Below are 51,220 nucleotides of genomic sequence, written 5' to 3' on the forward strand. Positions count from 1 at the left end.
TTGTCGCTTTTCGTTTATCAGACTATCATTTAGTCACATTAAAAAACAAGATCCATGTCAATCTCACCAGTGCTGTATTTAAAAGTGTGACCCAAACAAACTTTAATTCCTAGGAATTTAAATCAGACAGGAAAGGTGTGGGGAAATATCAAATATTTGCAGGGTTACCTGGGCAACCTTGCCCGTGCAGGATCGATAGGTAATGACTAAGCAGCAGGGGCAGCTGAGGGTTTTTGACACATGGGGCCAGTCTTCGTTTTTCTGCATGTGATTTGCCCAGCTGTGTGTGTGGAAGGGGAAAAGACATGTATCTATTTAGCAGAATGATGTACCGAAACAAAAGGAGGAATCATTTTACTCATGCTTAGGTAAGATGTTTTCATCCTTCTTAAATTTCACAGTGTGCGTTTTGGGGGTCAAAGCAACTGACAAGCAATTTGAGGGCAGAAAGTGCAGGTGCTGAGCACAAACAGAAGAGACCCCAGGTGGTGGGGACATGTGCTGAGGAAGGAGAGTTCATGCTGGCAAGTGTCGAACATCGATGGGCATCAATTAGGAAGAGTCCTGGGCAAAATATATGAAGATCTTCTGGCAGTTGTTGACCGTTACCAATTTTTATTTTCTGACATTCACAAAAATGGGAAGAATACAGGTCTCTGCTCCCTGGGGCTTTGCACTTGACCAAATACCTTCTGAGGGCATCGGCGGCTTTATAGTGCCATCATGTGGTCGTTTCTCAGCCTGCTCAAAAAGTCCACTAGAGCCACGCTTGGCAGGGAACCAGAATGATTCAGATCTGATTGTGTTGGGCGGCCGGTGAGAGTGGTGCTGGCTAGCTCTGCATCTGATAGAGGCAGCCATGGTGTGTGTGCTGGGAGAGAGGGGAAGAAAGGGCTGAGATCCCTGGAGGAGAGCAGGGGTGGGACGAGGAGGAGGCAGGCAGCTGGCAGAGCGGAAATGTATCCACTGGGGATTTGGGCCACACTAGTGGGACTGGGTTCATTGGCAAGAGTAAGGATAGGCCCCAACCCTCATGGGGTGGATGGGACCAGAAAATAAAGTAGGATTCGGAGTTAAACTTCCGTTATCGCCTTGCCTGATCCCTGGCTCAAAAGAATCCAGGTGCCCCGTGCGTCTCACTCAGGAGAGTGCTGTTAAGTCCTACCCAGCCCTGCCTGGGCCTTCCCCAGGGCAGGGCTGGGCTACAACCCCACTGGCCACACACTCCTCCCCAGCAGAGGGAGGGAACCGAGCCCACAGAGGAGAATCTGGGGCCTGAGTCTCATCCTCTTCGGTCTGGACACTAGGAGGGTAAGAGGCTTACAGGCCCTGTAGAGATGAAGACCAACTGAATGAGGAAAGCAGAGGCTATTTCTTCTCAGGTTGTTAAAGCAAGGGAGTCAGTCAGCCACCGTCATTTTCCTTCCGTCTGGGATCCTGGGCAGGCAGAGGAGTGGGACAACTTTACAGAGCGAAACAGAGGAGACCTCAGGTGTGTGGCGATGGGACACCCTTGGCCCAGGGAAGCTGTCGGCAGGGTTGACCACAAGTGGGGAGTCCTGAGTAGTTGGTTAGGGGACATTTGAAAAGGGACCCCAAAAACTGGAATTATCTTCTGGAGGAAGGGCTCCTTGTAATACAAGCATCCCCCACTAGGTGAGTGTTCCAGAAACCCACCCGTATCAGCGCACCAGCTAGCACTATCATGAGAGGCTGTATTTGGCTTTGATGAGTTTTTTTTCAAGAATCTTTCAACGCATTTACCCATTTTACAATGGGTGATTTATGAGCACACTTGCCCACACCTTGCTGAGTGTTGAGCAGTTTTTGACTAAAAATGGCATGACCCCCATACCCCACCCTCCCCATTCACCTGATCTCGCCCTGAGTGACATTTTTTTGTGTCACCAAGTAAGAGAAGTCTTCAAAAGGAAACATTTTACCCATGTGGAAGAGGTAAAACAAAAAAATCACAGAAGAACTAAAATGCATCAAAATCAATGAGTTCAAAAAACCATTTTGAACTATTGAAAAAAATCTCAATAGGTGGATTACATCAAATGGAGAGTACTTTGAAGGTGACTGAAGCTTAAACATGTAAGAATAAATACACAATTTTTTATAAATAAATTCTTTTTCTTTTGGTGGGGTCCCCTTCTCATATGTAGCTTTCTCTGGCTGGTCATAAGTTGGAAGCAGAGACATAAATTAGGGAAGTTGTCGGTTATTAATCAAGTCCTGGCCATTTGGGGTCAATTGTTGCAGGAGTTATTGTTGAGCTTCCTGGATTGTCAATAGAGATAGCAATTGGGCTTCCTGTAAATCTGACTCACTTACGGCAGACTGGCTTTCTGGGTTGTTTATTGTGGATAAGAGGATTCGTTTTCTGGGAAGGTTGCTGCAAATTGGGGCCTTGGAGCCAGCAGGGAGGGAGAGGCTTCCATGGGTGGATTCTCCTCTGCCTGATGTCTCCCCTGCCAGTGCCTCCCAGGGGATGAACCCACCTGGAAGCCAGAGGACAGAACATGTCATCCTTAGATGGGCCAGGAATGGATGTAGAGGGGTCAGGTGGGGAATAACCAACACATCCACATAGCATTTCGTTGTTCATGTATCTGTGATGCCCCCTTGCACCCCTTAAACTCTGCGGGATGAGTTGTAAACGTTACGTGAATAGACTGTAAATGTGTGGATCAGTGACCCAAAGAGAAGTTGGGAGCTGGGGGCAAACAAAATAGAGGCATGTACCATCCCTCTAAACCCCTGGGACAGGACCCTCTGCAGGCCAGGAGTCACAGCCCTCAGGTCCCACCCAGGACACAGTACTGAAGCCATATTTCTTAGCCAGAGCTCTGCCACTAAGGAGCATGCTTTGGAAGTGAAGGGAATAGTCCGTAGGAGGGACTCTCGTGACTCAGCATCACCACCAGCTAACAAACTCTGGAAACATTACAGTCAAAGTTGCTCTCTTAACAAAGAGGGAGTGTTCTCTTCGTTAACACTCTCTGTTAACAAAGAGAGTGCTTCCCTGAGTCTTTTGAGAGCATAGCACTCTAATTCTCAGGGGCAGGTGCTGAAGACCTGAGCCAAGTTGCCTGGAAGTGACGAGAGCCAAGCAGTTGGGAGTGACAGTAGCAAAGCATTACTTTGCAAGAAGGGCAAAACTGGTACCTGTCAGTGTGGGCTTCCAGGCTTCACCAGAGGAGAGCAGGTGACAAGGTGCAAGTCCCAGGCTGGCAGAAACAGTGTTTTCTTGCAGGAGGAAGCCAGCCTGACAATCTGATGCATCATGGTGAAGCCAAGCTTCCCATCTGCCATCAGAACAAACTCCACCCATATCACTACTTCATTTTAAATTGTGGTAAATACGCATGCAATTGACCATTTAACCATTTTTAAGTGTACGGGTCAGTAGTAAGTACATTTATGTTGTTGTAAAACTAAGAGCTCTTCACGTCATGTAAAACTGAACCCTACACCCGCTGAACAACAACCCACCATTGTCCTCTCCTCCCAGGCCCGGGCTACCACCATTCTACTTTCAGTCTCTATGGATTCAACTACTCCACGTACCTCTTGTAAGCGGGAGCACACAGTATCTGTCTCTTTGTGACCGGCTTATTTCAGTCACTACAGTGTCCTCCAGGTTCATCCACATTGTAGCTTGTGTCAGAATGTCTTCCTTTCCTTCCTCGTTTTGTTTGCCCATCCATCCATCGATGAGCATTTGGGTTGCTCCCACCTTTTGGGTACTCGGAATAGGGCTGCTGTAAATGTGGGTGTGCAAACATCTCTTTGAGACCCTGCTTTCGATTCTTTGAAGTATAGACCCCAAAACGAAACTGCGGCACATCTCTTTTGTATTCATCTCTGCCCACTGTTTTCAGCGACCATGGCAGGAAAAGGCTAGGATTTGAAGTCACTGCCTTGGCTTTTAAGTCTCCATGTCAACCTTCTACTGGCTACGTAACCTTGGGCATGTTTCCTAACATCTCTAAAACCTGTGCTTTTCCCCTCTAAAATGAAATATAATACCCACAGTATTAGTTTCCTAAGGATACAATAACAAAGTCCTGCAAATTATGTGGCTTCAAACAATGGAAATGTGTTTTCTCATAATCTTGAGCTAAAAGTCCGAAATCGAGATGTCACCAGGACTGGTCTCTTCTCGATGGCTCAGAATCTGTTCCTGCCTCTCTCCTGGCTTCAGGTAATTGGTGCCATGCTTGCCCTCCCTGTCCTGCAGCTGCATAACTCTAAGGTCTGCCTTCAAAGACACCTCTAGTGGCTGTCTTCCCTTGTGCACCTGCATCTTCGTGTAGCATTCTCCTCTCTCTACAAGTCTAAATTTTCTTCATTTTATAAGGACACTCACATAGGATTAAGGCCCATCCTAATGCAGTGTGAACTCATCCTAACTTGATTATATCTGCAAAGATCTTGTTTCTAAATAAGGACATCCACATAGGGTTAAGGCCCATCCTAATGCAGTGTGAACTCATCCTAACTTGATTATATCTGCAAAGATCTTATTTCTAAATAAGGACACCCACATAGGGTTAAGGCCCATCCTAATGCAGTGTGAACTCATCCTAACTTGATTATATCTGCAAAGATCTTATTTCTAAATAAGGTCACATGACAGATGCTGGAATTAGGACTTAAACATTACTGTCAGAGAGACCTAATTCAACCCATACCTGCCCTCCAGGGTCTCTGTGAGCATTGCATGCATTTTGTACATGCTGAGGCATCAACTGAATGGGAGTCATGATCACTGCTAAGCTGACATTTAGCTTGTGTGTCTTCTGACAGCAAGAGCTTCTTTCTCCCTGAGCTGCTTGGTTTATTTTAGAGTGTTAAGCCCACTCTTGTTTACTGTATCCCTCTGGTTTCAACTGGGACTACATTCGCTGTGTGTTATTAAATGTTCAATGTCGTTTTTATCCCTGGGAGAAGAAAGAACATTAAGTGTAGACTTTAGCAGATAAATTCGGCCCCTTATTCTATTTTTTTTGTTGCTTTTGGTCTCTAAAGAACACATTCTCGGCTGCTTTGCACTACCCCCTTTTCCCAGAGGACAGGCAGAAGCAAACCTGGCATGTCTAGGATGGTCTCAGGAAGCGAATTGGGACTGTGAGGTCACTGCATTCTTCCCCGCTATTCAGTAGTTGCCACCTCCATAAATGCCACACCCCAGAGAGGTAAGATATAAGAAGGCAAAGCCATTATCTGAGGAATGGTGCAATCTGCCCTGTGAGTTTCTTCCCAAGAGACAGGGACAGGAGTTGACAATGTAAAGTGAGCTGAAAAAGGGGCAGGAGAGGGACCTTTCTGGGCACGTGTCTTTATTGTTTACCACATGCTATACTAATGGGTCAGACCTGCTTCTTCGGTGACAAAGATTCTCCTTGGGAGAAGCAGCCAAACTAACTTTAGGTGGGGATGGGCCTCATCTTTGGAGAAAAAATGCGTTAGAGGTATCCAATACACAATATCCACTTTCCTGGACTCAACAGGGCCTTTCTTTCTGCCTATCTTAGCTATTTCCCGAACTCTGCTCTCTGCTTTCTTTTCGTCTTTGTCATCAGCATCATCTCATCCACACCTTTCAGGTGCTGGCACCACAAACCCTGCAACCTGGTTTGCCTGCCTTAGTTCTCAGCTGCTGTCGTCTCAAGTGTTAAGGGCACCAGCAGAACAGAGGCTGCTTCCACCAGAAACTGTGTCTCCTTTACCCACACTGCAAGCAGGAAAATGGGTGAAAGGAAGGTGATGGGGGTGGGGGGTCCTCTCTTTCCCGTTCAGAATCTTGGCATCAAATCCCTGCTAGGATTCACATGCTCTGCTTCACTGTGCATTGTGGTCTACAGCCGATGTCTTTCTATTAAAGCTAGAATTGATTCACGAGGTAATAAATGGAAGAATCTTCCCCAGGCTTTCCAGCAAAATTACTTCTGCTATTAGTAGCAGTTAGCAGGCTTTTACAACTGCAGATAAGCTGCTTTGGTGTTCTGTGTGTCTGGATGTGTGAAATTCAGGGCGAGGTCCTACGGCTGCAGATAGGAGGCACGGCCAGAGGAAAACGTGGCCGTTAGTGTCCAGGGTTCCTGTATTTGTTCCTATGAGGAATCGCCCTTTAATTCTTTCACTAGAAAGCCACAGCTCATTAAAACCATCCAGACGCAGAGAGCATGAAATAACAACACTTAAACTCTGACTTTGCCTTCGGGTTTAGTGACCTGCCTGGTCAGGTTGCCCTAGTGTTGATTTTAAAGCAAAGCTGCCTCTGTAAATAAATCACCAGGTGGCCCCGTCCAAGCCTCTGAAGTTCTGGTCGCCTGGTCTGTCACTTCTCCCTCTGGCTGTGTGCGGTTTCAACAGTCGGATGCAGGGTTGGCAGCAACCCGAGTGGCCTGTTGGCAGGGCTGCTGAGCCCCTGAATGGGGAGAGCAGCTGAACGCCTTCAACATCACGTCAGGGCCTAAGGGCCGCCTATCCCAGAGACAGGCTGTGAAATAGATAATGAGTAACACCTTTTTTCAAGAGATGAACCAGGAAAAATTTTAATTGAAATCTTGTTATTATTGTTATTATAGTCTTCTCTTTTAATGAATCGTTTAACAAATGCTTTTTAAACACAAATACTCCTCCCTTAATTTTTCTTTCTTCTGGAAATGGTAATTTCATATGTTGGAAAATGGTTATTCCGCTAGAGAACAGGGCACGTGAGTAAGCCATTTAGCAGCGATATAGTTAAGGCGTTGAGAGTTAATCATCTCCATTCCTGAAGCCAGTAAATCTGTTCTGTGTACCCCAGTTTGGAGAACACTCTGGGACACACGGAGGAGCGTCAGAAAATGATAATATCAGCAAGGCGGTACCCAGGCTTCTGCTGAGGCCCATTTCCTCCCACATATTTAAACCACTGTGCCCCCCGGCCGTTCCTGGAGCCCTCTCGCTCATGGGGGCGTGGCAGTCGCTGCAAGGGGCGGCTCCTGAGGGCGGAGGAGCAGCTGGACGTTGCAGCGACGCAGTTTCACCAGCATCTCACACAACTGTGCATCTAAAGGGAGTCCGGTGTCCCCTGCTCTCACTGAGTTGGCAGTTCCTCGTGTGGAATCAGGAAAGCCGTTTGCTTGGAGGAAGAGAGAGGACTTGAACGCAGTCGTTTGTCTCCCTCTCAGAGTCACTCCTCTAGAGCAGCCACGGGAGAGATTTATTAGACTGCAGCCTGGTCCCTGAAAATGAAATGCCACTTAATTTAGTTTTAAATAGGTCACTACAAATCCCCAGTCGCAGCTTTTCTCATACTTTAATAGCAGCATTATTAGAAAGTTTAATACTTTAAGGACTTGCTTGGAATGTTTTTCTCCAAAAAAGGGTACAAGTTCAGTATCTTCTCCTATTCACCTGAATATTTTCCTGCCTCTGTGCTGTAAAATGTGTCAGGAAATATTCTTCACATGTCTTTTTTCCCCACTAGTAACCCTGTAGGTAGGATATCTTGCTCAACAGAGCGCTCGCAGTTAAAGATTTCCAGATGCTGAATAGAATATTCTGAGAACAGTGAGTCAGCGTGACATCCAGGAACAAGCTCCAAGCCTGTCTGCCCAGCAGCACTGGGAGAGGCCTGTGCGTCTGACACTTGGCCCCACTCATCAAGAAGAAGCTCTCTGGGATTCTCTTAAAACCTCTCAGACACGGGAAAAAGAGCCTGATTCGACTTTGATTGTCCCTGTGTTTCAGTCTCTTTACTGCTCAGTAACGCACTGGGAACAAAACCAGTTCCCAGTGGGGAGAGAAAACCTGATTCCATTTCCTGACTGGACCTAGGAAAGCTGCACTTGGCACTGTGGTGGGCAGAATAATGCCCCAGTCTCAAAGGTGCTGGTGTCCTAACCCCACACCTGTGAACGTGTTACACAGCAAAAGGGACTTTGCTGATGTGATTAAGTGAAGGATCTTCAGACGGAGCATCCTAGATTATCCAGATGGGGCCAATGTAATGATAAGAATCCTTACAAGTGAAAGAGAAAGGAAGGAAAGGGGTAAGATTCAGAGTGAGATGATATGAGAAAGACTCTCCTGGCCATCGCTGGCCTTCAAGATGCAAGAGCCCTGAGCCCAGAATGCCAGGGGCCTCTGGAAGCTGGAAAAAAAAAAAAAAAACAAAGGAGGTTTTCCCCCACGAACCTCTAGATGGAAAGCGGCTCTGCCGACACCCTGACTTTAGCCCCGTGAGACCCATTTTGGATTTCTGACCTACAAAACCAAAGTTAATACATTTGAGCCTTTTAAATCACTATGTGGTGATGTGCTACAGCAATCACTGAAAATTAATACAGGAATGAAGTTGAACCATCTGTAGCCATTGTAATCCTGGTTAGAAATGACTAATGTATTTGTTTCTCTCTTCTCTTCCCATCCTGTTTCAAACCACTGTCCTCTTGGGCCACTTCATTGCACTTGCCCTGGCCACCTCACTTTTCTCCTGGACACCTCCACACTCTAGTCAGAGTGACCTTTGAAAACGTATTGAAGCTTGTCTCTCTGCTTCTCCCACCACAAATCCTGGAACAAGGAGCAAAATCTTTAACAGGGCTTTGCATGCTCCTGCTCCTGCCTTCCTGCCCAGCCTCAGCTCTTCTGATTGGAGCTCTCTGATCCAATCAGAAGCTCAGAGTGCCAAATCCCTCCTGCCTCAGGGCCTGTGCACATGCTCTTCCCTGTGTCTTGAATGTGTTTCCTTCCCCTTTACTCCTAGGTAACTCCTGCCCATTTCTCTTACCAAAGGTCATTTCCTCTGTAAAGACCTACCGCACCAGGTCAGTTGAAGTCCCCCCACCCTCCCCACTTAGCATCCTATGTTTTTTCTTCATTGCATGTACCACTGACTTCTCAACACGCAGCCCCTAACTTGTAAGTAAGAAAGTAGTATACATTTGTGGTATAAATGAACTTACTGAAGCTCAGTGATTTCCCTAAAGTCACACAGCTTGTAGTGCTAAAGTGAGGACAGACCACGGGTGTTCTGACTTCCACAACTCTCCACAATTCCACAATTCCACATACCCTCCCTAAGTAATTCCTGTTGAGGTGTCTGAAAAGCAAAATAGGAAACACTACCAAGACTGAAGCAGTGATGACTGTCGAGCAGAACTGCAGCAAAGTAATAGACTCGGACAAGCCAGCCTGGCACACGGACGTTGGAGACGGGCCTCTGGCTTTAAGCACAGTGTTTCTCAGTCCTGGAGGAGGAGACGTGGGCTCCCCACCGGGCCTGACAAGGCCCTGAAAGATTACTTAGGAAATGGCACACAGTCCCCAGAATTTGCAGTCAGATTTGTGCATGAGATCAATAAGACTATCCAAAGTGAGTTAACGAATTGAAATTCCCATAGTGAGTACCCACCCACCATGGATTAAACTGTGTCCCAACAAAATTTTTGTTAAATCTTTCACCCCCGAGGTTATTGTATTTGGAATTTTAACACACAATTAAAGTTAAGTGAGATAATAAGGGTGGGGTCCTAATCTCAAAGAACTGCCAGCCTTACAAGAAGAGGAAGAGAGAGCGAGAGGAAAGGCCATGTGAAGACACAGGGAGAAGGTGGCCGTCTGAAAGCAGGAACCCATCCGTGCTGGCACCCTTCTCTTAGACTGCTAAGCTTCAGAACTGTGAGAAAATAAATGTCTGTTTTTTAAGTCACCCACTCTGTGGCTCCCATAGATACTTTTTTATGGCAGCCCAAGCAGACTAAGACAGTGCCCAGATGTTTGTGGAATTAATTTCAATTATGCAATAGTTCTGGATAAGAAAAGTACAACAAAATTTACTTCTGCTACAAAGGGTTATAGTGCATATTGGCTGTTTTGCTAGCCCAGCATCAATTCCCCCATTTTAGTAACAGCACCTGATTTTCCTTTGGAACATACCGGATCTCCTACCATCACCACCCCAAACCTACATTACTACAGCAATCTAGGTGGAATTGTCGATTACATCGTCCCCTTGCCAAGAAGTAGTCACACGACCCAGTCTTTAGCAGACATTTCAAAGTTGAGCACAATGATACCACTGAAAAATATTGACACTAATATATTTTGATGATAGTACCTAGGAAAAATATTGCCCAATAAATCCTACTATCTAGATTCTTAGAGCTACTCTAATTCCTGCCCATTCCAAAGTCTGGTCGGTCAGTTGCTTTTTCACTCACTCTATTTCATTCCCATAAATTATTTTATAGTTTTAATCAGTCAGATCTGGTTTTCATTGCTTACAAAGAACACTGACTGACATGCGGGTCTGTCAAATCTATGCCACTGGCCTTATTAATGCCAGGGAATGACTTTCATATAATTATATAACTAAAATGAATATACATTATTGAAAGATATATATGATTTGGAAAAAATTTCATTTAAAAATTTTAGTGATAGTACATACATTAGAAAATGTACACTGTTTCTGGAAATATTATTTCAGTTAATAGAACAGGGCATCTGGCTAACTCATCTAGAGTCGATGAGATTCCTAAAATTTTTGCGCAACAATGAGAAGAACGAAGACGGTACTATACATTTTAATATTAAAATGGCATGGATGGCCTGGCTGGGTGGCTCAGTTGGTTGGAGCATACTCCTATACACCAAAAAGGTTGCAGGTTCAACCTCTGGTCAAAGCACCTACAGGAGGAAACCAGTCGATGTCTCTCTCTATCTCTCTTTCCTCCTCTCCCTCTCTAAAATCAATTAGCATATCCTTGGGTGAAGATTTTTTTTTAAATAGCATTGATGCCACAGACCTGAAAAATGGTAGAATTCACCTAGCAAATCAATTTCAGTTAAATTCCACTCTTTCTTTTGCATGAAGTTTGTATTTAGGCTTATTATTCTTAGTCTATTTTAGCAGTCCTCCTGAAAATCTGCATCAAAGATCTGGAACCAGACAATGAATCAAAGGGAGCTCTGAGTGTAAATTACCATGACTTTTGTGGTAACATTTATAAATTGAGGAAACTCAGCTCTCTTTTCCAGTCTTGGCACATTTATGCTTTTCGATCTTGGTGAAGAGGAATAGAGGATGGGATGACACTTGGGGCATAATGATGAACATTTAGAAACAATCCATTTGCTCACTAAAATAGCCCTGACGTTTAAAAATGGTCTTTAAAAAACACTTTAATTTGCAATTTTTGTTGTAAAGTTTATTCTGTTTACAAAAGGGCTGTATATAATGTGTCTGTAGAGTTGGAAGGATCAGCATAAACTGCCAGGCCCTTGAGAAGTAGAGCGTGACCTCTGCCCTGGAGCCCCTCAGGTGCCCCTCCCCACCTCCTCCCTGGTCCCTTGCCCACAAAGGTAGCTAACACCCTGTGTTTCGTACTCACCATTCTCTTACTTTTCTTTATAGTTTTACCTTCTGTGTATGGACTCTGAATCATATCGTGCGCATATTCCTTTGTGACTTACATCTTTTGTTCAACATTGATTTTTAGGTTACTTAAGATTTTGCACTGCTGTGTAGTATTTATGTCACTTGATAAATATTAGTTAATCCACTTATGAATTATTTATGAATTTTTTCTTAAAAGTAAGGCTTCTGTGAACTTGTTTTCTATGGCACATGTGCAAAACTATCTTTAAAGTACATACAAGGAGTGGAATTGTTACAAACAATCACAGACTGTGCAGAAATTCAACTCTCCTAGGAAATGCAAATATTTGTTGACATGATTGAGCCAGCTTATATTCTCATATGCAGGCAACAGTTTCCATTACTCTGTATTCTTGGGTTGAGGGGAGACAACATGGCTTAATGGTCCTGGCGCTTCTCTCTCTCTCCAGAAAAATATCAAGAAGATAGGGGACCCATACCTCTTGGGTCCCCCAGAGGGAGTTTTCCCCCTTGTCATCCTAGTGAGTGCAATTGTGTCCCTTTCATGACGGGGTGGTGAACCTTTAAATTGCTGTCAGTCTGTTAGATGTGCGATGGTATCTGTGGTAGCTCTCATCCAAGATTGTTCTCGATGAGCCTTGCCTCTTGGTACTCACCTCCTTATGACTACACTTCCCACAATAAGGGCAGCTGATCTGCATAAACAGTAAGACATTGCAGAAATGACAGGTTATGGTTTCTGAGGTGAAACCATAAAGGCCACCATAGCTTTGCCTGGTTTTCTTTTGGATCACTTGCTCTGGGAGAAGCCAGCTGCCATGTGGGAAGAGCACTCAAGTAGTTTCTCCACATGGCAACAGCCAACAGCAACTTACTAGCCATGTGAGTGAGACATCTTGGAAGCAGGTCTTCCAGGCCCAGGGAAGCCTTTGGCAGACTAGGGCTCTCCTAACTGCTGGGAGCTGGCAAGCAGCAACTGAGTGTAAACAAGCACAGTCAGACAGGATTTTTCAGGACCCAGTCTTCAACTTTGTGAGAGGTCTCACACCAGTAGTATTTATGAGCAAAGCCTGTCTTTATTGCCAGGCTTAGCTCTTTATCACCTGATAGTTTCAACTCTAATGATTGATTAAAAGGAAAGGAGTATTTGTAATTGTGTCCCTTCTTAGGAAGCAGGTTGTTTGCAGCCCCAGCCATTCCTGCTCTCTTCACACTGTCTTCCAGCTCAGGCCTGATCTGAAGCAAACGCTTTCCTCAGTGGAGGTAAGTTATGTTGGTGCTTAACTTTTCTTTTGTCGGCTTTGTATTACATTGTCCTACAACTTCAGTTGTTCTACCACCCAGCCCACCAATCTGAGCCACTTAAACCACCTTTAGTGGTTCAACTACCCAACTTCACTTTTTTTACTTTGGTCTGGCCCTGTTGATTAATTCTGAATAATCTCTAAATATTAGTTGTATTAACTGAGATAGAACAGGGAGGATTCCATTGCCAACACCCTCAGTTCCTCTACTACTTCATCAGTGTCGCATGCCCCTGGCTCCCTTGTGGACTCTGGTGGAGATTCTATTCTCTGCTACAAGGACACCAGCACCCTCAGCAGATGTCACCATAATTTCCTTGGAAAGTGACCACAGAGCCCCAAGGAAGAAGCATTTTTCTGTTTTTACCTGATATCAATTATCTTATGTGAGTATATGCATCATAGTTCTACCCATCCTCTAAGCTTCTGACTACCAAGGAAAAAGTTCACCGTAATCTAATGCTTCTGAAAGGTATAACTTGAAAGCCAAGGTAGAAAATAGATTTCACCTCAAGTACCAACTTCCAATGATCCAACTCATTGGAAGTTGATCCAAATCCTTTGATAGGAATAATTTGGATCACTCTGCTATAGAGGATTAGCGGGCCACATCCCCATGTCAAGAAATAGAGAGATGTGAACCATCGGGGACATCTCTCGCTGCCTGGGATAGACAGGGCGCAACGGGAAGTGGTTAATGTGCAAGAAAATCAGAGATTGAGTAAATAAGAGAAGAAATCTGCAAATGAATGAGAAGTGGCACTTACAACTGGAAAACCTTTCTCTTCTAAATATAGGTTTGGAGTGTAGGAGTTTTTGAAACTGGAATTCAGGCAGCTTTTGCAGCTCCAGCTGACAATTTGAATGATACTGTGGGGTTGGAGCTATATCAGAACCTCAACAAGAGCTGTTGTCTTCTAGCCAAGCCAGCCTAGTAGGAGTTACCAGGGTTTGCAGCCAAGTGACTTACTAATTGTATTTCATTTGCAACCATAGGCTGAAAGGAAAAAAATATTTTTCAGATAGGGACAGGCAAAGGACTAAAATTGATTATGCTGGCTAACAATGTAAATTTATTCTTTATTATGAGAGAAATATATTCTTTTGTACTTTTTAATTGCAGTTTACATTCAATATTATTTTGTATTAGTTTCAGGGGTACAGCATAGCAGCTAAACAATTATATACTTTACAAAGTGGTCCCCCTGATATTTAAGTACCCACCTGACACCATACATAGTTATTATAAAGCTATCGACTGCGTTCCCTGCACTGTACTTTACATCCCATGACTATTTTGTGATTACCCATTTGCACTTCTTAATCCCTTCACCTTTTTCACCCAGTTGCTCAATGCTCCTTCCATCTGCATCCATCAGTCTGAGAGAGAATTTTCAGATATTCAGTATCATTAAAATCTATAGGAAATTTGACACCTGCTGTTTCAAAACAGAAAATAATATTAATAGATTAGTTATATTGGAAAAAACTTTTTTACCATCTTATTCTCAAAATGGGACATGACTATGTAGGAAAATATGTATCGTCATGTGCCTCATAATGACGTTTCTCTCACTGAAGGACCACATGTCGAATGGGTGTCCCACAGATTATAATGCCTAGTGATATCATAGCCATTGTAGCATCACAGGACAGTGCATTACTGGTATCTTTGTGGTGTTGCTGGTGCAGAGAAACTGACTGTGCTGCTAGCTATAGAAAAGTATGGCACACATAATTATGTGCCGTGCACAATACTTGACAATGATAATAAACAACTATGTTACTGGCTTATGCTTTTACTCTACTTTTTAGTGTTATTTTCAAATGAACTCCTTCTACTTATTAAAAAAAATATTTGCTGAAAAACAGTATGCCACGTTACTGCGGCAGCAGCGGTCTCATACACCCCTGTTTGCCTCATCTCTTGATTACACCATCTCTCTTGAGTGTGATTCAGTTTGTTTTGAGTTGTTTTGTTTATCACGCTCCTAAACACACAAAATCTAGTGCTAATGTTACTAGTAAGAGGTCACAGCTAGTGATTGATCTGGAAATGAAATTAAAGTGATGAAAGGCTACAGAAATGAAAAATCAGAAGGGTTGTTGTTGGCCAGTCAATTGGCACATCCCATTCCACCATATCTATAATCTTGAGGAACAAGAACAAAGTGACAGAACCTGTGAAAGGATCTGCTTCATTCGAAGGCAAGGAGATTAACAAAATTTTGAGAAGAGCCTATATCAACATGGAGAGACTTCTGAGGACCTGGCCTGAAGACCAGATGCAGACGGGTGTCCTTCTCAGTACATTACAATCACTGCCGAGGCAGAAGTTTGTCCGCAATGCTGAAAGAAAAGCCTGGACCCGAATACGATGCTGAATTTACTGCTAGCCCTGGAATTGTTATTCATTACACAATGAGAAAGTGAGTGGTGAGTCTGCAAGCACTGATGTGAAAGCAGCCAAAGAATTTTTGGAAACTCTAGGTAAGCTGATTGAGGAAGAAAGTTACTTGCCAGAGCAGATATTCAATATGGGTGAAACCTCCCTATTCTGGAAAGTGATGCCTAAAAGGACATTATCCAAAAGAAGACCTAGTCCATGCCAGGTCTCAAGGCTTTTAAGGACAGAATAACAGCATGCTTGGGAGCAATATGGCGGGCTGCTCATTGAAGCTCTCTGTGATCTGGTGCAGTGAGAATCCCAGGATCTTCGAGCATGTCAACCAGCACACACTGCCAGTATACCACAGGACCAATGAGAAGTCATGGATGACCCAGTGCCTCTTCCCAGATGCCCTCCTGAATTGCTATACCAGAAAATTGGAGAATAACATAGCTTTCGAGATTTTACTTATTGTCCATAATGCTCCCAGACATCCTTCTCTTATTGATGATCTTCATCTGACTATCAAAGTGGTGTTTCACCCTCCAAACACCACCTCTTTGATCCAACCAATGGATCAAGGAGCTCTACAGTTTTTAAGTCCTTCTCCCCAAGGCGGACCTCTGCTCAGGCTACTGCTGTAGCTGAGGAAGACACTGTCGCAATTCTGCAAGAATTACCACACTTACAACAGCATCAAGAACCTCAGTTGGGCTTGAGGTGATGTCACCAAGGAGTATATAATGGCATCTGGAAGAAGATACTCAAGCACTTCATCCATGACTTCAGAGAATCTGCCAAGGATAAGGAGGCTACAAAAACCAACAAGGCTATTGTTGAGATGGCAAACAACTTGAACCTGGTGGTGGACAAAGATGACCTTCAGGAGCTCCAAGAGGTGGTTTCTGAGGAACTAACTAATTTGAAGTTGTTGGAACTGGAACAAAAACATACAGCTGAAGAAGAGGCAAGAGAAAAAGAAACTGCAGGAGGAGAAAAAACTCCTAAGAAAATTCCCAGTGAAACATTTAGCAGAGGCTACTGCAGACCTCAACAAGCTCCTTAAAATATTTTAAAACTTGACCACAACACCAAAAGGTTTTCATTAATACAGAGGGAATGTTCATAATAAGTTATCTGCTTCCGAGTAAATCTATGATTTTAATTACAAAAGCAAACTATGGTAGACATATTTCTGAAAAGAGTGACACCTCCTCAAGGCAGGTTTTTGCCGAGGTGATTCCAGAAGGAGGCGTTGCTACCACAGGAGAGGACAGCCCTGGGTGCGCAGGGCCCCTGCAGGCCAGCCAGAGGGGCCAGAGGCAGAGGGGCAAAGACAGCGGCAGTGATGATCCGGACCCTGCGAGGGCCTAGGCTAATGTGCGTGTTCGTGTCTTGGTTTTGAACAAAAAAGTTTATAAAGTGAAAAAAAATAAAACGAGAAAAACAATAGAAAACCAGAAAAATTATGTTTGTACAGCTTTGCAATACATTTGTGTTTTAAGCATTTTAAAAAAAAGTAAAGCTTTTTTTTAATTTAAAGTTTATAAAGTAAACTTACGGTGTGAGGGTAATTTATGACAGAAGAATATACGTGCACAATGTTTACGAGGCCAATAGTAGTGCCGTGCCCCAGGTCTCCGCACTCGCTCGCTCACGAGCAGCTTCCAGGCCTGCGAGCCCCAGTCATGGAAGCGCCCCAGTGGGCGTACCATTTCTGTAAACCGTGTATTTACTGTGCCTTTGCTACGTTCGGATATATCTAGACACAAAATTCCTACCATTGTGTTATAATTGCCTACTGCATTCAATACAGTAGCATGCAATACAGGCTGACATCACAAGAGCAATAGACTGTACCCTGTGGCCTGGGTGTGCAGCAAGCTGCCCCTTGCAGGTCTGTGTAAGTTCACTCTGTGATGTTTGCATGATGACAAAGATCACCTAATGACACACTTCTCAGAACCTGTCTCTATCATTAAGCAATGCGTGACTGTATAACCAAGTTAGCCGGAAATGGAATTTTATTCATTTGCATACTTTAAGAGTCAATATAAATTACTATATTGCTCTCCCTCACATGACCTCCCTTCCAAATGCTACTTTGAGAATAATTTAAGAAGAATAGATTTACATTTATAACTTCTTCCACCTCATCTCCCAATACTCTACTGTTTTTCTGAGTTAAAACATATCTATACCATAAAACATAATGCAAGCCTATGTTTTATGATTGAGCATATTAGACTATGAAATTGTAGGAGGACCTCCATACACAGTAAAGAAATCCTTGAAGAAGGAACACACCAAGGAATTCTATGATTGCTGCCACCCTGCCCACATTTGTCAGGGTTCGTTGGCCTATTTGGGCCTTGTAACTTTTAAAAATTATTGTTTTAGCCCTAGCTGAGAGCTTAGTTGATTGGAGCATCATCTCTTACACCAAGAAGATTGCAGGTTTGATTCTCACTCAGGGCATCTACTTAGGTTGCGGTTCAAGTCCCGGTCAGAGCACATATGGGGAGTAACTGATCAATGTTTCTCTCTCACATTCTCTCTCTCTCTCTCTCTGCCCCTCCCTGCACTCTTTCTCAAATCAATTTTAAAAAATCCTATGTGAGGATTAAAAAAATAATAATAATGAAATTCTTTTCTTAAGATTATTGATCCAAAACAGTCTTTTAGGAGACTGTTTTAAGTTTGATTGTGTCAGAATATTTATGTCTTGAGATGGAGCATTCTTTTTATCATTGGCTTAGAAAATATTCTGACATCAGAAAACACAATTCTGACCACGAGACTGTAGCACATGCCAGGCTAAGGTGGACCTTGGCGGAATGTTGTGATGAGTTCTTATGTGAAATTCAAGCTGGGTTTGAGAGACCTGGTGTGAAGACCAGGTCTGATCACCAGAATTCTGATTATTTGATGTTGATTTAAACAAATGAATTTCCACACGGCCATCAGTGACCATAAGGAGCAGGCAGACTAGATTACTAATTTTTTTCACATCATTTGGGTTTTCTAACACACTTCCCTGTAAATCAATAAAATTACTTCCATTTTATTTTAAACTGCTTTTTACAAGGAAAAAATTATTAAATTCCTTCGTATGATGCTCCGCGCCCTCTTTTCTTCCTGTAATTTTTTAAGCAGCCTGCATCTCTGGGCGTCTTTGGCAGGATGCGCGCGCTGCTGTGGAAACATCTGTGCCTCGTGGCGGTGCGTCAGGACATTTATTTCTAGTCCCCGGGTAAGATTCATCGGAATCTGGCCGTCTTTCTGAAGTGCTTGTTTTAGGGACAATATACCATTTCCTGATTTGGGAGTTTCCTGATATCTCGTTTCTAAAGCTGGAAGTCTTACTCTAATAGCAGTTTTTCAGATTTTCCTCTGGCTGTACATGTATGATATGGATTCTACTTAGCAACTGAAATAGTTTCATTGGAAAAGTGTATGACTCATAGCCAAATATTAACAACCTCCAAGTGTTTAACCTCTATTTAAGGATGTCCGACCCACAGCCCATGGGCCACGTGTGACCCGGGATGGCCACGAATGCCACCCAACACAGAACCATGCATTCACTTAAAACCTTTTCTTTGCTCATGAGTTTTTGTTAGTGTTTGTGTATTTAGTATGTGGCCCAAGACAAGTCTTCTTTTTCCAGTGTGGCTCGGAAATGCCAAAATGTTGGACACCCCTGGTTGTGAGCCTCTGGTAGTTTTACATTTTTATATTATTTATTATTATTACCATATCATATTGTTAATAATATATATTTTATATTTATGTTATATTTTTACGTTGTAGGAATTACATGTGGCTTTGTTTAGGTACTTTTTTAAAAACTGCTTTATTAAGGCATGATTGACATAAAATAAACTACATATACTTAATGTGTACAAACTGCTATGTTCATGAGATCTATGGGTCATAAATGTAACAGCATCATCAAGATAATAAACACACCCATCGTGAGCCTCTGCTTTACACCTTGCTATGTACGCTTTGTACATAATGTCTAATGCTTTCCAGCCCCTGTTCTGGGCTTTAGGTTTGTATAATTCAGTAGACTTTTTACAAAAGCAGGGATTCCACCAATTCTTACCATTGAGTCTCAGACCTCAGCCCCAGAGTTTTTGTTTGGGTGGGTCAGGGACAGAGTCTGGAAAGCTATATGTTTCAACAGCACTCTACCACTCAGTTTTGCTGTGGACCTATAACTGCTGAAAAAAATAAAATCTACTGTTTCAAGAGGAATTCAGAAAAAAAATCCTCATAGACACAGACAACAGTATGGTGATCACTTGTGGGAAAGGTAGAAGAGGGTGAAGGGGGATAAAGGATTTGGGGTGGTGGACACACAATACAATACACAGATGATGCATTATAGAATAGTATAAGTGAATAACTTTATTAACCAATGTCATCCAAAAAATTCAATAAAAATAAAAGAACCTACAGTAAGTATTGTTGGCTCCAACATCTAAATCCCTCTGGTTCCCTCTAGTGGACTAGAATAAAATACACTTATTATAACTCATCTAAACAATGAGGAGAGCGAAATTAGACTTAAAGGCCTGAGAGGATGAACTATGAGAGGAATTCAAAAGAAGGCAATATGCACCCCAGTGAAAGGGGCCAGGGCTCTGTAAGGGCGGGAAAGCCCCACACATCTGCTTCATGGCTGGTTTTGCTGGGGGAGCCCCGTTGACATGGGGCAGGCGAGCCACCGGCAGTTTTCTCCGTGCGCTCCCGGGCACCTTGCATCCGGGCGTCTCGGCCCAGCAGAGTCCCAGCACACATTACAATTTCTGAGGACAGACCAAAACAAAGTTTTAGAACTCTACATTTTACGTTCATGAATTCATGTCATTCACTGAGAGAGGATAAATGAAAGGAAAGTAAGTTCTGGTTAAATATCCACTGTGCTCAAGGTCAACCACCCTGCCGCCTGACACCCTGGGCAAAATCCAGAGAGACCGGACTGTATGAATAAGCATATAAGCGTGCCAAATGTATAGGCATGGCTGTCTCCGGCTACTAGTTTTGCATGCCTCCCGGGACTGGAGTAGTACAAAAGCTCTTCCTCAGGGGGTGCCACCAACTACTCTATCAGCTGGCAACTCAGGTCAGACTGGGGAGAAACCAGAGAGAGCCTGTTGCCTCCGACTACCTTCCCTGGGTTCAGAAGGATCAGGCCTAGATCCAGTCTGTGAGGCTTGCAATTCAACCTCTTCATTTAACACATTAGAAAACAAGACACTGAAATCCAGATCTTCCAAATCCTGCTTAAGGATATTCACAGTGAAACACTTCACACCACTGGAATAAGTATTCCAAAAGGGTACAGAAGATCCACTGTCTTGTTGCAACCGGAAGATCTTGTGAATGGAGAAGACACTGTGTGTTAAAATGCGTGCAGCCGCATTTAATTCCGCAGCTCCTGTGGCTGGAGATCTGCAGATCACCCCTCAACCCAGTCCACCACTGTGCTGGTGGAGCTACTCTCTGCCTCCGCTTCTGGTCGGCCTGCTTCTCTCCGTGCCCACTGGCTCTGTCCTGGTCCTGGCCAACTGCCATGGTCTCCCTGGCTCTACCATAGTCATCCTCTTCACTGTATTTTTCAAACTACAAACGGGATGATACTTAAAAAAATATTTTTTAATTTTGGCTTTAGAGAGTGGGGAGGGGAAGAAGAAAGAGAGGTCAAGAAACACTGATGTAGGAGAGAAACATCGTTACCTGCCTTCCATATGTGCCCCCAGAGGACCAAACCTGCAACCCAGGCATGTGCCCCGACTGGGACTCGAACCCAGGACCTTTAGGTTCATGAGACAAAGGAGGCCCAACCAAGTGAGCCACACTGGCTAGGGCTCAGATAAGGCAATACTTTTCAAGTATCCATCTGTTCTAGTCGCTCTTGTTTCAAGTTTTTCCATGGCATCCCATTTGGCTCAAGATAAAAATCCAAACTCATTAGCATGATTTGTAAGGCTGGCTAAGACATGTACCAACTCAGATCATAATGGACTAATCATAGTTCTTTGAATGTGCCTTAGTCATTTTCCTTATCATCCCTTTCATCACATACGTAACCCAAGAAAGCTGAAACCGACTGCTGTGCTGCAGCTTCGGAAGCTGTGTCCCTTTGGGCTACACAGATTAGTAATTGATACCAAAGTACTTTAAAAATGTAAAATAAAATAAACCCTTAGGGTCATGGTTTATTTGATCTTCTAAATGGGCCATTAGTTTGTTCACGACTTTATGTCTTTTCAAGTATTATTAGATTCAACAAACGGAAAAAGAAGATCTCTACTAAGAGGGCAGAACTTACTTTTGTGCCCATTATCATGTAGATGAAGCCCTTTTAGGCAATGATTTCGGCATGACTCATTTTTATGGCTTGTAGAACTACCATCCTTTTATGAGAGTCTGAGAGGGCTTTTACACCCCCAGGTAAGATTTTATAAATAAGAGTAGAATTTTAAAAGTATATTTATGGACATAAAGTTAAACAGTAGAATAATTATAATCATTATTATCTTGATGTAAACATTTAAGGGATGCTGTCACAAGTTTTGACAAAACTTAACTCTAAAAATACATAAAATGTTGCCAGTCAATAAAGGTCATTGAACTCGTAAGATGAATTTCAATGCTGTAAGGCTTTCTGCAGAGTTAAAATATACCAAAAGTCTTCAACACAGCAACTCAGAACTGGAGTGATAGTAGCCCTGCCAGAATATAAATTGTGTTACAGGTTGAATAATTAAACCAAGTGAAATAAAAAGATAAAAATCCCTCAAATTAAAATTTTCTTGGCTACCATTGTTAACTCTATAAACACTGATTAACTAAAACTATGACTAGCCAAGAACATTTTAAATTTATAAGAGAAATAAATTGAGAATTTTCAGCACCCATTTTACTTATAATTGGTAGCAGGGGCCCACAATAGTAACTGAGAAGCGAATGTGTTTGGAACCGTACTCTGTGAATCTTTCTGTCTGAAGATCCATCTAAACCCACATGGTACACCTGGAATGTAATCCCACGATCAGCAAATGAGAGACTTCCACTTTCCTCTGGTTGCTGACATGGGAGGGCTGTCCCACGGGCCTTCTGTAAAGATCCACAACTCTGCACAGAAAGAGTCAACATAGGTAATGGGTCAATTAATTTATTCTCAGATTTTAAAAGTGCACTGAAAAGTGATAAAGAGTCTACTTAGAAAGGATAATAAATACAGCCAAATTCTGTTAGGTACTGCATCACTTTCTTGGCAAAACAGAGTACTGCACTGTTCCATTTCATTGACGGTTCAGATCTTACGCCTTTTTTTTTTTCTGAGAAATTGTTTTGCCTTATTCTCACTGCACTTAGCCTTCTAATCTATTTAGCATGAAGCCAGGTTGAGGGGTACTGGTGATGGGTCAATTTACACTTAAATATCAAATAATCACTCAGCTGGAGAGAAAATATATTAGAGATCTGCACTGGAATGTTGCTACTGCTAAAACAGGCAAATCCATAAAGACAGAAAGCAGATTCATGGTTGCCAGGGGCTGAGGGAAGCAAGGGAGTGGGCGTTGACAACTAATGGTACGGGGAGGGGGGGTTGTGGTGGTGAAACATTCTAACATTAGACAGTGGTGATGCTTGCACAACTGTGTGAATATACTAAAAATCAGTGAATTGTGCACCTTAGAAGGGTGTTTTAGGGTATGAGAATTATATAGTAATAAGGTTATTATTTTTAAAAAGTAGCAACCGTTTGTCCACAAAAGTGTTAAAACTTAAAATGAATTCAGTAAAGTTGCAGGATACAAAATCTATATAAATTAGTTACATTTCCGTACACTAACAAACTACCAAGGAAAGAAATTAAAAAAGAAATCACATTTTGCATATAATCAAAAAGGATGAAATTCTTAGGAATACATTTAATCAACGTGAAAGATCTGTACACTGAAATCTATGAAACATTGATTAAAAATGGAAGAAGATACAAATAATGGAAAGATTCCAAGTTTATGAGTTTCAGGAATTAATATTAAAATATTCATACCACCCAAAAAGATCCACAGATGTAATGTAATTCCTATCAAAATTTTAAAGCATTTTTCACAGAAATAGAAACAACAATCCTAAAATTTGTATGGAACCACAGAAGACCTCAAGAACCAAAGCAATCTTGAGAAAGAACAACACTGAAGGCATCACACATTTTATTTCAAACTATATTACAAAGCTATAATAATAAAAACTATATGGTATTAGCATAAAAACAGAGACAGAAAACAATAAAACAGAACTGAAAGTCCAGAAATAAACTTATGCATACATGGTCAACTATGTGACAAAGGAGCTAAGAATAGTCAACGAAGATTCTCAATAAATGGAGCAGGGAAAACTGGATATTCACATGCAGAAGAATGAAACTACACCTCTGTCTTACACCAGTCACAAAAGTTAACTCAAAATGGATTCAAGACTTAGATATAAGACCTGAAACCATAGACCTTACAGAAGAAAGCATAGGGAGAAAAGCTTCTTAATGTTGGTCTTGGCCATGGGTATGGCTATGGCACCAAAAGTAAATTTAAACACATGGGACTGTATCAAACGAAAAAGCTCCTGAGTGAGAAAAAAAACTATCAACAAAAGGAAAGGCAACCTTTGGAAAGGGGGAAAATATTTGCAAAACCACATGTCCAATAAGGGGTTTGTATCTAAAATATACAAGAAATTCATACAACTCAGTATTGAAAGAAAGAAAGAAAGAAAGAAAGAAAGAAAGAAAGAAAGAAAGAAAGAAAGAAAGAAAGAAAGAAAGAAAGAAAGAATCCAATTAAAAAATGTGCAAAGGAACTGAATGAACGTTTTTTCTGAAGAAGATATTCAAATGGCCAATAGGTACATGAAAAGAGGCTAGTTATCACATACAAATGTGACATCACCAGTCACCAGGGAAATGCTGACTGGGAAGATCCCTCTTCCTCTGCCTCTGCAGACAGGTCCTAAGGGTCTCCTATCCTGTTTTTCATCACACGTTAATTATACAAATTAATTATACAACTTTAATTTTTTTAAACATCCCAGCCCTGTGAAAATAAGTGAAGCTCGGTCATGTGCCAACGGATCGCTTCCCCTCTTGGGCAGTAGATGTCAACCACACTCACATGAGAGAGGCTGCAGGAAAATACCTTGAGGTGATTGAGGGCGGAGACATATATTCTCTTACTTGCATACCTGCCAGGTCTGCTGGTACAGGGAACAGTATTGAATAAACAGTGAACAAGTAAACTATCTGGAGGGGAGCAGCAGCTTCATGCACAGGAGAATCACAGGTCCTCAGAAGATATAGCTGATCATCGGAGTTGGGACTCTGGAGGGTTTCCAGGCACTTGCCCTAATCCCTTGGCTTAGAAAGGCACGCTGCTCTTTTCTTCTGTGGAAATTTCTTTCCCAGCTCTTCTCTTCGGTATAGTTAATGTATAGATGTCTTAAACTCAAGCACTTGCGTGATTCTATCATGACTCTCCAAAGAATTTCAGAGGACACATCTGTATAAATGCAGGCGTGAATGTAGGTGTACATTCAAAGAAACTCTTACTGAAACTAGTATAGCATCACGCTGAAAATGAACAAATTGCCAGGGTATGGGTTGCAGAAGGCAATTCCACGGGTCTGAGTCCAGACAGACGATTCTTCAGCAGCTGAACACAAAGTACAACACAGGACACTGTCCACAATGCTGCCCTTCTACATAGGGGCTCACAACAGGGGCTCACTACATTTCAATAAAAAAATGTAACAGCATGAAAGGACGGTTAAAGAAAACTTTTACTGTGTCTGTCACGCCAACAAAACTATTTTCTTTTTATTTATTTATTTTATCTTTAGAGAGAGGGGTAGGGAAGGAGAAAGGGAGGGAAACATTGATGTGAGAGAGAAACATCGATTGGTAGCCTCTCGTTCATGCCCCGACTGGGGACTGAACCCAGTCCTATGCATGGGCCCTGACCAGGAACAGAACCAGAAGCCATTAGCTGTGCGGGCTGATCCCCAACAACTGAGCCACAGCAGAGCGACAATCAAACTATTTTCATATTTCATGTTACTTTAAATCTTTACTCATATTAATACATATTTCACACTAGAAAATGCACTGTACATTTAATTACATATTAAATTATATTTAATGTATGCATTATATTAATTACATAGTTTATTTTCACATATCAGGTTATATTAGCCCATTTGTATATATAATCCACACATGTATAATTTTAAGGAATTTATAATATTCTATATATTCATATATTCTTATTTTCTAATGTTGAACAATTATAGGAATGATTGTTACTTACTTTATTCTGCTTTTACTTTCAATTCTATTGCATTGTTTCCATGAATTAGACCTCTCGGCCCAGAGGTATGTTTGAGCGAAATGGGAAACTGTCTCTCTTCCACTTAGAGGAAGTGGAAGTGTCATTATTTTGATTAGAACCAGGAACTGCCTCACTAATGCACTCAGACCATTCCCAAGTTCATGTCACATCTACAGTTCAGAGCAGCCACCTCCAAGCTTTCCTCGATCCAATAAGAAGAGAGGGGAGAGGCAATGGGCAAAGATGCTGGCATCCGGGCTGCGTGTGCCTGCCGGGGCAGGCGGGAACCATTTCCCGCACCCTTTCCAAGGAACAGTGGCAGGAACCAAGGAGCCAGCCTGGTGAGTCATTTCCTCGTCTGTTTGCTGTTCCTTCCTCCCCAGGGAGGCAGGTGTTAATATCCACTTTACAGAACTGATAGACTGAGGTTCAGTGGGCAGTTATTTGCTCTTTCCCTCTGTAGAACTCCCCTTCCACCTCTGGGTTCTTGTTACCCTAGTTGAGTTGCATTTACTCAGTAATTATTCACTAAGCACTTACTATACCAGACACTACTATTTAGTGGGGATGCAATAGGGAACCTAACCGACAGATCCAACTGTCTCATGGATCTTTAGTTTAAATAAGCATTATAACAAAATGCATAAACTAAAAAAAAAAAAAAAAAAAAAAAAAAAAAAACCCAAAAACAGCTACTATGATGGAAATTAAAGGTGCTATGATAGAGAATACCAGGAGCTGTCTACCTTTGGCCTTACTGAGGAAGTTACACTTCAGGTAAATACTGAGGGAAGCCCTGGCTGGTGTGGCTCAATGGATTTGAGTGCCAGCCTGTGAACCAAAGGTCGCCAGCTCAATTCCCAAGCGGGGCACATGCGTGGATTGTGGGCCAGGTCCCCAGTTGGGGGTGCATGAAAGGCAACCACACATTGGTGTTTCCCTCTCTTTCCCCCTCTCTTTCTCTAAAATAAATAAATAAAATCTTAAAAAGAAATACTGCTGGGAGCCAGCGACACAAAGAGCTGAGAGGGTTCTTACTGCTGCTTTCCGACCAGTTTTGCTTCCCTGCTCTCTCTACTGTACCGTGTTAGGATAAAAGACGATGCCTGGCTGCAAGCCAGGAAGAGCACTCTCAGCAGACACCAGACCGCCGGTGCCTTGATCTCGGAATTCCCAGCCTCCAGATTGTGAGGAAAAAATATATATATATTTTAAATTTAAACTCCCCAGTCTATGGCATTCCATTTTAACAGCCTGAACTAAGACATAGGTGTTTCTTTTTTTTAATGTTTTAAATATATTTTATTATTTATGCTACAACAGTTGTCCCATTGCCTCCCCTTTATTCCCCTCCATCATGCACACCCCCTCCCACCCACATTCCCCCCCTTTATTTAGTTCATGTCCACGTGTCATAAGTTCTTTGGCTTCTACATTTCCCAGACTATTCTTGCCCTTCCCCTGTCTATTTTCTACCTACTATCTATGCTGCTTATTCTCTGTACCTTTTCCCCCTCTCTCCTCCTCCCACTCCCCTGTTGCTATCCCTCCATGTGACCTCCATTTCTGTGGTTCTGTTCCTGTTCTAGTTGTTAGGCATTCCTTTTGTACTTCCTCAGATCCCCTCAGCCTTAGTAGCCTGTCTCCTGAATCTGCTGATAGCGTTACTTGCCTTAACCACCCAGTGGGTTGAAACTGTTCCGCCCCTGAGACTGATCAATTAACCACACACCCAGGGTCTCTGGCTTCTCCTGTCCCTTTGACAGTGGGAGATGGGACATAGGAGGAAGCAAGCAGATGAATTACCCCTCTCCTGACATTGGCCTATTCCCACCTTCCCAAGAAACTCCACATGGTCAAGTTCTTTCCTGTGGCCAGGGCGGCAGCATCGCTTCCCATGGCACACTGCTTTATAGCTTAGCATTAAAACTTGCTGCAGGGAAGAATTAGAGTGCAGACAAAATTTAAGAATCTGTTGAGTGAGCATGCACAACTATTTAGAGAAGTTTTGGTATAAAGTAACAAGGACATAGGAAAACATCTTCAGGAGCAATGACAAGAGAAAAGCTAACAAGTGGTGGTCTCAGAGGATAGGAAAATCCATTTATGAGGGGAAAGTGGTAGAATTATGGGTGTTTGAATAGTCATATGAGGTTTATCACCATGTTTTCCTTGTCAGCCGGGTTTTCTGATTTTTCTTGAGCAAAACTCTGCTGCTGGGGTGTAAGCACAAAGAGTGGAGTGGGGGTAAATTCGGTTAAGTTAGGGAGAAAGGAGAGAGGCAGGACATCTGGGCTGGACAAAAGGGAAAGTCAAGTCAGGAGACAACTGACAGATATTGAGAAAAAACGACATCAGTAAGTTAGAGGTCTCAATCAGGTCAAACAATTGTAATGAAGAAAGTTTCTGCTCTGGCTGGTGTGGCTCAGTGGATTGAGTTACAGCCTGCGAACAGAAAGATTGCTGGTTTGATTCCCAGTCATAGCATATTCCTAGGTTGCGGGCCAGGTCCCAGGTTAAGGGCACGTGAGAAGCAACCAATCAGCGTTTGTCATGCACATCGATGTTTTCCTCCCTCTCTTCTCCTCTCTCTAAAAATTAAGTAGCAGTAAATAAAATCTCTAATAACAAAAAAAGGAAAGAAGAAGGTTCCAGAACAAGGTCAGCAGACATTTTCCATAGAGTAGTAGACTGTAAATATTTAGGCCTTGTAATCCACTTATAGTCTCTGTCACATATTCTTGTTTATAATTTTACTAGTCTTTAAAAGTGTAAAAACTATTCTTAGCTCACAGGCTGCACGAAAAGTGTTCTAACCACCTGTGGCCCATGGGCTGTAGTTTGCCAACTCCTGCTCTGGAGTTCGTAAGCTAAAGACAAAAAGGTGGGAGTGGAAAATGTTTGTTTAAACTGATGTTAGAGGTGGCGAAGTTTTGAGCGTGACTGCAGAAATGCCAGCTGAAGTGCAGTAGACAGAGAGATCTGAGGTTAGGAGCCTAGTAACCAAAAGGCCTGTCAGTGGGGTTATCCACGTGGACAGGGAAACACTGAGACTGATGAGAGGAGTAAGGGGAGGTTGCCAAATTTAATTTTCTTAAAAAGTGTGATGTTTAAAAGTCAAATTCAACTGGCCATCCTGTAATTTTGTTTGTTCAATCTGACAACACTAGGTGGCGAGCAATACTGAGATGGAAGCTGGAATTTTCTGTGAGTAAGGGGTGACAGCAGCATGTACGGCTGTATAGTGTATGGCATGGGCTTCACAGGACTGTGGTGGGGGTGGGAGGCAGAAGGAAGAAGAAGAACGGGTTCAGAAGAGGGACTGGGAAGAGAGGAGGGTTCTTAGCCCATACCCTGGCCCCGAAGCAGATGGGGCAAAACGGTCACTGGCCTCTGCCAGGTCCCCTTGCAGAAACGAAGGGGGAAGAAGCTTGGAATCCGGAGAGATTTGGGGGAATTGACAGGAAGTTGAACATACATGAGCATGTATTTTGATCACAATGGCAGAATTTCAAAGGCAACAGTGAGACCATTTAAGAGGGAGAGTTGTGTGAAATAAGCTGAAAGCGAGAGATTTGGGGCTCCAGGCTGCTGGAGAGGCCTGAGGTGAGGGGGGAAAGCAGCCTGGGGCTGGGTCCATTCCCCTCGCAGAGGAAGGGCTGGCTAGAGCATTATTGGCCTGTACAGAGCTCGGTAAATTGGTGTGTCTATTGGCGTGAAAAGTTAACAGCAAGACAGATGAGATGTGCAATAGAGTATTAGGGGAAGGGCTGGTAAAGGTAATGGGGAGAAAGCCAGAGTCATGGGAGGGAGGCTCCAGAGGGCAGTACAGGTCCTGCACCTGTGAAAGGAGACTAGAAAAGCAAACAACAACAACAACAACAACAAAAAGCTAACCCAGCTGGCGTAGCTCAGTGGACTGAGTGCAGGCCTGTGAACCAGAGTTGCTGGGATGTAGGCCAGGTCCTCGGTAGGAGGCACGGGATGCGCAATCACACATTGGTATTTCTCACCCTCTCTTTATCCTTCCCTTCTCCTCTCTCTAAAAATAAATAAAATCTTTTAAAAAATTTTAAATAACATTAAAAATACTTAGAAATAAATTTCACAAAACTAGAACAGTAGTTAATGCGAAGATTATAAAACATGATGTTTGTCCTGGTGTAAGGCAGGCAAATATATGAATGTAGCGACACTGATAACTAAAGAATTGACAGGTTAAAATACCCGCGTGGGAGTCTGAGAGTCCAGCACGGCTCTCAGACCTGCGCGCGGAAGTGCCCCGGAGAGCCGAGCAGCGTCGTGGGTGCCTGGGGTCAGGGGCTGGAGCCCTCAGCCAACTCTGCTCCCCTCCCTCATGACACTGGCAAGGGAAAGAACTTCTCCCTCTTTTTTCAAACAGCTGCACTTAGCACTTCCAATAAGGAAATAGTATTTTAAATGGCCTTTTCTGGCAGCTAGTAATTTTGCCGCTGTTCCCAGCAGAAGCCGCTCCCCCTCTTCCCCACAACCTGGAAACACACCCGACGCCCTGGGCGCTGTGTAGGCCCTCTTTCCTCATTTCCAGTACTTAAGATACACTTCTCAGTTCGCTTGCTATCTTTTCTACACTTGTCCTTTTAAAAAAAAATACCATGACTATCTCAAGTAATGAAACAGGAGTGCAGTCAATTTCCTAATTTTATTCCTAAAAGAATAAAATTCAGTTTCTCTTCAGTGATGCCTGTCAGGTGGGCCCCTCTTCAGAGGGGTAGCTTCTGGCAATCAGAATTATAGCTGTGGGGTGGAACCCCATTAAACTGAAAAAGGAAAGGGAATGAGGAGACTGCTATATGTCAAAACCCATTAAACTTTGCATGAACAGAAAAGGTATTATCTTAAAAGAGTCTTTAACTATTCAAACATAACCTGGATGGAAGTCATTATATATGACATGTTCTGTTTGAACAATGATCATTCATGAATCCTATGTAATAAACCATTTCATGGACATCAGGGGCCTCCATATGCTTTATTTTAGGAATAAATAAAACTCAAGGATTTTATAGTTTTTAACAGTTAAAATAATATATACATAGCCATAGCGTTATTATTGTGCTATGTTCTAAAACTACCAAACAGCCATAGGAATTCCCCAAATATACTGTAACATAAGGGGGATGGGAAAAATCAGCAACAAAGATTCTATCAAACTGCAAATTTTATTTCAAAATAGGGAGTTATGAAGCAGTAGGAAGTGCAGTGGATAGGTGGCTTCAGCTGCTCTAGCCTGCGATTGGCCGGGGGTGCATGGCGGCGCGATCAAGGCACGATTGCCACCCGCATGTCCAGGAGGGGGAGTTCTATGCTCCAACCGCAGCATCCTGTTTCAGGCGCAGTTGTATCAGTCTGTTTCAGGCTTATCCCAGCCCCCAACAATAGGAAATTTTAAAAATATTTCTAGGGTGGTTAAACAGTCCAAAATCTATTTCTTGTTATGAAAATATTCAGCTCCATATATTAAGAGATGGCTTTTTTAGAGAAACATGACTTGCCCAAATTACTCTATTGTCTTACACCCTGAAGTTAATCTGTCTTACACCCTGAAGTTAATCTGTCTTACACCCTGAAGTTAATGTCCTACTTTTTTGTAGGACATTAAACTGCGGCATCCCTGATGCTGCCAAAATAAGTTTCACAGAGACTATTAGTACATGACGGCTTCTTCGTCAGCGGACAGGGACCTGACGTTTCAGGAGTAGGAGGAACCTAAAAGGCAGTGCCCCCTTGGCACTGCATGGCAATACAAACCAAAGTGTACCCAGTTTCTGCTTCCCACAGAATCAGCTCACTTGCTTCCCTGGAAAACTAATATTTTTTTAAAAAAATTACTGTAGTAAAATATAGTAACATAAAACTTACCATTTTAACATTTATTTGTTTGTTTATTTTTAGAGAGAGAGGAAGGGAAGGAAAAAGATGGGAAGAGAAACATTAATCCTCTCATACCCTCTCAGCAGGGACTGAACCCACAATCCAGGCACGTGCCCTAACCAGGAATTGAACCAGCAACTTTTTGCTTTTTGGGATGATGCACAACCACCTGAGTCACACTGATCAGGGCCATTTTAACCACTTTTAAGTGCACAGTTCTGTGGCATTAAGTCCATGTACATTGTAGTATAACCATCCATCTCCAGAACTATTTGCTCTTCCACCAGCTGAAACTCTGTGCACGTGAAACGTTAACCCCCCACCCCCGCCTTCCCCCATCCATGGTTAACCACTTCTACTTTTTGTCTGTCTCTATGATGCTGACCATCCTGCACAAGTGGAATTCCACAGCATCTTTTTTTTAGTAAAGTATACGTTTTAAAATTTATTTAGAGAGAGAGGAAGAGAGGGAGAGAAACATCAATGTGTGTGTGGTTGCCTCTCACATTGCCCCTACTGGGGTACTTGGCCTGCAACCGAGGCATGTGCACTGACCAGGAATCAAACAGGTGACCCTTTGGTTCACAGCCCACGCTCAATCCACTGAGCTACACCAGCCACGGCTGCATCTATCCCTTGTGACTGGCTTATTTCACTGAGTATCGTGTCTTCAAAGACATGCATCTATAATGTATATGTCAAAATTTTCTTCCTTTTAAGGTTGAATAATATTCTATGGTACGTATATACCACGTTTTATTCATTCATTCATCTGTCGGTGGACACCTGGGTTGCTTCCACTGTTGGGTTACTGTACAGAATGCTGCTATGAAGCTGGGTGAGCTGACAGGAAATTCAGTTTTGAATATGCACATGGCTGTAGCAGTGGCAAGGACTCTCTCCTTGCAGTTTTCCTCCTTTGTACTTCAGGAATCATTGTACTGGTTACCAGTGATGACCAGGATGAATATCAAGTTTAAACAGTAGGTGGCAGCAAATATCAATTAACCAAACGTAACAGTGGCCAAAAAGCACAGCTGCTTCCTACTGTTAAATTTTGCCCTTCATCAGCATCAACAGTTTTCTCTAGGCCTCCTACGTTCAGTGAAAGGAACACTTGAAATATTTATTTGGGTTCATTTGAAGCAATCAGTTATAATAAGGAGTACTTTAATTGTGAAATATAGAAGACTAATGATTCGGCGGCAGTATCTGAGTGCTTAAAGTTTGCTCAGAGCTTTCAATAACTTGCCTGAAATGTCTCAGCCAAGCACACAGCCATTATAATCTCCTCTCCATGTCTGGGCACTTTGGAACTAGGGTTTAGTCATCCACGAATGACTTGTCCCTGGTTTTTCTGTGACAGACACTGCTAGTCATTGTACCCAATATCCTTCTCACCTTCTTCCCTAATAATTTAAAAAAAAAACATTTTTGTATTGGGCCCACATGTACCCAACTAAAAACAAAACAAAAGAAAGCACTGCATTTCCTGTCTCCAGGGCAGCCAACGGGGACCACGTGGCACAGTTCCGTCCTCGGGAAGCAAACCGAAGTCGGCTGCGGATCAAAGGATTTGCTTTCCTGGTGCAGGCTCTTCCTCCTTCCCTTGTCGTTTTGTTGTTGTTTTCTTTGTTGTCCTGTTTCATGTGTTGGATTTGTTTGCTTCTTCCCTAAAATGTGGGTGGGAAAGAAAATATGGGGCAGCTTTTTGAAACCATGAGACCGCCAGGAAAATAAAAGCCACACGTTCAATACTGCAAAGTAGAAAAAGAAGCCTGGAGCAGTTGACTCGGGTTAGGTGCTAATATCCCTACGCCACCGCCTCTGTCTCAGGCTCCTTACTCTTCAGTAGAACTTCCAACTTCCTGCTTTGTGAGAAAAATATTGCCCTATTTGGTTAGATTTGCATAGTCAAATTTCAGTCAGATGAAGCAGAACCCAACCCCTAAGTGAGAGGGATGGATACTGCCTGAAATGAGTAGAAGAGTTAAAGGTGTATTTAAAGAGGGAAATACTAGCCCTGGCCATGTGAACCAGGTGGCTGGAGCACTGTCCTGTACAGCAAAATGTTGCGGGTTAGATTTCTGGTCAAGGCACATTCCTAGGTTGTGGGTTTGATTCCCCAGTAGAGGCCTGTATGGGAGACAACTGATCGATGGTTCTCTATCACATCTCTCTCTCTCTCTCAAATCAATGAAAACATACCTTCGGGTGAGGACTTAAAAAATATAAGACAGAAACACTAAGCATGTTTGTTTTTTAATCAAGAAAATGTGCCTAAACATAGTGCACAATTACACTGTAATCAGATGTGCATCTAAAAATAATTGACTAAGGCAGATACTGTGTGATATTTAAAGTAACCAGGTAGTAAACCTTCAGGTAAATGAAGGAATGGTGTTTAGGAGTAAAAAAAGAGGAAGAAAATGACTTTTTAAATGATAAAAGTATATTTAAATTTCCTGATATTCTCATAAAAATACTCGTGAATGGGGGAGTCCCTATTCATTACAGTTCAATTTGCTGTAGTTTACCACAATGCTATAATAATTCATTTATGAAATGCCACACAGTTGAGATAATTCTGCTTTCCACCCATATTCTATTTTATGAGAGCATTTGGTGGTTCATGTACATAACTAATATATCCATTCTGTGACATGAACATTTATCAACATCCGAAAGAGAGAAAGAGAAGGATTCATTCTCAAAAGTTAAAATAAGAAAGTCTGGAGAAAACATTCCAGCCCCGAGCACCTAATGGGACGGGACTAAACAGCGAGAGGATGGGGGACCGGGGACAGAGGTGAAGAGCTAAAACCAGTTCTAAATCTGTGACCTTATTTCTTCTCTATACGAAGTGCAAGTGTTGGGTTTGTAAAGTGAGAGGTACAGAATGTCTCCCAACACTTAAACTTGAGTTGGGGAATAAAACAGCTAAGACATATTAATGCTATAGCAAATGATTAGCGCAGTGTGTAATTAATGGCTAAATTATGTAGTTCAGAGGGTAAATGCTACAGAAATTGAGAATAGTTAAGACCAAGAATAGTTGACAAAGGTTTTATGGAACAGATGGGAATAGAAAGAATTTATAAAGAAAGTTTAAAAAAAAAACAAAAAAACCTTTCCAAGTAGAAAGGAAGGAAAGCCAAAGGGATATGAACACAGTTGATTTAATTGTGAAACTAGGAGGAATCTTGTTTTGGAAAATAGCAGATAATAGATTTAGATTTGTAGTATTGGGTCAATTTGTGGGTACTCTCAAGAGCTAGGAAGAAAACACCTTGCAGCTGACTAGGAGAGGTCCAGCCTATTCCCTAGAAAATAGAGATGATTAGTTCCCTCATTCCCAACTCTACTCAGCCCCTTGATGACCAGAAAACCTAGCAGCATCCCAGGGTCCTCCAGATTCTCCTATGTCTCAGTTCCTGGATGAGCAGCTCTCTTCACTCTCCATCAAACCACCCATCCAGGCCTGGAGGGCCCCTTCCAGAGGAGCCAACCCAACCTCCAGAGCTAAGTCCTTTTCAATCCATGGAGAGGGGCTGGGAAACCAGTTGGTTTCTGCAGTTGGAGGAGAAGTATACAATTGATACAAAAAAAAAAAATGGTCAAGAAAAAATTTTCAAGAGTAACAATGCCAGGTGGCTGGAACTTTGGCAGAGGCAAGACTAGCCACCAAGGCTTGCCTCCTTCTTCAGCCACTGACCCGGAGGCAGCAAGCTGAGGTCCAGAGGAGCGCAGGACAGCCTGCATGGGGTACAGGGCATTTAGCATCATTTTAGAAGAAAGAAAGGATGCCAGGTCCCTGGAAATGGTTCCACTCTGCTCTTGGCAAGTTCTTCAGTTCCTCATTTCCACCTCCATTAAACAAAAAAGTAACTAGGTGGTAAGGGTGCCAATGGAAATTTACCCGCCCTATGTCAAGGCATCACTAGGTCTGCATGAGATACCTATATTAACCACAAATACAAAGAAAAGGAATGTCGTGGCAATCATGGGAGAACTCTACACCAAAAACCGCCCACCACCTTCCAGAGTGCTGCTCAGACTTCTCAGAGCACATAAGAATTACGTGAAGAGCTCATTAGAACTGAGCTCTGGACCTCACTCCCAGAAACCCCAGTCCTGCCTTCTGGAGAACCTGGACTCATGGGCCTTCTGTTCCAATTCAGTTGACATTTGTAAACAATAGTTGCTGACTAACAATGAATATGTCTTAAATTTCCTCAGACTATTAAACCCAGGGGGTGCAGGGGGGAATCAATGCCCTTTTTATTTATTTCACCTACTCAAAAGAAGAAAGTTATGCAATTCTCTGTTCTGTCCTCTTTCCTGATCTGGGCTCTTCAAATTTTATCCCTGTAGCCTACAGCAATGCAGTGCTTACCCTTTCCTGTTTTGGCCCAACACTTGGGTGACGGGTAAAATTGCTATCAAACCCTGGAGGGAGATACTAGTTTTATCTTCCTCTGGAGAGGTCTGTTTGCATTTCAAAGGGTAAGAATCTAGGATACTTCTCACAAATGTTTTTGTCCCAACCTTTCAGGAGGAGAGAGGAAACAGCACTCATTTCCTATAAAAACACCCAGATTTATATCTGGGGGGTTCTTAGCCTACATTGTAAACTTCACTACGCGTAGGATGACACAGATCGACCTCTGATTGTGTCACCATAGGGTTCAGAACCAGGGCAAGTATGGGCTGGCCTAGTTATTTGCCATAAGCAAGTAATAATCTGCTCTGCTTCAGAAACCTTGAGTTCGTATTCAAGGAATGTTAAGAAATAGAAGTTTTTAAAAACTGCAATCCCGTGAGACCTAGGAAAGCAGTATGAACATACGTATCTATGAGAGAGGTCACTGGGCTTGGCAAACGGAGGTCATACAGAAATTATTTTCCAAATGCAGTTTATATGGAAAGTGTTTAATGTTTATTACATATACAGAGGTATTTTCTATGAATTAATTTTACTACAACTTTAAGATAATAGATTTATTCCCAAATTCTGATATTCTACTGTGAAAGGGATAGACAGAGTACAGAAATGTTTCACAAAGTAACCTGGATAAATTAGAGTAATAAATGGATATGGCTGCAGAGTTTTATGGATTTTTTGTGGTTTTTTTTGGAAAAAGTCCCAATTAACAATCTCTTTTTTTGTAGAATCTTTGCTATTCACCGTTAAGTTCTCAGAGATTTTTTCAATTAATTCTGTATTTACAAAGAACTTTTAGTACTCTAAAGTACACTTTACTTACCAAATACTTTTCATGCCTTACTTATTGTCTTACTTATTGACTTACTTTACTTATTGTCTTCACAACTTTGCATCCTATGAGATAACTATTATTTGTCATTTTTAGAAATGAGGAAACTGAAATGCAAAAAGATTAAGTAATTCACTAAAGTTCATCCAGTTAATTAGTTTCAAAACTAAGATAAGAGCCAAGCAATTAAGTAGATATAATTACTCTGAATAATGCATAAGACCTCTAATTGTAGAAGTTAAATCACTAAAAGAACCTGGTGGCATAGTCTGTTATTGGCTCACTTTTTTTCAAAATCATGAGGCTGTGAAAACAGATAAAATGACAAAAGGTCCCACTTTGAGTCATAGCTATATACGTTACTGTTTGATATATTCCCTCTTTTGATAAATCAGTTTGATTTTTTAATAGCATTTCACTTTCTCACGATATTCAGTCCACAAATGGCCACTTATAAAAAGCATGCCAAAAATCCAAGACAATTATGTGATCTTGAATAATAACACAATTTAAGTATAGAATGGATAATTTAATGGGCTGTTCATGGCTGACATCTTTAAGTTAGTTATACATTGTTAATTAAAATTAATGCTTGACAACTAACTTACTAGAACCTTGGCAATAAATATACTTGATATTTGCTATCAAGCATAGATTATAATAAATTTGTGTCATATGGATCTGTCTTCATGTATATTTCTATTATTACAGGGCAAAATCAGCCTCCTTTAAATGGAAGTTATTGAAAAAAAACAGAAAACATAGCTAGAGTTACTTCAATAATTTTATTTTTGAACAATTTTAGATTTACATGAAAAATGTTAAGATAGTACAGAGAGTTCCCACTATCCCACACCCAGTTTCCTCTATTATTAACATTTCATATGAATGCATGATAAATCATAGTTGACTGAAGTCCACACTTGACTCAGTTTCCCTTGGTTTTTACCCGCCATCTTTGTTCCGTCTCAGGACTTCTTCCAGGACGCTGAGTTACTTTTAGTAGCCATGTCTCCTTAGGCTCCTCTTGGCTGAGGCAGTTTCTCAGACTTTCCTCAACTTTGATGATTTTGACGATTTTGTAGATTCCTGAGATTTGCTTTATGTTTTCTCATAATGAGACTGGGCCTATGAGTTTTGGGGAGGAAGACCACAAAGCGAAACTGCTACTTCATCACATCACATTATATCAAAGGCACCTGCGTTCAAAATGACTTATGACTATTGATGTTGACCTTGATCACTGGGCTAAGGTAGTGGTTGTCAGTTTCTATACTCTAAAGCTACTTTTTCTTTCTTTCCATAGTGACCTTTGGAAAGAAGTGCACAGTTCCCACCTAACAAGTAGACACCTATGTACATTTTACCTGTAAATAAAATGGAATTTATAATTTTAAGAGCATGCACCATTTAAAAAATAAAATTATGAAAGTCCTGATGAGTTTTGGCCTTTGGAAACTTTGCACAGTTAAGATCCTAATCTTGAAATCTTTGTAAGGATACCTTTGTGTTACCAAAGTTTCCCAGTTTTCCAGATTATTTGTTTGGCAAGTCTTCATTATTTGCCAGGCACTATTCTGGATTCTAGGAATATAAATCTGAAACATCATCTTTGCCCTCAAGATTGCCCATCCTAAAGATTCCACATCCTGAAAGCCAACACTTTCCTCATTTCTCTTGCAATATACTGGAGTACAGTATTTGCAAATTCAAATATCTTTTAAAACTAGCCTCAAATTTCCACTTACATCATATTCAATGTTGAAGTGCTGCAAACTTTTCCTTTAAGATTAGGAACAAGGCAAATGTGCCCACGACCAACACTTCTATTCAACATAATACCAGAAGTCCTAGCTAGAACAATCAGGTAAGGAAAAGAAATAAAAACATCTGAACCAGAAATGAAGAAGTAAAATTGTCTGTTTTTACAGATGTCATGATCTTATGTATAGAAAATCCTAAAGACCCCACCAGAAAACAGACCTACTAAACGAATACAATAAAATGGCATGACTGAAAACCAATATACAAAAATCAGTTGTGTTTCTCTACACTAACAAGAAATTACTTGAACAAGAAGTAAAAACAAATTTACAAGTGTCAAAAATAATAAAACACTTAGAAATAAACTTAACCAAATAAGTAAAAGATCTGTACATTGAAAACTATACAACATTGATGAAAGAGATTGAAGAAGACAGAAACAAATGTAAAAATATCCATGTTCAAGATTTGGGAAAATTAATATTGTTTAAAAATGTCCACACTACTTAAAATAATCTGTACATTCAATGCAATCCTATCATGCTTTCAATGGTATCTTCAAAAGAAATAGGAAAAGTATTTTCAAATTCACATGGAATCACAAAAGACCTTAATAGCGAAAGCAATTCTATGAAAAAAGAACAAAGCTGAAGGTATCACACTTCCTGATTTAAAACTATATTACAAAGCTATAGTAATCAAAACAATATGGTATGGGATTCCCCCTTTGCACTTTTGGTGGGATTATAAATTGGGACAGCCAGTATGGAAAACGATATGGAGTTTCCTCAAAAAAATTAAAAATAGAATTACCACATGATCTAGTAATCCCACTCTGGCTATGTTCTGAAAGAAACGTAATCACTATCTTGAAGAAATATATGAACCCCTGCATTTATAGCAGCATCATTTACAACAGCCAAGACATGAAAACAACCTAAGTACCCACCGATAGACAAATATAAGAAATTATTTTATAAATAATTTCTGTTTTTTATTTAAAAACCAGAAATTATTTATAAAATATTGTGTATTTATTTTTACAAGTTTAAACTTTACTCACCTTCAAAGTACTCTTCATTTGATGCAATACACCTATCAAGGTGTGTTTTCCACTCCTCAAAACAGTTTTTGAACTCATCAATTTTTATGCTTTTTCAGTGTTTCTGCCATCTTTTCCCTTTCATATCAGCAAAATGTTTCCTTTTGAGGACTTTTTTCATCTGAGAAAACAAACAAAAAAATAGCTCATGATGAAATAGGGTGAATAGGGAGGGTGGGGTAGAGGGGTCATGCTGTTTTTGGTCAAAAACTGCTGAACACTCAGCGCTGTGTGCGCAGGTGCACTCATAAATCACCCATCATGAAATTGGCAAACACACTGAAAGATCCTTCAAAAAAATTCACTGAAGCCCAATGCAGCCCCTCACAACAACACCAGCTGGTGCACTAATACACATAGGTTCCTAAAACACTCACCTAGCAGTGGAAGCCTGTACTATTGTGTTGGCCAAAAAGTTCTTTTCATTTACTCTGTAAGATGGCTCCTGTAGTGCTTAGTTGTCCTTAACTTCATTTGAAACAATTTTGTTAGATTGTATTGTGCAGCTGTCATATCAGCATGAACTTAAAAATAACATCGAAATGGGTGAATTTTTTGTGTAGCCATTTTAATACTGAAGATGAAAGAAAATACACAACATTTTTGGCATATTATGCTTTATTATTTCAAGAAAGGCAAAAATGCAACTGAAACACACAAAAAAGATCTGCGCAGTGTATGGAGAAGGCGCTGTGACTGATCAAATATGTTAAATGTGATTTGTGTAGTTTCCTGATATTAGTGACATTTTGGCCAAATAATTCTTTGCTGTGGGACTGTCTTATGCACTGGAAGATGGTTAGCAGGACCCCTTTTACTAGAAGCCAATAGCAGGAGATGGCCAACATACTCAAAATATCCAAATCAATAAAGTTATTCACAAAATAAAAAATGTGTCTTGTTTTATGGAAAAAAAAAACATAACAGACTTTTTGGCCAACCCAATACTAGTGGCTCACCTTCCAGAAAATAATTCTGTTTTATCAGGTCCCCCTTGTAGATAAAGATGTGGTATACACATATGCTGAAATATTTATTATTCAGCAATAAAAACAAAGGAAATTTTGCCTTTTGAGATGACATAGATGAAACTTGAGGACATTATGCAAAGTGATACATGGTAAGTCAGAGAGAGAAAGAAAAATCCTGAATGATCTTACTTAACTGTGAAATCTAAAGAAAAAAGAATCATAGAGACAGACTAGATGGGTGGTTTGCAGAGGCAGGAGATGGGGGAGGGGGAGATGGGTGACGCTGGTCAGAGGGGACAAACCCAGTTATGAGGTAAGTCCTGGGGTGTAATGAATAGCAAGGACCACAGCTAACAATATCCTATATTACAAAGTTGCTAAAGGAATAGATTTAAAAAGTTCTCGCTATCCACACAAATTGTAACTATATGGTGATAGATATGGTAACTAACTTTATTGTGGTAAACATGTAGAACATATACATATACAGGATTGCTATATTGTACACCTTAAAGTTATACCATGTTATATATCCACTATATCTCAATAATTCTGAGGAAAAAACTATCCTCATTTTCAAATATATGGTATGATGAGTTATTACTGAGAAAAAGAATTATCATCCCTCCCTCTCATGTTAAAAATATTTTTTTCTGCTTTAGGGAAACATGGATGTGATTCCTGGGAAGGAGAGTTTCCCCAAACCCTTTCTAACAAATGAACTGGCCATGGAATACGTCACGCTGCCCCTGGTTTTGTCCTGCTCCTCGTCTGCACTTGAAGGAGCGAAGTCCGCATGCTTGGACGGAAGACCTATCACTGCTGCTCCAGTTTTTCTATCAGCTAAGGTGTTTTTGGTTGCAAGTTACAAAAATCCCTCAGTCAAATTGACTTAAATATTAGAAATGTGTTAATTCGTATAACCGGAAGTCCTGAAGCATTCCGTAAACAGGGTTTCAGGGGACTCACCAGTGTCACCGTAGACCCAGCTTCTTTCCATCTCTCCACTTTGCCAGGATCCAGGCCCTGGCTTAGAGGTCAGGCTGGCAGCACGATGCGTGTAGCAGCTCCAGGTACCACATACAGAAGCCGCAAGGTCCAGTGGCAGGAAGGGGGCTGTCTTAGCACAGGGAGCCTTGCCCAGAAGCCCTCACCCACTGCTGTCATGGAAAGAACTGGGTCCCACGTGCTCACAAACCAGTTCCAGGCAGGGGAGTAGCCATATCATCACTGACTCGGACCCGTGAGGATTGCCCCCTGAACTGGGGGTTACTCTGGAGTCATAAGCAGGATATATAAGTGTGTAAACAGAACTGGGGGCCTGTGAAGAGAGAATAAGGGGGGAATGGATCTTGTGTAGGAAACCAAGACCTCCTGTACTCTCTTCCCAGTATTCCCTGGCAGATGAATTGGTTCAAACTGGCTTGTATAGTTCATACTGGTTTTCTGACTTTGCTACTCTCCACCTTCTCTTAAGGACTTTTGCAAAATCAAGTTTTTCTCCAAGGTAATAGCTCTCTGCTTTCCTGATACATACATACTGAAGCTCACGTTTGCTAAAATTCTTTTTATTTTGTAAGCCTGATTCTAAAGATTATTTTAGGCACAGAATTCCTTTCTCATGTCTCCTTGGTATTTAGTTTATAATAAGTTATTGGGTAATTTCCCACTTCAATCTCAGTTCAAAAAGAATACCTGCTTCTTATTCTAAGGAGCCAGGTCGATGGAACTTTTCACAGATGAGACCCACCCCCTCTGTTTCTGTCTTCCGGAAGACAAGCATTGTCCATCGAGGCTGAGAGAGGTGTTCTGGCTATTGAACAGTGAAACATGAAATTCATGGTTATGTACCTTTAAAGACCACTCTATGTACCTTCTCAACGCTATATACTTTCTTAACTTTCCTTAGGCGTTCATTGCGGTCAAGCCACAACCATCTTGAGAACACAGAAATGGTGCCGCCACCTGGCATCTTCTCCTTGTCCTCGGCAGTTCTCACCCCAGCATTTCTCTCCCCCGCTTGTCAGTAATGCTCGGGGGGAGTAAGAGTTCCACTGACTGCTGGCCTACAGCAGGCCCCAAGTGGCCGATACCTTGTGTTTACAATGAACTTCACTCTCTTCATGAAAATCTGATGTGGGGAGGAAAGTGACCTGGGGCTCCTCTCGTGGGCACTGCCCTGACAACCATTCCGTGATAGGATGTTGATCTGTTTCTTCCTAGAGTTTCTATATTTTTAGTGGATTTATAACCTTTATTCATATCTTTATGCTGCTTCCTTGTCTTCTATTATGTATTCCACATGCACCAGCCAGGGACATGAATATGAAAGGTTTATATAAAGAACATTAGCCCTGGCTAATGTGGCTCAGTAGATTGAGCACAGGCCTGCAAACCAAAGGGTCATTGGTTCAATTCCCAGTCAGGGCACATGCCTGGGTTGTGGGCCAGGTCCCCAGTGGGAGATGCATGAGAGGCAACTACACATTGGTGTTTCTCTACCTCTCTTTCTCTCTTCCTTCCCCTTTCTCTAAAAGTAAATAAATAAAATCTTTTTAAAAATATTTTAAGAAGGAATATTAACATGATTTTTACGTAATATGCAAGCAGTATTAGTAGGTTATATTCCAGGCTTATGATCAAGAAATTTGAGCTATGAAAGGAGACAAATGTGGGTATAGTGGGAAAAGCACCAAGGTTAAAATCAAAAGATCAAGTTTGAGCATTAGCAACTTCTTTGCTGAGTGGCCTTTTGGGGGAATATTTAACTTGTCATGCCCACAGTTCTTTTATAGGAAAGTGAGGCTAATAATACTCATCTCAAGAACAGTTTTGAGAGTATATGAGATCATTGATAATAAAATGCATTGTGAGAAACATGAGACATTATAGGGTATATCTATTAACACAGAGCCTACAAAAACATAATCAGGATATGAAAAGGTGTTTTTAATATTTTAAGAAAACTAAAACAGTTAATGCAGAGAGAAGAAAATTAAATGAGCAGATGGCTTTTTCAGACAAAAATATGCAATTCTGACATCGATGCGCTGCTCACATCCCCTCAGCCCACCCTGGTGGTCAGCTGTGCTTGGGTGAACAATCTGCTTACTTCCCATGACTTCTCACCTTGAGCATCTCTCTGCCTGGGGAGTTAATGCCCTGAGAGCAAATTTCAACCAATAATGGGTAGATACTGATGGATAAGTGGCCCCACTTCCTCGTTCTTTGTTGGGATCATTTCAGATGTGTCTTGCAGTCTCTCGGAGTGTCCACAGTGTTGTGAACCCCAGTTGTTCACATGATAACCTGCACAGTAATGAGGTACCACCTTTTGCTGTCTCCCCCCATTTGTCTTCCTTTACTCTGCTTTCTGTGACCACTCTCCTGATAAAGTGCTTGTACCCAAGTCCTTGTCGCAGAATCTGCTTTTTAATTCAGTTAAGTGGATATGTTTGCCATGGCTCACCTCTTGTCATTGCTTTTCATTGTTCTTTCTTATGAACGAGTCACGGGAAATTGGAGAGTAGGACAGGAAGAAGAAAAGGGGAAAAGAGGTGGGGAAGTGAAAGCTAAGCTCATTTATTTAAGTGAACAAAGATTTCTTAAAAGAGAAGTAACACTTTGAGCTGTGAACAGCACCGGTCAGGAGGCAGAGGTGAGAGGGAGCAGTGTGAGCCACCAGGTGGAAAGGATGGAGGGGAGTGTCGTCATTGTTGGGGCTCCAACGTCCCTTTAGATACAATTTTCCCAAATCTGGACTCTTCTCAGTATTGCCATTCTGGCCCCCACTCTCTGTACTCCCTGAATTCTTCCTTCTTAATCGCTCTTCTCATCCTACAGAGTGACACAATCAAATCTTCAAATTAGAAAAGAGAAAGGAGCTTCAAGCAGAACTGTGCCAAAATGCACAGCTTTCTCTCTAAGTCCTGAACTTGGATGAACTGCCCGTAGACCAGCCCATTATACACCAATGCCAAGGACAGGCTGGGACCTGAGAGGAGCAAGTATGGGGTCGGGGAGGGGACCCAAAGGAGGAATTAGGGAGTAAACACATTCTAAATATTTGCCCAAAATGCTGTCTCCCTCACACTGAATTTCAGCCTAGCATAAGATAAACAATACTAACAGAACTCTTAAGCATTATGCTTTTCTTTCTATTCTTCCTACTCTCTGAAGGATAAAAAGAGACCAGAAATTCACAAAACATTAAACAAATCTGTATTATTTCTTATCTAGGTATTTTAATATCTCGGGGAGAGACCTTCTCAGAGAGTAGCATGAAAAGTAAAGCAACATTCTATCTCCTGGGCAACAGATTTGGGAGCCAGCAGCAAGGGTCGGACATGGCAACTCAGAGCCCTAGGGTCCTGAGGCAAGACCTGCATTCTGCTGCAGAGAACCACCTGCTGTTTGAAAAGCTGTTTCTGGGATACTACAGGGTCCTGGTAGAGACTGATCATTTCACCGTGGGACATCAGGTGTGTGCAACTGGAAGTGTATTCTCAAGTTATCTAGTCATACGGTGAGTTTGCATAGCAGCAATCCATCATAGGATGTAAATGACACATATACTATCAGGACTGAGAAAGTCCAGAGGCACAAGTAAGTTTCATAAACAGGTGACCAGATTCTTATGTCACAACCTTCTGTTGCAACTGTATTGTCTATCAGTCCACACCCAAGGAAGGCCTTGTGAGATGTTCCCTGGGACCACCTGACAAAGGAGGGGAAAAATCCAAGCCTTCTGTAAAGATGACTTGGCTCAATATGGTGGTACAAGTGCAAATGTTCTGCTGTTGCACTGCACTGCATCCTCAGGTAGCCCTGAGAGGCGATGGTGAGGAGGAACTCTCATAGTGCTCTCGGAGCTTAGAACAGGCATTTGAAACAGGGAGGAAGAGCTTGGCTGATATAAGGATATCTACACTCTCCTGTGCAGGGGTGAACTACTGTATTTGCCATGTATAAGGCACACTTTTATTTCCCCAATTTTTGAGGGCAAAATAAGGATGTACATAATGCATGGGAATAATTATTTTATGCCATGGGTATAATAATCCTGTGTATAATGTGCATCAAAATGTGGGTGTGTATTACACATGGCAAAATACAGGTACTTGGCCTACAGACCTAGAATGAGTGGGATTATATAACTTGCATAAAAAGACCTGGGGAAGAGGCACATAGAAATACATGTGTACACCTTTATGTTTCACACTAATGTCTGCTAGAGAGAATCTATCATCATGGAAGTTCTTAAAAATCAGGCAGATAGGACTCTCTTCATTTCAATGTTAGCGAGCTTCTATTCTTGACACCCCAAAGCTAGTGAAATGGACCTATGAACATAGTAGCCTTATTGGAAAGTATGGAGGCTGTGTATGACCCCAAAAGTATTGACTCCTTCTTACCAAGCTAACATAGCTACTATTTCTGCAGAAGTTCTGCTTTGTCCATAGCATAGACCTGTACTCAACATTAGAAAGGGCATAGCCAGGCAAGTTAATGGCAAGTTGATTGATTACATCAGATCACACACACACATGTGGGAGGAAGTGATTCCTCTTTCTAGGAAGCATCTTCTAGTCTACATATGTTCTTGGCTTCCTCGCCCATAGAATGTCTTTCAAGATGATTATCTGAAGGCTCAGTTAGTTTGGACCCACACCCTGCATGGTTGGGAGTTGGCGTATAAGATGTGGTGTGCAGCTGAAAGCTAAGGCGGGGAAGAAGGAATGACACCTCTCACCATCATCCACACTGAACCACTTGCAGAATTTGTTTCCTGTCCTCATGTCCTTCATCTCTGTTAGATTGCAGATCTTGGTTACTGTAGAGGGTAGGAGGGGGAAATGACTTCTAGTCAGGGACACAATAAAGTTTTCACAGAACCAATGAATATGAAAACTGTCTGCTCACACTGGCTGTTCATGCCAGAGGACTAGCAGATAAAGAAGGGCATTTTAAAACATGCTGGCAGGGTAATTAATCAGACCATCATAAACACCTAGGATTGTTGCTTAAAAACAGGAACAAGGAGTATTTTTTTTTCTTACTTTTTTTAGAAGGAGTATTTCTAGATCTCAGAAGACTCACTGGGATCCGCCTGACTCTTCCATGACTAGTGATAGTATTGAATGAAAAATTGTAGCAATCTCAGCCTGACCCGAGCAAGCAAACCAGGAGCCTAGACTCCTCGAGGATGAAGTCCTAGGTCTCTTCACCAAGCAAATAACTTGGGCCAGGGGAGTGCTTTCCAAGGATGAGGAGACTCTAGAATGGGTGGTGGAGAAAGGACCTGATGAATATTAGTTATGGCCTTTGGAGAAGTTGCAACAAGGAACATCTCTTTGCTACACTTAACTCTCTTGGCTTAAGTCATTTTGATAATTATCAGCTAGCCATTAGCTAAAAAAAGCTAGCAACAGAATGGATTTTATGTAGGGCAAAAATAGACTTGAAAATTGAAAGTGATAGACTAGTAGCAGATATTTTGGGTGTCCCCTGCCAGGTCCTTTGATTTCAGCAGCAGAGGTGTTGGACAGTTCCTATACTTGCCACAGTCCCCTTCAGTCCAACTGGATCTGTCTTCCCATTCCATGGCTCTCTCCAAAGCCTCGGTGGCTTGCTAAGGCCATTCTGAATGACCAGACATACCAGGGAGCCACTCTCAACCAAGGAGTGAATGGAGTCAGTGGATAAATGTACCAGCCTTTTGTCCTTGGGAAGGAAATTTCTGAGATGCATTCTTCGTGGTTCCTTAAAGAACCCCCGTATGATTGCATCCCGACTGATCAAAGTGGTAGGCAGCTCAATAAATCAAATCTACTGGCTTTTCTTTCTTATCTCTGTCAGTTTCTGTGCTTCCAAGGTCACCTGCCAAGTAGAGTACTTGATTCAGTCCCTGCTTTCAGAGAAACACAAGGTATATGTATAAAACAGTTAGCTGTTGGTTGACCATAATGTTTCTAGAAAAGGCTGGCTCTATTCATAAAGGAAAAGCAACAAGACCTGGAACCAAGTTTAAACTGGATTCACCACTTATGGTAACACCCATGAAACACCTCACAAAGTAACTTCTGAACCCTTAACTGCTACTCCTGAAAACCCTGTCCTGAATCCTGGATCAGGAAGAGAGATTTGAGCCTTGCCTCCTGTCTTTTTGCCAACTGATTCACAAATAAACTCTTTCTTTTTCCAAAAGCTGGTGCCATGGCATTGACTTCTATGCACATCAAGCAGCATACACTTGTTTGGTAACAACCTTTTTTGGTGGAGGGAATGAAGTACTCCACAATTTGGAAACAAACACTTGTTAACATTTTTTATGTATTGAACATTTTAGAAGGTGTTCCATATCATTTTCAATTGAGTGTTGTGACAATGAGTTTTCTGAACTCATGGGAAAGGAATAAAATGAAAAACGAGAAAGGAGCCCATAGCAAGACATCAGTGAATGACAGTCGGACTCCTTCATACTGATGTCGCCAGCTTGCAGCATCTGGATTTACCATTGAACTGGACAGGTCTACAACCTGATTAGGATCATACTGCACAGCAGGCTTCGGGTGTGTTAGGAGGTGGACGTGAAGGTTGGGACATGACTGATTTGCAGTATTTCCAAATAAACATAGCATAACTATGTTCTAAAATAGGAAGTAATTTTCGTCATATGTCAGAAATATAAGAAATCATCAATGGGTGAAGGGTTTACAGGAACAACTGTAAAGGACACATGGACAATAGCAAGGGGGTGGAAACAGGGAAAGGAGGTGGGGAGGGCTGGGGTGGTGGGGAGGGGTGGGGGGAGGGCAGAAAACTGTACTTGAACAACAGCAATACATACATACATACATACTCATCAAGATCATTTGGGCCAATATTCTTACTTTACAGTGGAAGAACATGAGGCGGCTTAGTGGCACAAACAGGCCTGAAGTGCCAGGGTTCTGACGCTCTTTCTATTACACTTGGAGACTCGCACCAACAGAATAGTTGTCACTTGGAAAACGTTGAACGGAAAATATTTTATGTATTTCTCTGGAGTCTTGAACAGATCTGGTACGTGAATACATTAAATCTTGATTTAAATTATTGCCTTTAGATACTACTGCCTGGGGTTAATCTAGGTATTCTGGGAGGCTTAATGGAAAAAAATACAAGTGTGATTTTATAACTTTTTATTAAGTTTTGGAACCCATGTTATCACTTGTTAGGACCCCTCCTAGGAGGAGTCCTGCAAGCTCTGTTAGCTTCATCATTAATCAGCAGCCACTACCGCTTTCTACCCCCTCTCCCTGCCATTATGTTAATTGGTTAGTCGTTTTTAACTTATTTTTAAGTATATTTTATTGATTATGCTATTACAGTTGTCCTATTTTTCTCCCCTTTATTCCCCTGAGCCCTGAACCCACCCTCCCACCAACATCCTCACCCCCCACCTTAGTTCATGTCCATGGGTCATACATGTAAGTTCTTTGGCTTCTCCATGTCCTATACTGTTCTTAACTCCCCCTGTCTATTTTGTACCTGCCAAGTATGCCTCTTATTCACTCTACCTTCCCCCCCAATCTCCTTACCCCCTCCCCGCTGATAACCCTCCACATGATCTCCATTTCTGTGATTCTGTTCCTGTTCTAGTTGTTTGCTTAGTTTGTTTTTGTTATTTTTTTTTAGGTTTGTCGATAGTTGTGAATTTGTTGTCATTTTATCATTCATAGTTTTGGTCTTCTTTTTGTTAAATGAGTCCCTTTAACATTTCATGTAATAAGGGCTCGGTTAGGACGAACTCCTTTAACTACCTTATCTGGGATGCGCTTGATCTGCCCTTCCATCCCAAATGATAGTTTTGCTGGATAGAGTAATCTTGGATGTAGGTTCTTGCTTTTCATGACTTTGAACCCTTTTTTGCCTGTGAAGTTTCTTTTGAGAAATCTGCTGATAGTCTCATGGGAACTCCTTTGTAGGTAACTGTCTCCTTTTTCCTTGCTGTTTTTAAGACTCTTTCCTTATCTTTCACCTTGAGTAATGTAATTACAATGTGCTTTGGTATGTGCTTCCTTGCGTCCAACTTCTTTGGGACTCTCTGAGCTTCCTGGACTTCCTGGAAGTCTATTTCCTTTGCCAGATTGGGGAAGTTCTCCTTCATTATATTTTCAAATAAGTTTTCAATTTCTTGTTCTTCCTCTTCTTCTTCTGCCACCTTTCTAATTTGGATATTGGAGCATTTAAAGTGGCCCCATAGGTTCCCAAGCCTCTCCTCATTTTTTTGAATTCTTGTTTCTTCATTCTGTTCTGGTTAACTGTTTATTTCTTCCTTCTACTCCAAATCTTTGATTTGAGTCCCAGTTTCCTTCCCATCACTGTTGGTTCTTTGTATATTTTTCTTTATTTCACTTTGAATAGCCTTCACTTCTTCCTCTATTTTGTGACCGTACTCAGTGATTTTTTGTGAGCATGCTGATTACGAGTGTTTTGAACCCTGTACCTGATAGGTTGTCTATCTGCTTGTTGCTTAGTTCTTTTTCTGGTGTTTTGATCTGTTCTTTCATTTGGATCATATTTCTTTCTCTTGGCACATGTGTTATGTTGTAAAGGGTGGAACCTTAGGTATTTGCTAGGACAGGGTGACCCCCTTCACTACACTGTGGCACAGTCTGGATGTGTGTTTCTTCTTTAACTCCTTCGTTGTTGGACTTCTAATAGTTTGATTTTCTGGAAGTTCTGATTTTTGTAAAAATATCTTTTAAATTTATTTTTAGAGACAGGGGAAGGGAAAGAGAGAGGGAGAGAAACACCAATGTGTGCTTGCCTCTCATGGGCCCTCTACTGGGGGCCTGACTTGGCCTGCAACCCAGGCATATGCCCTGACTGGGAATTGAACTGGCAACCTTTTGGTTCACAGGCTGGTGTTCAATCCACTGAGCTACACTAGCCAGGGCTGGTTGTTTTTACATTTGTTGTAGTCCTTCTTCCTATTGTGCAAGGAGGCAAAGTGTATCTACCTATAACTCCATCTTGGCTGGAAGATCCCTGCCCCTACCATTTCTAACAATTCAGAAAGTATATAGGAGACTTGGGAGCCGAGAGACATCATTGTAAATGTAAATCATAATTGTAATACATCTTTGTACAAGAAACTTCTAATCAAAGAATTTCAAGACAGGAATTTTACTATATATATAGTCCTTGTCTCAGAGCCCTTGACTTTCTTTCTTGGCCTTAAGGTCCTGTCTGTTTTACCTTATGGATATTTCAGATCCATAATTTTCTCTATTTTCACTGCCATTTCACAGGTCAATGGTCCATTCTCTTTTACCTGGACAAACGCAAGAGCCTCTTCCTAGATAACTACTGTATTTTTCAGACTATAAGACACACCCCCTTTCCTTCCCAACTTGTGGGGGAGTGTAGTCTTATAGTCTGAAAAATACGGTAGTCTCCTCATCTATAAAGTTGCTTCTGTAATCCCTTTCCCACAGTCATAAGAATCATCTTTACTCAAGTGCAAATCTGATTATTTCATTCTCCTGCTTAAAACCCTTCAGTGGCTCATCATTGCCTGAAGAATAGAGTTTCAGCCTCCTTGTCAAGGAATATCAGTCTACTGCTGCCCCCAAATCTTGACATCTGCTCTGCTCTATGTCATATTTTGACATCCCATCAAACTCTTTGTTTCCACTTACAGTTCT

General features: G+C 41.7%; 1 long non-coding RNA gene across 1 annotated transcript; it reads left to right on the plus strand.

Annotated features, from left to right (window-relative positions):
* Positions 1–257: 257 nt before the first annotated feature.
* LOC128627362 (uncharacterized) lies at positions 258–42,024 on the plus strand. Its single transcript, XR_008391535.1, has 3 exons — positions 258–368; positions 28,671–28,707; positions 41,189–42,024. It is a non-coding gene; the product is annotated as an uncharacterized LOC128627362 (long non-coding RNA).
* Positions 42,025–51,220: the final 9,196 nt, after the last annotated feature.

This window comes from Artibeus jamaicensis, unplaced genomic scaffold (genome assembly GCF_021234435.1).
Source record: "Artibeus jamaicensis isolate MK-2021 breed Jamaican fruit bat unplaced genomic scaffold, CSHL_Jam_final contig_387, whole genome shotgun sequence".
In the NCBI taxonomy this organism is placed as follows: domain Eukaryota; kingdom Metazoa; phylum Chordata; class Mammalia; order Chiroptera; family Phyllostomidae; genus Artibeus; species Artibeus jamaicensis.